At 55.0% G+C, this 58,271-nt stretch overlaps 16 protein-coding genes across 16 annotated transcripts; 12 read left to right on the top strand and 4 right to left on the bottom strand.

The window, feature by feature from the left end:
• Positions 1 to 769: 769 nt before the first annotated feature.
• ISF_09339 (Phosphatidylserine decarboxylase) lies at positions 770 to 4,234 on the bottom strand (the record flags this gene model as incomplete). The annotated part of the gene is made up of 5 exons (XM_018852942.1): positions 770 to 988; positions 1,038 to 1,789; positions 1,837 to 3,925; positions 4,025 to 4,069; positions 4,154 to 4,234. 5 exons carry the CDS (start codon positions 4,232 to 4,234, stop codon positions 770 to 772), a joined length of 3,186 nt encoding a protein of 1,061 aa, XP_018699869.1.
• A 3,488-nt stretch (positions 4,235 to 7,722) lies between these two features.
• Positions 7,723 to 9,037, top strand: ISF_09338 (cholinephosphate cytidylyltransferase; the record flags this gene model as incomplete). Its single annotated transcript, XM_018852941.1, has 3 exons — positions 7,723 to 7,912; positions 7,994 to 8,135; positions 8,194 to 9,037. The coding sequence occupies 3 exons, from the start codon at positions 7,723 to 7,725 to the stop codon at positions 9,035 to 9,037; spliced, it is 1,176 nt and encodes a 391-aa protein (XP_018699868.1).
• Positions 9,038 to 18,364: 9,327 nt separating this feature from the next.
• ISF_09337 (hypothetical protein) lies at positions 18,365 to 18,954 on the top strand (the record flags this gene model as incomplete). Its single annotated transcript, XM_018852940.1, has 2 exons — positions 18,365 to 18,771; positions 18,921 to 18,954. The coding sequence occupies 2 exons, from the start codon at positions 18,365 to 18,367 to the stop codon at positions 18,952 to 18,954; spliced, it is 441 nt and encodes a 146-aa protein (XP_018699867.1).
• Positions 18,955 to 20,789: 1,835 nt separating this feature from the next.
• Positions 20,790 to 21,386, top strand: ISF_09336 (hypothetical protein; the record flags this gene model as incomplete). Its single annotated transcript, XM_018852939.1, has 1 exon — positions 20,790 to 21,386. One exon carries the CDS (start codon positions 20,790 to 20,792, stop codon positions 21,384 to 21,386), a length of 597 nt encoding a protein of 198 aa, XP_018699866.1.
• Positions 21,387 to 21,640: 254 nt separating this feature from the next.
• Positions 21,641 to 22,928, bottom strand: ISF_09335 (hypothetical protein; the record flags this gene model as incomplete). Its single annotated transcript, XM_018852938.1, has 3 exons — positions 21,641 to 21,688; positions 21,751 to 22,387; positions 22,441 to 22,928. 3 exons carry the CDS (start codon positions 22,926 to 22,928, stop codon positions 21,641 to 21,643), a joined length of 1,173 nt encoding a protein of 390 aa, XP_018699865.1.
• Positions 22,929 to 23,684: 756 nt separating this feature from the next.
• On the bottom strand, positions 23,685 to 25,283 carry ISF_09334 (RNA methyltransferase, TrmH family; the record flags this gene model as incomplete). Its single annotated transcript, XM_018852937.1, has 1 exon — positions 23,685 to 25,283. One exon carries the CDS (start codon positions 25,281 to 25,283, stop codon positions 23,685 to 23,687), a length of 1,599 nt encoding a protein of 532 aa, XP_018699864.1.
• Positions 25,284 to 26,000: 717 nt separating this feature from the next.
• Positions 26,001 to 31,513, top strand: ISF_09333 (chromodomain-helicase-DNA-binding protein 4; the record flags this gene model as incomplete). Its single annotated transcript, XM_018852936.1, has 5 exons — positions 26,001 to 26,750; positions 27,096 to 29,039; positions 29,090 to 30,712; positions 30,771 to 30,903; positions 31,008 to 31,513. The coding sequence occupies 5 exons, from the start codon at positions 26,001 to 26,003 to the stop codon at positions 31,511 to 31,513; spliced, it is 4,956 nt and encodes a 1,651-aa protein (XP_018699863.1).
• Positions 31,514 to 32,272: 759 nt separating this feature from the next.
• Positions 32,273 to 33,623, top strand: ISF_09332 (chromodomain-helicase-DNA-binding protein 4; the record flags this gene model as incomplete). Its single annotated transcript, XM_018852935.1, has 3 exons — positions 32,273 to 32,842; positions 32,903 to 32,935; positions 33,006 to 33,623. The coding sequence occupies 3 exons, from the start codon at positions 32,273 to 32,275 to the stop codon at positions 33,621 to 33,623; spliced, it is 1,221 nt and encodes a 406-aa protein (XP_018699862.1).
• Positions 33,624 to 34,197: 574 nt separating this feature from the next.
• On the top strand, positions 34,198 to 35,787 carry ISF_09331 (COP9 subunit 3; the record flags this gene model as incomplete). Its single annotated transcript, XM_018852934.1, has 3 exons — positions 34,198 to 34,359; positions 34,427 to 34,630; positions 34,681 to 35,787. 3 exons carry the CDS (start codon positions 34,198 to 34,200, stop codon positions 35,785 to 35,787), a joined length of 1,473 nt encoding a protein of 490 aa, XP_018699861.1.
• A 1,068-nt stretch (positions 35,788 to 36,855) lies between these two features.
• On the top strand, positions 36,856 to 39,177 carry ISF_09330 (LysM domain-containing protein; the record flags this gene model as incomplete). The annotated part of the gene is made up of 2 exons (XM_018852933.1): positions 36,856 to 37,285; positions 37,418 to 39,177. 2 exons carry the CDS (start codon positions 36,856 to 36,858, stop codon positions 39,175 to 39,177), a joined length of 2,190 nt encoding a protein of 729 aa, XP_018699860.1.
• A 746-nt stretch (positions 39,178 to 39,923) lies between these two features.
• Positions 39,924 to 40,864, bottom strand: ISF_09329 (integral membrane protein; the record flags this gene model as incomplete). The annotated part of the gene is made up of 2 exons (XM_018852932.1): positions 39,924 to 40,530; positions 40,596 to 40,864. The coding sequence occupies 2 exons, from the start codon at positions 40,862 to 40,864 to the stop codon at positions 39,924 to 39,926; spliced, it is 876 nt and encodes a 291-aa protein (XP_018699859.1).
• Positions 40,865 to 42,833: 1,969 nt separating this feature from the next.
• Positions 42,834 to 44,087, top strand: ISF_09328 (PLC-like phosphodiesterase, TIM beta/alpha-barrel domain protein; the record flags this gene model as incomplete). Its single annotated transcript, XM_018852931.1, has 1 exon — positions 42,834 to 44,087. The coding sequence occupies one exon, from the start codon at positions 42,834 to 42,836 to the stop codon at positions 44,085 to 44,087; it is 1,254 nt and encodes a 417-aa protein (XP_018699858.1).
• A 1,186-nt stretch (positions 44,088 to 45,273) lies between these two features.
• Positions 45,274 to 48,015, top strand: ISF_09327 (hypothetical protein; the record flags this gene model as incomplete). Its single annotated transcript, XM_018852930.1, has 1 exon — positions 45,274 to 48,015. The coding sequence occupies one exon, from the start codon at positions 45,274 to 45,276 to the stop codon at positions 48,013 to 48,015; it is 2,742 nt and encodes a 913-aa protein (XP_018699857.1).
• Positions 48,016 to 50,571: 2,556 nt separating this feature from the next.
• Positions 50,572 to 53,005, top strand: ISF_09326 (hypothetical protein; the record flags this gene model as incomplete). The annotated part of the gene is made up of 2 exons (XM_018852929.1): positions 50,572 to 52,919; positions 52,972 to 53,005. The coding sequence occupies 2 exons, from the start codon at positions 50,572 to 50,574 to the stop codon at positions 53,003 to 53,005; spliced, it is 2,382 nt and encodes a 793-aa protein (XP_018699856.1).
• A 1,286-nt stretch (positions 53,006 to 54,291) lies between these two features.
• Positions 54,292 to 56,206, top strand: ISF_09325 (Major facilitator superfamily domain, general substrate transporter; the record flags this gene model as incomplete). Its single annotated transcript, XM_018852928.1, has 4 exons — positions 54,292 to 54,558; positions 54,621 to 54,948; positions 55,016 to 55,588; positions 55,659 to 56,206. 4 exons carry the CDS (start codon positions 54,292 to 54,294, stop codon positions 56,204 to 56,206), a joined length of 1,716 nt encoding a protein of 571 aa, XP_018699855.1.
• A 462-nt stretch (positions 56,207 to 56,668) lies between these two features.
• ISF_09324 (Dimeric alpha-beta barrel) lies at positions 56,669 to 57,076 on the top strand (the record flags this gene model as incomplete). Its single annotated transcript, XM_018852927.1, has 1 exon — positions 56,669 to 57,076. One exon carries the CDS (start codon positions 56,669 to 56,671, stop codon positions 57,074 to 57,076), a length of 408 nt encoding a protein of 135 aa, XP_018699854.1.
• Positions 57,077 to 58,271: the final 1,195 nt, after the last annotated feature.

Genomic DNA, 58,271 nt, shown 5'->3' with positions numbered 1-58,271 from the left:
ACACACACACACACACACACACACAGCCAAAATGTCTCCCACATACACAATGTCCGCGCACTTTTGCAGACAAGTATACTCGTCCTGGCGCGAGACTCGTCGAGGCAACAACAGAGACATGACCACCACAACCACGGCCACACCTGACTTGATGGCCCTCAAGAGCAACAACTCTTCTCCCTCTACCTCACCCAGGGCCAGCTTCAGCTCCATCAGCAGCGAGTCATCCTCGTCAGCCTGGACCCGACCATCGTCCTCATCCAGTGATCGGTAATTCGTCTCGGTCGAAATTTCAACCAGCAAAAAATCATCAAAATCAAGGTCATGCTTGGCAATTTTGGGATTTGGAGGGCAATTTGTCAAATGGGAGGGAGGATACATCACAGCTTAGCGTTCGCCGCCTTCAACTTTTTTTGTTTTAGTTTTCGAATTTCGTCTTTTACCCTTTTTATACAGCTACCATTCAGCTACACTATTCAACAGATTTTTTCAATGCATACTGGATTCATGCTTGTCAAGGAAACTAAAACTAGCCGTTTATAGGTAGCTACTTGCCTCAGGTTTTCCCAGTTGCCATGACATTCCCAGACTGTCTCTCTCGCTCGCTGCATATACCGCATCAGGTCGTTGAGGATTTCGTCTTTTTTCTTTCGCGCTTCTCTTTTCTCTCTCCCCGTAGAAATGCGTTTCGCATGTTGAAATTCGAATTGCTTATGCCAATGCAGAACCGTATGAAAACAAACAAACAAATCGTTTACAAAGTAGCCCCTTACAACGCGGAAGCTGCCATCGTGTTCATGGTCGGTGGCAGATTGTGCAGCCCATCGTCGTCATTGCTATCGCTGGGCGAGTCTTGGGCCATACTACCCTGGATGCGACGCTTGGCATCCTTCTTCTGTTCTTCGGTAATGTTCTCCTCGCTCACGCGCATGTCGTCCGCCCACTGCGGCTCGTCAGGCGAATGACCAACAGACATTCCAACGCGAATCTGTCTTAGGTTAGTTGATGTTTATGAAATAGAATCTAGAGAGTCTCACCAAAGTCTCAAGTGCACCGCTAGCATTCTCAGTCAAGTCGGAATCAAATCGCATCTTCCCGGGCTCAAAGAGCAGCAGGATCGTGCTGCCTCCAAACTTAAAGTATCCCAGCTCCTCGGCGCGCTGGACTCTTTCACCCGCCGTCCGCGTAATGACGGTGCTGCCGACCATCATCGCGCCAACGCAAATGACCATCACACGGCCATGCACCTCGCTGTCAATGGGTACCACCACACGGACGTTCTCGCCATAGACATCAAGTGCTGATCGAATAGCCATAGGGTTGACAGTGTAATACTCTCCGGCAATCGTTTTGGGCTCACCCATGACACCATCGACGGGAATGTGGAAGCGGTGGTAGTCTTGTGGTGCGAGACGGAAGATTCCCAATGCACCATTTTCGAATCTGGCCACGTCGTCCGGGTATGCATCTCCCAAGAGCCTCTTCATACTGAACTCGCGACCCTTGACCCAAATCTTAGTCGCTTGCGTAAGGTGGTTGAAGACTACACTGCGGCAATCTGCTGGCGACACGATGATGGCCGGGTTGTTTGGTGCTGAGCAGGGACGTGCCCCCGGCTTCAGTGCACGGTAGAAGAACTCGTTAAAGTTTTGGAACTGATCGAGCGGCAATAAGACCTCGTCCATGTTCAGACGATGGAAGTGGATAAACTTTTCGATTTCATCCTTGGACGCCGGGTCGTCGAACTTCTTACCCTGCTTGATACTCAAGTTCTTCAACATTTTACGAACTAGTCCTTGTTAGCAATGACCTCTGCATTACAATCAATTCACCTACTCTGCTTGTTCTCCATATCGCGCGACTTCAGCCCCTTGTACAACATTCGGATGCCAAGTCGGACGTAAACACTCATCTTCTCCTCGTTGATCTGGCCCGTGAGGCGATCTTGGACAAGGATATTGGCCGAATTGGCACCAAGCTTGTATCCTCCATACGAAATCTTGGTGATAACCTTGGAGTACCACTTGCGTTGGGCTTGACTGGCTGTAACAAAGCCACCCATGAGGACAGTCTTCACCTGTCGCCAGTCTTGACTTGCGCAGGTTGCAATGTGAGTAACAATATCGGTATCGTTGCGCTTGTTGAGGCGGGGTTGGTGGCAAATGGGACACTCGCGAATCTCAACAACATGCTCGTCGCCAGAGTCTTCCTTTTCAGTAAAGTCTTGGCCGCCGTCACTGGGCGTTGACGAACCCGAATTCGCGCCACCTTGATCTGCGTTGCCCCCAACAGTGAGAAACTTAACCTTATCCACTACGCTGCTCTCTGGTCTAGACTTGGCTTCGAGCTGATCCTCGAGGCAAATGACAACCTCGTCGAAAGTGAGATCCCAGCTCTCTTCATTATCGGCAGCCTTGTGAGGGAAGCGCTGGAAGAAGCTGTCGATGGTTGAGTCCTTGAGTGTCGAACCCAGAGTGTCGAGCATAGTCGTAAGCTCAATACGGCTGATGCGGCCACTCTCGTCGGTATCGTACTGTCGAAGCATGGCACGCCAGAACTGCTGACGAAGCGCAGGATACGGGACATACTTGGCCCTGAGATACACTACTGGGCTATGTTTGGCCTCCCATTTTTCAATGTTCTTCAGCGTCAGCGGCACAGAGAATTCGTGGAACTCCGGGTCGTCATCCTCCCCATTGGTCTCCAGCTCTGTGAGTGATGTGAATTGTGTCTCTGGGGGGGCTAGTAGACTTGGGTTGCTTGTGGACTGGCTGGCCTCCAAAGACGGCGCTTGGGACGGGGCACTGGTGACTGAGGCGGCCTTGTTGGATTTTTTGTTGAGGCTTTGAGACGAGGAACTGCGCGAGAGACCCATTCTCTGCAGACGAGACTTATGCGGCAGAGGAGTGGCCTCTCGAGGCTCTTGAGGCTCGCGAACTTCGTACAATCCGGTGGTTGGGTCGGCCTGGGGCGCCTTCTTGAGCAAATCTTGGACAGGAAGCGTGCAAGATGCGATGAAATCGTTGCCAGAGTACTTATCGTGATCAATTACGGTGAATGAAAAGCTGTACGACTTTTCATGGTTAAGCAGCTGGAAGATCATTTTTTCGTTGAATACTGGATTGAGGTTGTGTCGGACGCGGCGAGTTCTGTATGTCTTTCGGCCGAGGGAAGCGACAACGAAGGGATCCATATCAAAGCTGGTACGGGTAAGGTTATGCTCTGGTGGAAGATCGGTAACACGACAAATCTCGAGGTAAATGATGCCGACAACGTCGCTGTCGCCATTGGTGAAGGCGTACGCGCTACGTCGATTTTTGCGCTTGAGTCCTCGAATTCGGAGTCGGCGTCGACGTTTTTCGGCTGTCTCGGGCTTGGAGGCATCTTCACCCTCATCTTCACCCTCTCCCTCTCCTTCATCGTTGCTGTCTTCTTCGAAATCGGAGCCTTCCTCGTCATCGTCTTCCACGAACTCGCCGAGAGGATCCGCTCGCTGGGGTGTCACGGCGGCAGGCGTCACACCAGCGCTACCAGTAGAAGCAACAGGAACAGAGCGGATGAGGGATTGGAGCCTTTCCATGGTCTGCGGGTGCGGGGAAGCGGGATTGGCGATGTCGAGAAGGGTGAATTGCAGCATGACCTCGCCGGACACAATGCTGGTCTTCTTGCCAGGTCGCTTGCTGCGGAGAGGGTACCATTTGGCTTCTTGGGCATTCTTTTCGTTTTGAAATATTTCTTCGAGGGCGAGGTCGAATTCACCGAGGTAGTCTTTACCGAATCGATCCTTGTCCCAGCAAATAACGTCGAGGACGAGACTGTTTATGCCGTTGATTGGCAGCTGTTCGATGATGTTCCACTCCGGGTTCAGCGTTTTCGGCACGGCGTGCGTAACGGCGCGGGCATCACCTAGTCTGAGGACGAGATACTGGGAAAGCAATCACGCATGAGCAACACATGATGGGACGGAGCATGAAGCTACTGGATCTTGGGATGCCTGCAGATTTTTCGCTCATCTCAAACTTACCGGGTCTGACATGCCATTTCGATCCTTGGCAGCCAAGTTTCTAGCCTTTAGAGAAGATCCTGTCAGCGTCCGTAGAATTGAAAAGGCAGCAAAGCCCTGTTGGATTCAAAACTTGGTTGGCAGCTCTACCTTCATAACGACGACCTTCAGAGCCAGTCCAGTCGCGGGCTCGGCCGTCGAGCCGCCATTATCGCTCTTGAAACGACCCATCGCTGCGATGAACTGGCCTAAAGCTTGCTACTCGATGGCGGAATGGTGGGTGTCATGCACAGCTGTAAAATGGCGAGGGACTGGTATAAGAAGGATTAGAGGGTCGCAGGTTCGTGTAACGGGAATGAAGGAGAAAGCGTAGGAGTAAAACGAGGCGTTGAGGGCTATGCGAGGATAAGCGATATTATTAGAGCTCTCAGCTTTGGCAGAGAGTCGGTGACGACACATGCCACCATGGCACTGGTACCGTGCTAGGGAGGCGATTTGCACAGTACGCAACGGGATCTTCCACCGAAACGACTTAGCGGGGCGGGGTTTCTTCATCAGTGGCAACGCCGAGCTGGGCAGTGGCTGTTGCACAGTACGAACATGAAAGGGACCCCTCAATGGAACCACATGCCAGTTAAAAAGTCCAACGGACAGTGGAAATTGTCCCGCAGCTTGCAAGGCGCAGTCGCTCGATCCTTGCTGTGGTAATAATAAATGAGATAAAGTACCCGGGATGAGGCAAAGCAACGGGCACAGCCAGGCGCAGCGAGGCTGACGGATCTGCCCTGCAGTGCGCTGCTTCATGCATTACAGCACCTCCCAGGTACTAAAATCAACAGTCGCTCTGCTGTGCCTGCAGTGCCCATATCCCTGGCACTGAAGTGCGGCCGCCTATGTACTGTAGTACATACAGTAGAATGCCTCCGCCCCCAGCGCAGTGCAGCAATCAGATTTTATCGCGCACCACCAGGCACCTCTGGTGTTGGATTGGATGCGCCGCCAAGATTGCAACACATATATATCGACCGGGTTGTTCGGCAGCACAGTGCGAACAAGAATAGCGAGGCCGTGGCATCCATTGGCGGCGTGGCATGTCTTCGAGAGGTAACGTTCGAAAGCCAGGCCAGCCAGTGAGGGGTAAGCTTTACATACAGCGTCATCGTTGCAGGGGACCGAATAGCTTGGAGCTAGCACCTGTTGCGGCGTTTCTAGTTGGGTTGACTTTTTGCGTTCCTTTCTGACCTACAGGGCTGAGAGTGTCGGCAAGATATAATAATTTATACTTGGAGGCCATTTGGCGCGGCCAAACGCGCCATGTCGGGGACACGATACTCCGTACCAAGTACCTCGTGTCACGATTGTTGTCACTCACATCACTTCGCCACATAGCCTCCCCCTTTTATTCCTTGGGAAGGTTTGGCAATTCATGGGTACCGTAATGTACCTGAAATTGATGAGTCGGCTGCAGGTGAGCGGCTGAATTGAAAACCACTCTTCTACGTGGCTCGGCTGCAGGCAATTACCTAAAATGTGGGCGACTGTCACCGTTATAAACTGCAGTGCTTGTGTCGGCGTTCTCCTCTTCCATAACCTAGGTACTACGTGAACTAGTTAACTAGTCAAATCGCTATCCATATGAATTACTATAACTAACAAAAGCCCTCGCAGAAATAGGCATATCAGCACGCGACAGCAGGCTGGGATCAATGGCGCGCCCAGCTGATCCATCTTCCTCTTGTCTACCAGTCCATGCACGACAGTAGCTAAGCTTAATTAGGCGGCCCGGGAACAACCAGTGCATCTTAATCTCTCCAGCAAGTCCAGACCATCCAGACAACTAGCATGTGGCGTTGCACTCAGCTACCCCGGGAAATGAGCCCATCCCATCCGGGGGACCTGGAGTTGATTGGCCTCAACCCTCGAACATGGGCTGGATACCTAGTTCCAGGCATGTACGAGCTGACATTGCCGGATTTTTAAACAACGAGTTGACGAGTGGTCAAATCTACGTTGGGAAAGGCTAAAAATCTTTGTCAAAACAAGCCGACTCGCCAGGAGGTGGCTTGCCTGTGTTCCAATATTCACCGGAGCAGGCTGGAAACATTATTAGACGAGGGCAGCTGCGGGCCGAGAGCTCTAGTTACCCAGTATTCAAGGAGTTCTTGAGAGCCTCTCCCGTCCATGTCGCCTGAGACTTCACGACTTTTATACACTGTGGCTGAGATTTTGTGATGAGACAACCGCCCACTGTGACGACCAAATTTGGATCTACTAATCTGTAGTCCAACTCCAGGCTTTAAATTCGCAATTAAGAAGTTGCAGAAGCCGCAATTGCAGCCAGGACACCCGGACACGGCGGAAGGAACACCATTTCCAACCCCGGTCCCGCAAGCCGCGCTCGCCGCGTCTTGTGTCCTGTCCGGGGGTACCGGTAGGGCGATGACACGGCATTGTTACAATCCGAAGCACATAAAATGGACTCGCTAATAAGGGATTAGTGTTCCTGGCAAGTAAACCTCTGCACAGATGAGCAAGGACTGGTCTTGACTCCGTGCACTTGTTGCTCGCGTGCTCAATCTTCAAGGTGTTTCGCTAGACCAGACCAGGAACAGGTCTAGCTAGCTGGTACGAGACATCTCGCCTTTGATTAGCGGAATGGACTAGCCGCAGTAGTGATGGGCATGGAAGAAGGAAGCCCTAACTTGCTCTCGGGGAGCGCTCCCTCGAAGATTGTCAGTGGGAGTGGAGGAATGCCCACTGGCAATACGAGAACTCGCGTTGCGGCAGACGGGGCGCAGATCGGTATCAACACTTCAAACATTATCTCGAGTGTATGCTGCCAGCTGCCAGTTGTCGGATGAATGCAGCAGTCGAGTGCACAATAGTAATGGTGGATGTGTTGGGCTGGTCTTGCCTGGAGCTGGACTAAATTCGGAAGTATTCTTTGAGTGTGTGTCAAACCCTGCTCTGAGGTTAGCCATTACCATGACGAGCAGGAGGAAATCAAGGTTTTCTGTAGCTCTCGACGATCAGGCGAAGTAATGACATCAAACCGCAGCGCAGCAATTAGGAATCAAGAACGCATCATCGTTCGTAGCTATCTACTTTTCAACAATCTCCTCGATTCAAGAAGGTTGCTGCCGAATTGACCCCCTCCCCCCCTCTTGCATCAGCTGAATTATTGAAATTTTGCAGTCTGCAGCCTTCGTGTTGGAGACGGCTCGCTCCACCAGCGAGTACAAGCAATCCACGTTAGAAAGCGGCTTGCCACCAGCCACGACTATGCCTAGGAGGTACCTACGATTTCACCAAAGCGCCTTGCGTCTCTAGGTATCTGCCATCCTCCGCGCGCAGCCACGACTTCTCCACTGTAAATGACGCGCCCCCTTGAACCTCAAAATAGCACCACTTTTTTTCTGGCTCGCCCTGCTAGGCCAGTTCCACAAGCTCAGCACCGTCGTTCGCCTACCCAGCTAGATTAGTCTTGCTCTCTCCTGATTATCGATTTCTTAATACCTGGTCCGACCCGGTCACGCGACACTCCTTCATCCCTTTCTTCGTCTGCTTCCATCTTGTTGCGTGGTTCAGCCAGGTTCGATTTCCTCCCCCGATACGAGCCTCCTTGCAACTGCCAATCGCCCCTGCTGCCGTAGCAGAGACAGTGCTCCTCGGCAAACGCACATCTTCTTTTTGTACACATCACACGACAATCCATCGCAATGGCATCTGCTTCGTCCGCCGCTAGCAAGCGCAAGAGAGCCGGCGTCGCTTCTCCTGAGAGCGAGGCCCAGGCTGCTGCTGCCGAGGAAGCTCCTCATACTCAGAACGGTGGCCCTCACCCTAAGCGGCAGCGGGCCAACTCGGGACGAGCTGTCGACGCTCCGAGCGACGAGGATAATGCTGGCTCTGGTAGGTTCACTGATTACCTGATCCCTTCAAACGGGACCGCCGCGATGGAGTACACATTATCTAACCAGCTTGATATCATAGATAACGAAGACGTTGAGGTAATGGCCCCTCCTCCAATCGGCGAAATTGTCCACCCCGCCGGCGGCTACCGAACCAACTCTCCTCCCGTTGGCCGGGCCGTCCGTGTCTACGCCGACGGCGTGTTCGATCTCTTTCACCTTGGGTACGCTTCCCTGTTCATTATGAATAACTCGAAGTGCGACATGCTAATTCCCCCATAGTCACATGCGCCAGCTCGAGCAGGCCAAGAATGCTTTTCCCAACACGACCCTCGTCGTCGGTGTCACCGGCGACGTCGAGACGCATAACCGCAAGGGCCTGACTGTCATGTCTGCCAAGGAGCGCGCTGAGTCCCTCCGCCACTGCAAGTGGGTTGACGAGGTGATTGAAGATTGCCCGTGGATCGTGACGCGCGAATTTCTCGAGGAGCACCGCCTTGATTACGTAGCCCACGATGACCTCCCCTACGGCGCCGACGAAGGCGACGATATCTATCAGCCTATAAAGGAGGCCGGCAAGTTCCTTGTTACGCAGCGCACCGAGGGTGTCAGCACCACAGGCCTCATTACCCGCATCGTCCGCGACTACGAAAAGTACATTAGCCGCCAGTTCAAGCGCGGCACTTCGCGTCAAGAGCTCAACGTCAGCTGGCTCAAGAAGAACGAGCTTGATATCAAGCGCCACGTCCAGGAGCTCCGCGATAACATCACGAACAACTGGACCAGCACTGGACAGGAGCTCAGCCGTGAGTTGCGCCAATTCTGGCCTACCAGCCGCCCGCAGAGCCCTGCCCGCTTCACGCAGAGCTCCAGCGACCTGGCCCGATCCCCCACGACCCCTGGCGCCTCCAACTCCAAGGAGTTTGTCACGGGATACGCCCTTGGTCTCGTCGGCGGCGTCCGCTCCTGGATGACCAAAAACCGCCGCACCGTGCGCGATGCCAGACCGCCCAGCGACGACGACTCAGAGGAGAGCGACGAGCAGGCGGCTGACCGCAGCCGTAAGGCTTCTCAGAGCCATATTGTCTCTCCCACGCCAACCAAGGTCGGCGCGACCAAGGCTTAATTCGTTGAGCCCTCCTGACACGAAGGGCAGGTGCCCAAGCATAATTCCGTCTCGAGAGACGAAGTACATGATTTTTTTGACAGCTCATTCAGCTCCTCTGCATCCTTGTTTTATTCCAGTCTCCTCGGTGAGCACTGCGCAAAGCTCTCCCTTTTTTTTTGGCATGGAATTGTCAATATGGGAATGCTTCATATCATCGTTGCCTACCCGGTAGTCCGCACGACCACCGGGACGCTTGTTGGAGGCCACTGCGCTCCTCACCGCACATGCGACCTTCCTTTTCTTTCTGAACGCATAGGGATGGGATGATCCATGTCTGCCATTTGTATTTCTTTTTTAATCGATATGGGAAAGGTCACTCGAAAAGACGCTCTTTAACACCTCTTGAAGGGAATCTCTTTCTTTGCGGTCTATGGAGTTCTGAGGCGTCAAGAACCGTTTCTTTTCAGGGTTTTTTGTGTTTTTGGGGGAGCTTGCCTGGACAAGGCCCCTCTTTTGTATTTTGGGGCTGACTTGTTCTTCTTTGAGCTTGGACTCTTGTTTTCTTTCGACTTGTCGTAACGCTGCCGCACAGGGAAATACAAAGTTCAGGATATTCACATGCTTTTCGTGTGTCTATTGTGCCATGTGATGCCAGCCGGTTCTACGAACACCGTTGTCCAACACTTATACTGCTACATTTCATTGAACGAGCGAATTGGACACGCATGCACGCGCATGCACGAGCGCACGCACAGTTTTAGTCTCGGGTACGTTGTAAGCGATGTTGATCACGAATGGGAGGGAGCCCGCGCCAAGAGTCGGGATATTCTGTGTGTGTGTGTACAGAGACATTGAGTCGCATCATCCTGCAGGCGAGTCATTCATTGTTCCGTGTTTCCCAAGTAAGCTCGCCATGCATACCTGGTGATGCGCAGCAGCAGCAGCAGCAGCAGTAGCAGGAGGAGGAGGAGGAGGTGGTGGTGGTGGTATCTAGATGGCACGATCCTCGTTTTATCCCATCTCCTTCGCCATCCGAACAGCTCCCCCTCCCCCCCCGAACAACCGGGAAGATGAGGGGGGTGTGCGTGTTCTTGGCCTTGCCAAGAAAAGTTCCCTGGATGAACAGCACCATAAATGAGTGGCTTTCTCTTCTTTTTTTTCTTTCAGCCTCTCCTGCCGTTGTCAATCCGCGACTTTTTTCGGCTTCATATAAACCAGGCTAACTCGACGACGAAACCGAAAAAAGCAATAGCCGATAACTTATTGGTTCGGCAAATGTTTCCCCCCAATGCACAACCCCCAACCATTTGCCTCGCTCACCTTTCCCAGGCATACCTGGCCAGCTTCGAAATTGCGGGGTAGAGAAGGCGGCGGGGGCGAAAAAGATTCGAGTATTAATTTGGTAGCGAGTCCTCGTACACTAGAATATGCAACGGAAGTCTTCCTCCTATGAATGTGCACGGAAAAGTGATATCTAGCCAAGTTCTTCGCTAGCCTCATGACGTCTGTCGGCCACCTTTGCATTTCCCGAAGACTATGGCTTACTCTAAAACAAAGCTAAAAAGGCAAGGTGCCAGTAGTTCCTCTCAGCCGCATCAGCCCAGCCGCTCCAGCTGGGCTGCGGTGTCTGTCTGTGTGTCGTGGGACCTTTTTTACACCTGCCTGTCACCTGTACTGCCTGAATAATGAACGAGCCTTTCAACGTTGAAGAAAGCGAGAATGAAAAAAGAAGGAACCCAACTAAACAAACTAAAAATGATCAGCAGTGAAAAAGAGGGAATTCCAGTGTACAAGGCTTGTCGGCGCTCCGCTTCAGCCTTGCCTACACTACCACTCATGTGACTGAGATTGTCCGTCATCGTGCGCCTTCATCCCCGCGTTACGCTCATCTCTGCCCTATTTCAGACTCAAAGAAGCATCAATCTTCAAACCTGGCTTACAAGCATGCATCGAGGAACTGGAAGGAAAAAAAGGGCTCGGCTAGAGAGATGATGTGACACAAGATGGCCATCCCATAACAAGTTGGTGGAGGGGCGCGGGAGGACTCAGCTGCAAGCGCCTTTCCAGGCACACCACACCAAGACACACACTACCGGCGCGGAATAAGAGAATCAAGAAAAAAATGGCGAGGAACCCCCATTTACTCTCCACTTGAGGCCTTTTCCCCTTCTCTTCTTTGTGGCATCCTTTTTGAAGGTGGTAGGTGGTTTGGATAAGCCTCGCGGACATGACTCTGTCCGAAATGGGCGTCTTTGGTCCCCTTTTGAGGCTGCTCGGAGACGTTGTGTTTGGCTCTGCAACCTGTGAACTGAACTGTTGTTCCTGGGAACGAGAGATGATAATTTACCGAGCCGACCAACGTACATACTGCACCCGTATAGCCTGCAAGGGCAGTGGCGGCTTGTGTGATGTCCTGGAAGCGGCGCATTGGCAAACCAGTTGTTTATTGGAAGGGCACAGGCGTGACACATTGCAACTGCCTTCGTAGCCCACCCTCAACGGTGTAAGCAACAGACCTTATTCTCTAACTATAGCGCCCGATGGACAGTTATTAGGCTATTGGGTGCATCGTTCCCTTCTCGTTGCGATCGGGGGGTTACATCCCGCTGATTAGTTGAAACCAAGCTGACAGGGTGCTCGGAGAGGAACTTGTTAACTAGTTGCCATGGGGCTCTTGCCTGTCATGGTGTCAGACAAGGCAGAAGGGCGTCCGATGGGCTTGTCCGAGCCTGATGCGGAAGTGACAAAGGATACGCCGCAACGGATACGCCCAACTGAAAGCCAAGAATATCTATGGTGCTAATGAGCGCTGTGGCCCTGGCCTAGGGAACAGGGCCGAAATGACGGCCCGGGCTACCGGCGTGTGATTGCATTCTGCACGATACCATTCATTATTCAATGCACCCCGCTGACGACGTGGAAACCGTTCCCAGCGCCTCAGCCACCGGCCGTGTTGACCAGAAATGAACCGATTCAGCGCTGCCTGATGATTCGTGGGTTTGACTCTCAATTACGACAAGAGCACGCGGGTCTTCATCTCCACAAACATGACTTTGTATAGGGTCGTTGGGTCGATACCCGCCGAGACCGACATACGCGCCCGTCTCAAGTACCTATGAGCGGGGCCGATATGTTGTAGCTGAAAGGGTAAACGAGGCGAACGGCTGTGAACAAGATGCTTAATAGCTGGGGAGAGATTCGCGATTTCAGCTTGAGCCATCGCCGTGCCATAGTTAGTTGCATAGCATGCTTGGTGAACAGGAGGCGCGAGTGCCTGTCTGCCTGTCATGAGGAGACAGTATGAGATGTTACTTATGCAGTCGAGTTACATACGGCCACCGGGTGGCATGATCGGGGTTGCTTGAATGGTGTCGGGCATGTTAACTATCGTGTCTTTGCCTGAGTGGTTGGCGGAGAGAGACAGCGTCGGCGGTAAACCGTCCGTCGGCAAGCTGCAGCTTGACAATAATTCCCATTTATTGATTGCTCCGAAGAGGCTGCTGCATCGAGCTAAAAACTGTCTGTGACAAGTGACGGGATGCAGATGCGCAGGTCGACGGCCAACTGGACAGTGTCCAAGCAGGGCAGCGGCGGGGTCAAATTTGCTACCTACATATATGCGCGAGGCCATGACGTGCTGGGGCTGCCTTGTGCGAGTCTCTGCAAAGGTTTGCTGCCAACTAGCTGCTGCATGCTGGATGCATGGGCTGAAGCGGGCGCGCGCAAGGGAGGAGGAGTTGTTCGATGGCTCTTGACTGCGTGGGTGCCGATTCGATTGCGTTTGTCCACTCTGGCAGTGGCGTCGGTGCAGGTTTTGTTACAGCTCAGAAAAGTCGTTTATTAGTAGCGGAGACGAAGCTGCAGCGCAGTTTGCTGGCTGCGGATCCCGACAGTCCGGTGCTGGAGCCCGAGCCAACGACGGCTCGACGACATAACAGCCTGTTTGGCTAATAATGGATTTTGACGGGCGAGCGAGGAGCGGATGACAACTCTCTGGTACCAGTGAGAGCGAGGCGTCTCTGTTGATAAGGACGACGGGCACTTTCCTTAAAGCAGCTTGGCTAATCTGCAGATGCTGCGGACATTTGGAGGGATCCGTTGACCCCAACGCCGAGTGATGCCTGCATCTTGCATTGCGGCTGCGTGAAGCTGACTCCGCACTGAGCAACTAAGTTATTGCCGTGTAACCAACAAAATTTGTCAAAGTTGGCCTACTGCAGCGAGGAGCAGTCAAATGAGCTCCATTCGTGAGGCGGACCAGACCCTGGGGCTCTTTGAGCAGCAAGAGTGGCGGTCAGTGCCGTCGCACCGCAGATTGTAACGGGCAGCCGGTTTGGGCAGTTTGGCGAGTAGACGAGTGACTCGTATGGAGCGCGCCGCGTGGGCGCCCAGCTATATGGATGGGTTGAAGGTGCTGGGGAACGACTCGGGCTTGGTCGATGCTGTGGCTCCCTCCCGCTGAGGAGAGGAGGGGGAGGGGGAGCGCGGAAAGGGTCAAAGGTTCATAGGTAGTTAGACGGACAGCCAGCGTCAGGGCCAAGAGTCGGATGTTGTGGCCCCCGCACTAATGAAAGAGCTGGATATGTAGCTGGGGTGGAGGTCCCTCCCTCCTTGTTCGAGGCATTGGAATTCAGAACATGGCTGCGCCACAAGGCGCGAACAGGGCAGGGAAGGGTAGGGCCAGGCAGGAGGTAGCCAGGGCAGAAGAGAAGAGAGCATTGTTGGGGGCGGCGGGCTTATGCGTGCTGGCCGCGGCGTGCGTGCTTCATCTTGATTCGGTTGCCGATCTCTGACTTGCATTTGTCGCTAGGGGGAAAACGAGCTGGTCGAGGCGTCGAGTTGCCAACGCCGTCAAGGGTTGGTGATAAGATGCTTCATAATGGCAGGCTACCTGGTCAGCACGCTATCAGACAAGTTGGTTAGTTGATAAACCAGGTTGGTTAGGAATTGTGGCGCGGAAAGTAATGGTTGGGGGTTGGCGGTGTGATGATGAATGATGCAGTGTGCAGAGGACAGGAGAATCGAGGCCATGACGGCTTGGCATCTCGCAAAACACCAACTCACTGGCAGACGACTACTGTCAGGCAAGGTAGCCGGCCAGCCGTTATTGGCACCTGCCCCCCTAGTGGAGAGACGTAGCAGTGAGACTTGTCTCGACGCTAGAAGAGGCATGAGCCAACGATGTTTATCCAAACGCTGGCTTGTCTTGAATCAGGCTGGCTGGCTGTCGCCTGGAGCGGGCTAATAGGGAGCCTCGTCCGCCATGCCTCCACAGCGAGCCGTTGTCGCCGGCTCTTTTGATTCATGCCACCATTTCACCTGTTTTACGGAGTACCTATGTACGAATGGGTAGTTACTCAACCCGTCAAAGACTTTGCCAAGCACAGGGTTTGGGCTCGACCCAGCAGGTCTCTTGTTAGGTCCCAGTGAATTGTGTGCCCCCATTCTTGCACGACACCAACAAGGGTACTACCCCAGCAGCCGAATGCCGCAGATGTGGTCAGTGTACGAATATTAATTGCATGTATCAGTTCTGCCGTAACTATTTTGTACTCTAAATATTCTCTGGTACTCCGTACTCCGTAGGTACAAGCCCCTTTCTGCTCTGGATTACAGTTGGCCTGCTTTGTTAGTCGTTGCCTGGTCTTTTAGAGCCTGCATGCCTGTGTCCATGTATGCCTGCGTGCCTGTGTGCATTTCATGGCTTCAAAGCGCATGAGATGATGCAACCTAGTGGTTCGTTTGCACTCTCTTCGGGAGCCTACATCCGTTGAATGCTTATTAGCAATACTGTTTGATTGGCGGGGCTTCTGTTGTTTTGTTTACGCGGACCGGCGCGTGGCGGGAGCCTGTGTGTACCTATAGATGAGGCTGGCACCCCCCAATTGTTGGCACAGGGCGGGCGGTATCACTGTATTCGGCAATTTGCCTGTCGCAGGACGGACGTTGGTACATACATACATACATACATACATTGGTACCTCCCTAACATACTTTCGTCCCAACGGTTCACTGGAGGGCAGCTGGCATTGGCACTTGCGCTCCGAATACCCTCGTTTGCGTTTGTGTCCAAACCTTTGCCAGTACATCTGCGACATCACGGTCTCTCGAGACAGGCAGTATGAAATAATTTGCACGTCTCTAGCACAGCTTGCCATTGTCACGGGGATTCCCAGCAACGCTCCCTATATGATCCTCGCCGCCATGCGTCGCTACGTAGTGAGATCCGCAGCAATGGGCCGCGGCGCTCCATCACACTGACAGGCTACAGAACTAAAGGCTAGTCGGACTGGTGCGCACGAATGTATGTATGTATCATTTATCATTCGTACTGCCCCGCCGCTCATTGTCTCATCTCGCAGTCTTCGCCGCAGGGATAGTGCATTCAACATGCAGCGCCCACCTGTCCGCCCCAGTTCCAAGGGTTTGCCGAAGACCGACCAACAATCTCTAGATTGCATGAATGGCTTTGCATGGCCCTGTCCTTGGCTCTTGAGTAGGTAGCGAGCTCCATGCCACTTGTTTCTGCACCCTTCTGACTCGTCCAGGACCCGGCAAACTTGGGCGCGCGCCAGAATTCCATCGCACCCTCGCCCTCCAGCCAATCCGTCTGCCAAAGTACCATAGCACGAAGCGCACCGACGCCAGTTCCTCCACCACATCCCATCCCACACCCACATCCCAACGCCCCTGCCAGCTCTTGGACGCCAGCTGCTCTACCCAGCACGCAGCGCGCATCACCTGCGAGTCCACGCTATCTCCTTTGGGCTGTTCCCGCGACCACGGCTCCGCTGCCAGCAAACCATTCCGTCGCCTCAGCTCCGTCGCCCGGACACAATCCGGCCGGGCTGGCCTCGAGGGCTGAGCCGAACCCAGGGCAACCACCACTCCGAGGTACAACACCACAACCACCACAGGACTTGCAGCGCGATTGCGGGCTCTGCCCACCAACCGAGCCCAGCGTGGGTGTGCGCCCAGCGCGCGTTAACGTACCCTTTTGGGCTAACTCATCTTGTAGACAGGTCCTCGACAATGGACACATCGTACACCCTTCTTTCTCTACTGCCGTCCACCACCTGTCACTAACCAAGCCAGAGCCATCATTCTTTCTTCCGCCCGCTCCCTTACGCCCATCTCCCTCTCCCGCAACGTCATGCTCCATCTGCAGCCTCCCGTGTTCACTTTGTCTTCGCCTTCATGAACCTTGATGTAGGGCTAGTCAACACGTGGTGGGCTCTCTTCAGACGAGGCTTCCAGCTTTGGCGTGCAGAGTCCACTCCCGCCACACCTCGCCAGCTTCCTCCTCTCACCCTCTCACCCCGGCCCTTTTGGGCGTGTTTCGTGTCCGACATCTTCCTCCCCCACCCAGCCTTTGGCAAAGCGATCCCTGCTGCTCTCCCCAACCTTTGTCACTGGGACACAGCCATGTTCGTTGGCAGTCTGTCTCGCGCACTTGAGCTGCCGTCTGCCTGCGACCCGCTGCCCGCTGGCATCCATTGTGGCTGCCCGTGCTGACGCTCTTTATACGTCAAATCACAACAACGCCCAAGCCTTCTGGGGTTTGCCTGGCGCCGCCAATGTATTCTGTACATGGACCCCATGCCTCAGCTCCCGCCAATGTGGTCCAAATTGGCGTGGGTCACGGCGGTTCCATACACCTTCGCTGCGCATTCTAGCTAACACCGTAACTCTTCCTCCTCCCTACGTACTCAGCCTGGGATAACTTCCTCTTCACCTATTCACTGTAATATTGAAGGACGTCGCCGGTCCTTCGCTTCATCTCTTCGACTGACCCCCTCCCTCAGATGGAATTTGTATACGACGCCGGCTCTGCGCTGCCACCACTTCTGCTGCTAACACGCGGCTGAACCAATTTCTGTGTAACCAACCGCTGTTTTGGCAGAAGCCAACCTCGAAGTCACCTCCACTACCTGCTGAGCAAAACCAACCAACGCAAGGCCGTCTTTCTTTTCACCGATACGAGAACGTTTATTTGCTGTCATTATTATAAAGCATACTTGGGCAGCGTATTTTGTGTGGCGGCTTGCTGTTTGGCTAATATACAAGTCGTTGTTGGGAGCTGGCCCAGAGGCTTACTCGTTCTTGCCATCTTGGGCAGTCGATATCGCGCTCCGTGACTCGCTCACCATGGCCAGCCTGAGGAATATCATGAACAACGTCGATGACGACTCTCAGCCCCCCAGCTCGTCGTCCAGACCGGTTCCGCATTCCTCTCCGCTACCCAGTTCGAGCTATCCCGCCTCGTCCGACCCATCACTACATACTCACACATCACCATCCGGCTACTCTCGAGGTGCTTCGCCACATAGCACCTACTCGCACACGTCGGAGTCCTCTGCTCCCCGTCATCTTCAGCAGCACCTATCTCCGCCCCCAGGCCGCCGGGAACATGGGAGCAACGAGCCCTTGGGCTACTCATATTCGCACAGTCAGCCGTATGGTGCTGGGCATGACATGCGTCCAATAATACCAGGAGGCCCCATGAACGAGCCTGGCGTCAAACTGACCCCGATAACTGGAAGGGTTAGCCGAGCCAAGAAGGGCATTCCGGTACATACATGCGAAATGTGCCGTCCCCCGAAAACATTTACCCGCGCCGAGCATCTCAGGCGACATCAGCTCAGCCACCAACCTCCCGAGCTGGCTTGCTGTGTCCCGGGCTGCAACAAAGTCTTTCATCGCAAAGACTTGCTCGAAAGACACCAGCAGCGGCACGAGCAGGATGAGCGGCTGGCTTCTGAGGACCGACGGCTTCACAGCTCTTCCCCTCGACGACAAGGTCAAAACTTTGGTGGTTCGTCGCCGTCCCGAGTGATGCAAATGGGGTCATATGGCGCGTCAAACTCGCCACACAGTTCCATCTCCAGCACGCCTAGGCACGAGACGTCCGGGCACAGCACTTGGAGCTCTACTAACCGACCCTTTGGCCACACACTGCCCCCACCCCGAATACCTGCCACCCCCCAGCAGTACTATGCACAGAGCCCTCAGAGTCGTTATTCTGCCGACTCTACTCCGAGATCACAAGGAGCATCCTCCCCCAGGGATGCTACTACGCACGATTTCAATGCCGAAAAGCCCATCGGCCATGGGACCTCAGAAGCAGTCCACGACCTCTACATGTCAGATGGCGATCAGTCTATCAGCCCAGGCATGCCATCATCTGCAACCGGAAGCACCCACTCTTCGCCATCTGACAGTTCTAACGAACAATCTAAACGCATGAGATCCTCCAGTGCTGACTGGAATTCTCCCGGTATACGATTATCTGTGTCGCCAGATGTACAGTTGAATGTGGGGAGGTTTTCCTCTATTAGCTATGATATGGATTTTACTGCATCTTCTACTGGATCCACGTTTCTCATTTCCGGCTACGAGGACGAGTCCTTAGAGACGGCAAAGCCTCTTCTCGGAAGTCCGGCCATTGGAACCCTGCCTGTGCCGTTTGGTGCAGGTGGATCTGCTGATGTCCTCGTGGCCGCGCCGCCGACAGTGTTCCAAGATCGGATGATATCACCACAACTTTCTGCTTCTCCACCTAGCACGGGGCTTGTTGATCATCTCGCAACAAAAAGCATGGCTATTCTAGCACTTAGTCAGAGTGTTCGCGAGGCTGTGCCGGTTTATCTCGAGGTGTATTGGAACAAGGTGCATCCCATGTACCCGATTATCCACCGACCAACATTCGACAAGGCAATCGAGAGCACGTCCGAGGTGCTTGATACGTTGAAGTACACGATGGCTGCGGTTGCGACACAGTTTCTTGGGCACCAAGATCATAGAGTCAACGGAAGCCAGCTTCACCTCCATGCAGCGAGCAAACTTGAAGTGGTTAGTCATTTAAAAGCCAAAGAAATCAAATACTTGCTAACACAGACAGGCTTCCGGTGCCAGTCAATGGCCGGTCGAAATAATGCAAGCTGTGCTACTCTCGGAGTACTACATGCGCTTTCGGGGACGTGAGAAAGACTCGTTCGAAACATCTGACTTGTTTAAGCAACTTTATAAAAAGGTACCTTGATGGATATGGGGTTTCACCTCTAGACTGGGCTAACCGGCTGAGTAGGCTCACTGTTATGATGCGCAGCTCTCGGACACTGCAGGTTATGGCCGGCCGGATACATGGGATGCTTGGGTTGAAGACGAGACTAAGCGACGAATACTTGCTTCTTGCTTCTTGCTCGACATCCATTCCATGCGTTACTTCGAACACGCTCCATTGCCTATTCCAGAGCTAGACTACTCCTCGCCTGACACATTGGCTATTCCTCTCAGCGCCTCGGAAAAGCTCTGGGAAGCCTCCACGTCGAAATCATGGTCGAAACTGAGCCCTCAGTGCCCAAGATTCAGTGTTGGCGCGGCAATCTCTCAGGGGCTAACGCCATTAGGTGTACAAGAGACTTCGCCGTTCGCTGCGTCGGTTCTTCTTGCTGCATATTCTCTCCAGCTTCCCTCGCGGCAGAATCCAACCCGAGTCGACCTGATCCAAGATATATCTGGAGTCGACCTGAGCCAGATCAACGTTTTGTCAATGTTTGCGCAGTCGGCTGTTGCCAACACATACCTGGCCCTCCATTTTACTCCGCTGCATGTCGTACTTTCTGTATCAGGTGACAGCTGGGTGTTCAACAAAAAGGTCCTACGCCTACAGTCATTTACAACGCAGCAGAGCCAGCTTTCCCGATGGCGAGACTCTGGAAGCGCGGCGGCTGCAGCCACGTTTGCTGCTCGAGCTCTGGTTGTCTTCCTCGGCATCGGATGTGATGACAAGGGAACCGTGACAGCATCTACCTTCTTTTGCGGCGACATCTCGGATTATTGGGGCATTTACGTGTGTGCCCTTATTTGTTGGGCTTTTGGTCATATTGGCAGGGATGGAACTAGCACGCGGAATGACAGAAACTCGCGGCCATCTGCTCTCCAGTGGCTTCAGACCGCTGCGAAAATGCAGCCGGCTCAAGTTCAGCGACTTGCCGGTCGACGAAACGCGCAAGCTGTGGTTGGGCTCGCGCGTGAAGCTTTGGAACATGAGAATCTTGGCGGTCGCAGTATTCTCATGGCTGATGCGGTCGGGGTTCTGAAGAAGTTGGAAAACAGCGATCGCTGCAAACGATTTTAAAAACCGGCGGGCGATACTTTACATGGGAGGCTTCTTATTTTTTTTTTGTTCTCCAAATACTTGCTTTTTCTTTTGCTTATTTTTCTTTTCTTTCTGGGGACAAAATCTCCCATTTGGCGAGGTACCTGACATTTCCACTACATGCATCTTCCGTGATGGAAATCACAGTACACGTTTATAGACGAACCATGGCAAGCATAGCTCGTCATGTTTCCCCACTACGAGCTCTGAGAAATGATTAGTATGAATTGATGAGAAATTTCTGTACTCAGAATGACGATGCTGGCAGTGTTGTGCCTTGCCCGTTTTGCGACTTGTTGGCTATCGGCTCGGCCGTTTGCCGTGGAACCACCTTAGGAAGGTGCCTCTCGCTCTTTCTTCTTCTTCGCCTCCTACAAATGGAAAGTCCTCAGGGTTTTAAGGAAGGAACTCGGTACCCTGAAAAGGGGTTTTTAAATAGCTCGCCCCCTTCTCGATTCCCTCTCCTCTTCTTTCATACTACAACATCCATTCTCGTGCTTCATTATCCGCATCTTTTGCTTCCATCGTCTTAGCTTCTTCACAGCTTTATCACTCCATTCTACTTTCTACCGCTTTCACCATTCCATTATCCAATTCCAAGTCTTCATCATGCAGACCAAACCGATTCTCGTCAGCCTCCTTGCCTCTGGCCTCGCCACCGCTGGCGTCAATCCTTACTCGACCCCCGCGGAATGCACAGTTCCAGCTGTCGCCTATACTTCTCCGGCCCTACACTTCTCCGACACTTCTCCGGTCTACACTTCTCCGGTCTACACTTCTCCGGTCTACACTTCTCCGGTATACACTTCTCCGGCCTACACGAAACCGACCATGTCCACCATGTCCAGCATCAGCTTCGAGCAGTACGGCTCTCCCTCTGCCCCCCTAGTTGCCTCTACTTCCCATTCCTACCCCAAGCCTGCCGAGTACACGCCCAGCTCGAGCCACGTCACCGTCAAAGTCGTCTCTGAGACTACTGGCTGCACCACTTCCAGCTACCCCCAGAAGTCTGGCATGCACACGACCACGAGCTACAAGCCCAGCACCACGGGCACTAGCACTTACAAGACAAGCACCACGGGCACTTTCAAGACGACTTCGTCTGTTACCCCTACCCACAGCATCGTCCAGAATGTCTCTAGCCGCATGAATGCACGAGGTGTGGTTGCTGCAACTGTTGTTGCCGTCCTGTTCTTGTTAATGTAACTGCAAACGATGCAAAAAACAATCAGAACAAGAGTGGTGGAGTGCTGAGATGTTGATGGCAAGGATGGCTCTGGATGATGGATAATGGATAATGAATAATGGGTAATGGGCGATAAATTGATAGTCAATACCGGGTTAAAATACAATTGCGTTTCATCTCTGCTACACATGAGTCTCCTATTCCATCGTGACCTGACTGAGTGCTGATATGTTTGTCCATGTTTACAATCTAGATTCAGTCTATTTACATTTGTCTATTGTCTTGGTACATCGTAACGCTCGCCCATCACTACACAGCACGCCTTCCCATATCATAATGTCAGAACATTACAGGCAGCCACACCGCAGCCACACTCAATGTCACAAGCAGGCTGACGGCGTTTGCTCCAGCCCCATCCTTCTTGGGCTGCTGCTTTTGCACCGAGCCCGTCTGTGACGCCGAGGTGCTGAAGCAGCTCGCCGTGCCACAGTCGTAACCGCTGGGGCAGCAGCCCGGCCGGTCGCCCGCGTCGCTGGCGCACAGGAACCAGCCGGCGGCGCACGTCGACGTGGCCTCCGCAGGCACGTCCGACGCGGGTACGATGACGGTCTTGCCGTCGGATACGATGGTCGTCGAGGCCTGCGGCGGGCACGAGGTGGTCTTGCAGTCGCGGTCCGTCTGGCAGCAGCCGCCGCCGTGCGTGGCCAGGCACCCGTAGAAGCCCGTCGGGCAACCCTCTTGCGTGGACGTGCCGTCCTCCGTGCTGCTGCTGCTGCTGCTGCCGGTGCCGGTCGGACGCCACGGGGCGCCGCCGGTAACCGTGCTGCTGCCGGTGACCGTGCCGCTGCTGCTGCTGCTCTCCGTGACGGTCACGGTGGTGGTGCTGGTCGCAGGGGGCCGCGACGAGGTGAGCGTCACGATCTCGGTGACGACGACGGTGGACGGCGCGCCGTCGACCCAGGTGGTGCGCGTGCTGGTGACGGTGGTGGTGCTCGGGGTGCTGGTGGCGGTGACCACCGTGCTGACGACCGTGGTGGCGGAGGCGCTGGGCACGCAGCCCACGCCCTGGCAGACGTATCCCAGACGTATCCCGCGATGCAGCCCCCGCCGCCGAGCTCGGCCGGGCAGCTGACGGCGTCGGCGGGACAGGCGCCGACTTGGCCGCCGCAGGAGGCGCCGCGCGGGCAGCACGCGATGCCCCCGACGGAGGCGTCGTCGACGCGCGTGCACGTGGTGCCGTCCTGGCAGCACTTGTTGGGCTGCCCGATGGCGTCGCACCCGCTCATGCCGCTCGGGCAGGCCGCGGACCGGGGCCGCAGCAGGGGATCGTGGCCGGCGAGGGCTGGGCGGTACGGTCGGGGTAGGGAGCTGTCATCGTGGGAGTCGGGGAAGTTCCGCGCGTCGAGGAACGTCCACGGCGCAAAGGCGAGGTGCTCGCGCAGGATCTTCTCGCCGGCGTCGGGCGCGACCTGGCGGACGGCGGTGGGCGCGCGCCCAACGGTGGCGGAGGAGCGCGAGGCGTGTAGCGCGAGGGATAGGAGTGATGCGGGTAGGAGAATCATCGCGTCGGGCTGTATCGTGGTGCACCTTCCTCCCCGCTCCTTGTCGTTCGGTGTGGGAGTCGAGAAGTTCAAAGTCGGTGTGTAGAGATGGAGGATGTTCGTTTGCGCCAGCGCAGGGGTGTTGTGGCCTAGGGGGAGAGGAAAGCTACCAGTTGGCCTCCAGATTGATGAGAAATTCGTGGTATCGTGAGATCAGTTGTTGGAAATAATTTAGCAATAATGAAGAAAAATAGAGAACAGCAAAGATGACGAGAGAAAAGAGCAGCTTCCGACAAATCAGTATGCGCCAGCATTTGGGCATCAAGTCAACAAACCTGGTGGCTGGGGTGATTTAGCGTCCCCCACCATGATGAGCACTGCCCAGGTCAATGATGGTGGCATAGCGCGTGCCTGTTATCGTGATAATCATTGCAATATCAAATTGATTAACTGTTGAAAATCATTGAGAAAAGTTGCTCTCGGGATGGGAGATTGTCCATGGTGTGGCTCGCTGCAGGATGATTGGAGCTTGTTCTGGAATGTTGCCATTTTTAGACATGAGCTGCAGTGGAGATCGCATCCATATAAGTCAAACAAACGCACAGCCAACATGTGATAGCAAGCCTATTTGGAGTTCTCCGAGTAGTTTTGTATTCAAGAGAGTAAATGCGTGATATGTATTTATGATATTACACGGCTGATGGTACATAATTTACATAGCGCTGTTGGTTCGTGCGCGGTCTAATTTGATAATACATGGAAGATGATGCGTGGTGCCTAAAACAGCACCTCCGACTCATCGTCCTTTGCCTCCCTTCGCGCCGCCGTCATATCATCAACCGGGCTCGCCTCCTTCTTCGGCAGGGCACCCTTGATTAAAGCATGCGTCAGCAGCGCGCCGGCGACGCTTACGTTCAAGCTGTCGATGCAGCTGTCCGGCACGACGCGCGGGATGGACAGCTCGTAGTCGGCCGCGACCTTGACCTGGCGCGGCAACCCGTGGCCCTCGTTCCCGAGCACGAGGATGCACGGCTTGTCGAGGAGTGGGCTGCGGCGCTCCACGTCGTCGGTCGACACGAACTTGCCCCCGTGGATGCGCGCGAGCCGCTCCTCGGGGGGCGCGACGGCCGCGTACGCCACCCACCCGGCGCTCCGGGAGCGCTCCAGGAACTCGGCGGGCGCGTCGACGGAGAAGAGCGTCATTTCCTCGACGGCGCCGGCGGCCGACTTGAGCACCACGGGCGTCAGGGCCGACGAGCCGCGCTGCGTGACGCCGACGGCGTCGACCCCGAGATAGCTGGCCGTGCGCAGGAGCGCGCCCAGGTTGCCCGGGTCCAGGATCTCGTGGAGCAGGAGCACCAGCGGATTGGGCGTGCGGTCGCCGCCCGGTCGCCGGATAAAGGCGTCAGTGCCGTTGACCGCCTCCTCCTCGCGCGTCTGGTAGCCGGGGACGACGTGGAAGCCAGGCCCGCGGTTGGCGGGAGACGACGACTTCTCGAGCTGACCCAGCGACGTCACGGGAATCTGCGGAAGAGGCGACGTTTCCAGCACGAAGCCGTTGTGCGGCCGTCCCGTGCTCATCTTGTCCATGAGTCGCTGCTGGTCGTTGGGTACAATCGTGACGGGAATGCCCTGGCTCTCTGCTAGTCGGATCATGGACTGGTTATAGTGTGAGTCCACGCGGTTCTCGCCGCCGTAGACGTAGAGGTTGTACAGTTTTCGTCGGGACTGCTCCAGCGCGGCCTTGACGACGGATCTTCCGTAGAGAAACTGTGAAGCGGCTGTGGTGTACTTGATTGACATGGGCATCATCTTGCGGGCTGCGCTAGAGTATTCAGGCGAGTGTCTGTCGGCATCCGGTCGTTTTTCGCGGAAGCCTCCGCTTGATCGTTGCTGTGGCCGGCTGTCGCGAGGTTGATTGCCAGTAGAGCCTCGTCGCTCCTGTCCCCCTCGCGAAGCTGATCTGTCGATGTCGCGGGTTTGAGCTTGGCCAGGCGACTGTCGACTCCATCCTGGCTGGGTTTGCCCATTAGTATCTCGGGAATCGTTTCGCCGGATTGGACGCTCCGATTCAAAGTCGTCCCGTGGTCGTGCTCGCACAGGCGGCGGGAGGCTGTCGAGGGAGACTTCGTTCTTGAAAACGCCGTGCTTGAGCTGGTAGACGAGGCTGGTTTTTCCAAACTCCTTGTCGGGATTCAAAAACCTTTTGCGGCGCGTCTGCCGCCCCGAGTCCTCTTCTTGTTCCTTCTGGCGCTCGCGCTCCTTGCGAGTCAGCTTCTTGCGCAGCTTAGCCTGTTGGCGAGGGGAGGCGGCACCAGCGATTGCGCGGGCGGTTCTATCGCCTCGACTGGAGTCATCACGCCTATTTGCTCTCATGCTCTTATCAAGGAGCGATTCATCCCGCGGTCGGGCGGACCCATATTGTATCCTCTCAGACCGGCGCAAGCCTCGGTGGATGGCGGAGAGACTGGCATGTCGGGCTTTTGCGACAGGGGCGGATACTGGCAGTTGGGCTGCGCGCCATAGGGTCGATTGAATGGGAGCGGAACGACCGCTGCATGAAAGAAGGTTCATTGCATAATGCGAGCAGCTTTAGCAATCCCAGGTAGTATTTCTTGCCGGGGTACTATGATCAGTAGCTATTTTGAGTGGCGCAAAGCTCCTATGAAACTTTTCCGCAGCAGCGTGTTTTCTGCCGAATCCAAGAGGGCAGGGAGGGCGGTCGGTACAGAATTACCACTTTTAGCGACAAGTACCGCGTGTAAAGTGACAGGACGTACGCCAAAGAAAAGTACCACTAACCCCTAGTACAGAGGGCACTGTAATAAAGCAGTAACTGTCGCCCCACTCACTGTAAACACGCGCCAACCAATGAGGCGCAAGTGTCAGCGCGGAAGTAAAATGCGCGCCGGGAATCGCTGCTAAAATATTAGGTAGGTACGTCCTGTTGGCCCTTTAAGTGGAGCGCGACGTGAAGCACTTCAACCTGGCCTCACTTCTATTCACTATTGCAACTCACCTGCTCCATCTATTTGCTAATGCCTTCCGCTCGACCCTGCATGAAACGAAACAATCTACCCATAATATGCAGCAATGAACAACCTGAGCGACCTGGAAGGTCAGGATGATGTCGGCGATACCTTTGACTGGCTGACGCGTGATGCCCTGGACCAAGCGGAGGCCAAGGGCATCACATTGTCGGATATCAGCATGAATGACGTTTCTCATAAGGGTGCCCAAATTGATATTGTCCCAGACAATGTTGACAACGATATTGGAAAGGAGCCTAATCATGAGGAACATTCTCAAGCCGAAGAGAGTGTTCAAACAGAGCATGTTCGCGCCGATGCTCACAGTCCCAAAGAAGACGCGTCCTCAGATGATGATGACCAGGACTTGAACAGCGGAGAATCCACTGAGGTGGCGGCTGGGATTGCTGAAAATCCGCACATTGCCGCTGACTTTGATGACACAATGCATGGCGCTTTCCCTCACATTCCCCAGCAAGAAGACTCTGGCCATGCACCCGATGCAACGGCCGAAAGTAGGACGGTTCCCGGGGATGCGAGTGTCGATGAAAGCTCGATGTCATGGAATCTTGACCCCGACGAAAACGACGAATTGGCATCTCCCGGTGATCGAGAAGGCTCGCAGGAGAATTCTGACAGCAACACCGAGTTTCCTGCCCACCCAATCCAATTTGAGATCCAGCTACCAACTCTGCCCGATTTCTTGCTAGACGAGTACTCTACCGTCTTTTCGGAAGTAGTGGACCGTATTCGTAGCCAAGTCGAGGATGCCGATGCTTATCATGCCGAGTTCACCGATGGACGCCTTGAGACCGTAAGTTTCGCCTTCACTTGTTCGAGGTAGCTTAGTACTATACCGCTACTACACCGTCGCTGAGGATCTTCACCACTCTTTCTTCTTCATGCCCTATTCATAAAGTTCTCACATCCCAGCGCCTGGACCAAACAACATGCTGCTTCCAATCACTGTTAACCCCGCCCCTCGCACATCAACTTCGCTCATCCATTTCACTCTTCCACTCCTCCACACGCCTTCTTTTTGCAACATTCTGCTCCATTTTCACTGCTGAAATCTTCCACCTTTTCCAATTCTTCCTACACTTTCATGTCTACTCTTCCCTGTCAACAAACACCCTCAGAGCTAACCAACAAATTCAAGATAACACACGACCAACTCCTCGAGCTGAGCAACGGGCAAGCTGCTCTGGACGAGTTTTTTGACACAGCCAACATGGCCGGCAACCCCAGAAAGCGCAAGCATGGTGATGGCAACTGTAACTCTGACTTTGACGAGTCAGAGCCAGAGGAGCTGTGGTCTGATGCTATGGATGTGGACGGGGACGAGAGCGACCAGTCCGTGAAGCAATTCGCGCGACGTTCTTCGCGGCGAGTACCGCAAAAGTCAAGAATTATCGTTACGCGAGGTCAAGAGCGTGACAGCGAGGTGGACAGACCATCTCGCTCTGCCAGGTCATTACGTCCCCGCGGCAACAACCCCTCTTACTATGGCCCTGAACCAGGTCGTGAAGATCCGCCAACTCGGGATGGTGTTAGCGATGATGACTTCAGGCCTGTGATATCTGATCTGGCACCAGCCGGAAGAGGTAGACACCTCAGCCGCAGACGAGCCAAGAAACATATGCCCATCCGATTGAGGCCGTCTGGTGGAGGTTCTGACATTGAATTTGAGCCGCTCCGACGGTCATCTCGGGCAACGAAGAATATGCAAGGCATGAACGATGAATTCGACTCGGATGAAGATTTTGAATCAATGGTTGTGGTCAAGGAACGTGGCGCAGCCAAAGTTGTGACCGTGAAAGAAATATTTCAGCCCATCGACTCCGAGTCTCCGTTTGCTGTCGCACACATGCAGAAGTGCCATGTGTGTTCTGGTTCTAAGCAGAGGGGCCAACTACTTTACTGCCAGGGATGCAGTCTTACTTTCCACAGGGGCTGTATTGGCCTTCGCAGCTCTCGAGAGCACATAGCTGTCAAGGTCGATGAAGATTCGTTTGTTTTACAATGCAAATTCTGCATCGGAGTCTACACTTCCAGGGAGTCCATTGCTCCGAAATACGATATGTGCCAGCAATGCAAATCTCCAGGGCTGTCGTGTTCGGCATTCGCTCCAAAACGCACAGGGCGTCAGGAGGAGAAGTTGCGCGAGGAGAACAACGGAGTTGACCCAGTGACGCCCATGGCGCTTGAGTTGATCAACAACAGCGAAAATGTTCTTTTCCGCTGCCAGACATGTCATAGGGGCTGGCATCAGAATCATTTGCCGGAACTGGGGATTCAGTCGGATGTTGGCAGCCACCCGGAGAACTGGCGCTGTTCAGAGTGCACCGGCACCACACACAAGATTCATCGCCTCGTCGCTTGGCGACCAACTACGCCCTTCTCACCTGTCAAGGGACAGCGCCCTCCCTACTGGCAGGATGTGTCGGAAGACGACAAGGAATACCTCGTCAAATGGGAGACTAAATCATATGCCCACTGCACGTGGCTTCCCGGTGCTTGGGTCTTCGGCATTGCTGCGGCGCTCTCACGAAAAGCATTCGGAAAACGTGATCTGGAACAAAGTTTGCTCAAAATGACTGAGAAGGACGCAATTCCCGAGGAATTTTTGGCCCCAGACATCATTCTTGTTGCTAAGATGGATTCGACCGCACCACCACATCGCTCCAAAGAAGAGATGATGAGCAACATCTCTCATGTTCGCCGTATTTTTGTCAAGTTCCAGGGCCTTGGCTACGAGGATGTCGTCTGGGACACGCCACCAGCACCCCACATGAAGACACTCCATTCAGCGTTTGTCGAGGCGTATGGCGAGTATGTCAACGGAAAGTATTTCGAACAGGAGCCACAAGCAAAAATCCGACAACGCCTTGAAGCGTACAGGAATGAAGAGTTCACAAAGCTGGACGCACAGCCAAACGGAATCCGCCGCGGCAAATTGATGGCTTACCAATTGGAAGGCCTGAACTGGCTGCTTGAAAACTATCATCAAGGTCGCAGCGTTGTCCTTGCGGATGAAATGGGCCTTGGCAAAACGGTCCAAGTTGTTAGTCTCGTGACGAGCCTGGTGCAGGATAGTCCCAAGGTATGCACATGTCTCCGTCAAAGATGGTTTGTTCTAACGTTCCATTCCAGTGCTGGCCATTCCTCATTGTCGTCCCAAACTCCACGTGTCCCAATTGGCGACGCGAGTTTAGACAATGGGCGCCGGACGTTCGAGTCGTTGCCTATCATGGAGGCAGAGAGTCCCAGGAGCTCACCTATCGTTATGAACTCTTCCCCGAGCAGGGTGGCAGCATGCGCGCTCACGTTGTCATCATGTCGTATGATTCAGCTCAAGATCCAAAAACGTCGAGCCTTTTCAAGGCTATCAAGTGGGCTGGTCTGGTTGTGGATGAGGGTCAACGCCTCAAGAATGACCAGAATCTTCTCTACCAAGCCCTGCGTGCCATGAAGATACCGTTTCAGCTATTGCTCACGGGCACGCCTCTACAGAATAACAAACGTGAACTGTTCAACCTTGTTCAGTTCATTGACAGAACGCAAGATGCTGCGAAACTCGATGCAGAGTTTGAGGTTCTAGATAAGGAGACCTTGCCCCAATTGCACGATCGAATCCGACCCTATTTCCTTCGACGTACCAAGGCTGGCGTGCTCAAATTCCTCCCGCCCATGGCGCAGATCATCGTACCAGTTACTATGACGGTTGTTCAAGAAAAGTTGGCAAAGAGCATCATGGCCAAGAACCCCGAACTCATCAAGGCCATATTCGCAGAGGGCAAGCTTGGGAGGACTGAGCGAGGCAGCCTCAACAATATTCTAATGCAGCTACGCAAGTGCCTTTGCCACCCCTTCATGTACTCGGAAAACATTGAAGAGAGACACCATGACCATGCCGTCATGTTTCGCAATCTCATCGAGGCTTCCGCAAAACTTCTTCTTCTCGAGATTATGCTACCAAAGCTAAAAGAGCGCGGCCATCGAGTTCTCATCTTCAGCCAGTTTCTACAGCAGCTGGATATCATAGAAGATTTCATGGTAGGCCTGGGCTACGAATATAGAAGACTTGATGGTGGGATGTCGAGTCTGGAGAAGCAGAAACGAATTGACGCTTTCAACGAACCCGACTCGCCGCTATTTGCGTTCCTGCTCTCCACGCGTGCGGGCGGCGTCGGTATCAATCTGGCGACTGCTGATACCGTCATCATCATGGATCCTGACTTTAACCCGCATCAAGATTTGCAAGCTCTTTCTCGAGCCCATCGAATCGGACAAAAGAACAAGGTGCTTTGCTTCCAGCTTATGACGAAAGACTCGGTTGAGGAACGAATTGTGCAAGTTGGCAGAAGCAAAATGGCCCTGGACCATGCTCTTATCGAAAGCATGGATGACAATGAGTTGGAGGGTACAGACCTCGAGTCCATTCTCAAGCATGGAGCGTCTGCTCTGTTCAATGAGAACTACCAAAAGACCAAAATTGAGTACACATCGGCGATGGTTGATAGTTTGCTCGATCGATCGCAGATTGAGCAGGCCAACGTGGAAGAAAAGTCATCTGGCGAGAACCCGTTTTCCCACACTCGCGTATGGGACTCTGATTCGGCTGCATTTGAAAGCTTGCCAACTGCCGAGGCTGAGGCGCCTCTGCCGCTGAATTCGGGCGTTTGGGACAAGATTATTGCACAGAGAGAAGAGGAGGCCCGCCGCAAGGCAGAAGCGAACCGCGAGATTCTGGGCAGAGGCGGACGGCGCCGCACGGTATGTCTACTATTGGAGCTTTTCTGGAGAACAATGATCAGCTAACAATTCGGACTAGAAAATCGACTACACGGCCAAAGCTGGCGCTCAAACAGAAGACCTGGAAAACGGAGCATCTAGCGAGAGCGATGAGTTCTCAGGAGCCGACGGTTCGAGCGAATCCGACGATGATAAACCCGCAATTGCAAAAGGTAAAAAACGCCGCAGAAATCAGGCACAACTACCCACCCCTTCACCGACCCCAACCAAGAAGACTCCGACCAAGGGCAGAGAAGTTAATAGTACACCCGTACAGAAGAAGACGAAACCGGCAGGCGGGAACTCCGCCAGCAAACAAACACGACCCAAACCCAGCGCCCCGCCGAAGCCGAGCGTGTTCAAGGCACAGCGATCCCCTCCGGGTCGGAATGGGGGATCAAAGAAAAATTAGCCCTTGTCCCGCCCTCCGTCCGAGCCCTGCGAGACGGCAAGATCCCAGGAAGCACAAACGCCGCGTATGGTCAAGCCGGCCATCGGAACGGGGGGGCTGGCCACGCCTCCAGCGTGATCATGATCCCTAAGAATGGAGCTCGAGCTCAGGCTCAGGCTCAGGCTCAGGGTACACCAGTATCGACGGGACTAGTTCCAAAGGATTTCTGGCCATACGTGGCTCGACTAGCATCCGAGGTGGAAGTCAGGGTAGCCATTGACGAAGTGGCCCATAACAAGGAGCAACGAGCAGTGAAGCAAGTCCGGTTATACATGTTGCATGAAAGGCTACGCGAGGTGTCTGCTGCGCACAGGAACAGCAATGGTGCTTAAAGTTATAAGGTGGCTAAGAATTGCTTTGCAGCGGGAAAGCAACATGATTTGTCTTGCTGCACGAGGACCTGTGCGGCGGGGCGCGATTCGCCTGTGACGCCGCAGATGTGTGATGAGATACATAGACTTTTGCTACCGTCGCTCATAGTGCTACTTATAGATTTTGCTTCGGTATAACCCATAGACGGGGGAAAATGCATGTAACCGCCATTCTTCTTTGACATTGCCCGTTGCCCGACATGACATGACGTTTGCCTCACTTGTGGTCCGCCTGCAGCCAGCCAGCCAGCCAGCCAGCCCAGGCAGCCATGCGTGGCAAGCCTGTTGCAAGGTCAAGTGCCCAGAGAATACCTAGACATGCATGTCTTTGTCATGCGGTGACGGTGACTCCTTGGATGTGGGCGAGGATAATCTGATTGTCCTTGTTCCTAATTTTCCAGATTCGGACTCATTTTTGCTGCGTTCTACTCTCGTCCCCCTTGCTCGCCTCCCCCTCTCTTTGCCGTCTTTATTATTATAATAACATCACCTTGCGGGCGCCTTTCACCTTCTTGTGTCACGCTCGACCACAGCTCTCGGGCCAGCGCGAAGCGGGAAAGCAACCCAGCGCAAAGACCAGCTCAAACGACCTGTCTCCAGAAAGATCCAGCCTCCTCGAATTTATATTTAAAATTGCATTTGAACGCAGCTGTTTCTTCTTCTCCTTTCTTTCATCACCGTCCTCGGTTCCCCTTGTCGTTCGCAAGAAACGTTTGCGATATGTCGTTTTGTGATGTGCCCGCATCCACCTCGCTGCTGCCTGAACAAGCACCACCGCCATTTACGACACAGTCACAGCCAAGCGAGCAGCAGCAGCAGCGGCAGCAGCGGCAGCAGCAGCAGCACCAGTACGGCAGCGGCATCAGCACCAGTATCAACATGAACAGGAGGGTCTGGAACGTGCAGCAGTCGGTGCAGAGCTCACCGGTCGACACCGCGTCGCTGAGCTTGCGCGGGAGCATGCACCTGGACGGCGTCGGCGGCAGCTCAAGGCAGCACACAGCCTCGTCGTCGTGCGCGAGCGTCGGCTCCAACCCCGAGTCACTGCTGCCAGCGGGCGGTCCGGGTCTCGTCAACTACACGTTTGAGCGGCAAGCGTCAAATGCCTTCAGTTACTATCTCAGCCGCGGGAACGGGCAGTACACGAGGTTAATACCGGCAGACACCCTGCCTCCGCTCAAAGACGTCCCGAGACTCGAGGAGGAGCACGACGGCATGGTGATACTCGAGCCCATCGAGAAGCTGCATCTCGAAAATGCGAGGGACTGTCGTCAAGTCGTCGTATCAAAGGTAAGTGCTGCGGGCCCGAGCACAAACGCTGGTCCATCCGTCAGACTGACGAACTGATAGCAGCAGCCGTCACCTCTGCCAGACAATCTTCAGGTAATTACAACATCCATCTCAGGGTCCCTCCCCTCAAGCACGCTGTGTACTAAAAGAGCATGAGATCCAGAAACAAATCGACTGCATCGTCGCCACGAGTCCCAAGTCGACCAGGAGGGTCAAGATTTACTGCGACAAGTGGATTCACGAGGGCGTCTGCGCTTTCACGCAGCAAGGATGCAAGTTCAAGCACGAGATGCCCCAGGACGAGGCAACGCAGCAGTCCCTCGGCCTCTTTCACGGACTACCGACGTGGTGGAAGAAGCATACCGAGGATCAAAATCGGCTGCAACGTCGAGGAGCGCCCAACACGCCGCCGCCGTCCTCCTCCTCGCCTGGGCTCTCCGGGACGGCAACGATGATGACGGCACAGCCAGGCGGCAATGAAGCTCTGCGAGTCCGCAGTCACCCTGTGACTCCTCCGACTACTTTCGAGCCGCAGCTGCAGCAGCAAATTATACAGCCGCAGATACAGCGGCAACAGCAGATGCTACAACCGCAGATACAACACCAGCGGCACCATATGCTGCAGCAGTTACATCAACTGCAGCACAGCGTGCCGCCGAGAGAGCCGTCGAACGCGCAAGCCAGCTTCATGCCGGGACCGACCATCTGGAAGGCCCCAGGCTCGCAGTGGATGCAAAACGGCATCGTTCCGTTCGTTCGGGGGCCTAGGCGTGCTTGCTAGGGAATTATGGCTCAGGTTCAACTCGTTCATGCCTTTTGGGATTGCATTGCACATGGGGTTTTCATTGGACTTGGGGTTTTTGGGAAACAATTTGGTACTACAGAAATGACGGCTTTGGTGGGTACTCATGACTGAGACGGAAAACAGCGATAATTTGGGAACGGGACGTATTAGACTAATTGTATAGTAGTGGGAAAATGGCGCTTTTTCAGTTGCTCTTTCTACTTTGGAAATATTTCAAATATTTTTAGAAAGATGGTTTGCAAGGCTGCATAGTACCTGCAGCCGCCTAGGCCTCAAGGCGTGAAGTGGTGACAGCACTCGCGCTTGTGTTGCCTGAAGCCCTGGGCTAATAACATCGGTCAGCTCGATCTCGCAACCCCACCACGCAAACAACCACCCTTGCTTGATTCTTCAACATCCAACACGACGACCCCTATTGGCGTGCTTTTCTTTTCTTTATTAAATCGATCAATCTTCTCAGCCTCCTTCCAAGCAGCAAAATTCACTACCGGTCGGCCTCATTGATCAGCGGGCAGCTCGTTCTTTCCCCAGAATCGAGACCACCGCCACCATGGACCACGCGCTCGTGATTCTCAACTCCCTAGCAGACCCCGGCCCCCGCGGAGGCGTCAAGAATCGCGATGCCGAGATCAGAGGATACCTGGCCCAGGCAACCGCCATCCCCAAGTCTGCCAGGGAAGCCTTGGGTGCCGACCCGCGACGAGCATTGGAGGTAAGGCTGGGTCGCCCCCGCGTTTGACCACCAACCAGAATAGCTGATCGCAGCTGTTGCGCCTTAGGTAATCGATCCCTCTCGAAACTCGATCGGATGCTTGTTTCTACTCGACACCATCATAGCCTCTGGGATGGAGCACGTCGAAAGACAGGTGCTGTTGGACAAGATTGTGCACTTCTTCACAAGCTTCGACCCCGTTCAGATCCGATATGTCGGCGCCATCTTTCGAAATTTTCTAGACTTTGCCCTTTCTGGTGGCCTTTTTCCCGTAGGTTGGCTGCAATTTGGGAAAGATGCCGTGTTCTGACTTGAATGTAGCCCGCCGTTACCGTCGAACTCCTGGCGACAGCCATCCTCCGCATCGACCCGACAGGAAGCCTGTTGACGTCGACACACCTGCTTCTCGCCAAAATAGCTGTCGAGTCAAACATATTGGAACCAGCACTCGAGGTTCTGGACAAGGAAATCACTTGCTATCCGACCACGTTGTCTGGCCGGGAAACGCGAGACTGGCGAAGGCTGTGCGACCCCTCCCTCCCTCCCACTTTGTACATCTCCACAGCAACCGGTCTCACAGACGGCCTCAAGAGCAGTTCCGTTCTGGAATACAACTTTCTCAGGTCTCTTGTGTATTCTAGTCGACGAGACTGGAGCAAGGCCTTTGCGGCTCTGGAACAAGTCATCACACACCCCACCAAAGATCGGGGGGTGAGCAAGGTCATGACGGAGTGCCACAAAAGATGGCTCCTTGTCGGGCTTTTGAACTCCGGCCAGGTACATTCACTACCTTCTTACACCTCACAGCAGCCCGTGGCATCATACAACTCGCTCAGCGCTGAATACAAAGAACTTGCTAGCCGTTTTGTCGCACCTAGCGCCAAGGGCTTGAAAGAGTGTGCAGAGACGAATGCAGGAATATGGCAACAAGATGACACTACAAGTCTAGTTGCCGAAGTATTATCCTCATTCCAAAAATGGGAGATCTTCAATCTGCGAAAAGTCTTTGCGGAAGTGTCCATCTCCCAGATCAGACGCCTAACCAGCAGCGCTCTAACAGGAGAGCCGCTGAAGACTGATGAAGACGTCATTGCTCTAATTCAGGACATGCTGGGCTCTGGCATGCTCAAGGGTATCTTGAAAGTTGATGGAACGGCCGGTACCTTTCTCAAATTCGGTGATACGTCATCGGTGCTGACAGAACAAGATTTCGCACGGGAGATTGCCACCAGGCACATGCGCATCACGGCCCTGAAACAACAATACAAGGAAGTCAACGACCGCCTGAGCGATAAAAGAGAATATATCAAGTACGTAGCTCTCGAGCAAAAGAGAGCTGAGAAGGAGGGTCATGATCCTGGCGTTGGCTTTGACAGCCAGATTGAGGACGAGGACCTGATGACCGGCGTTGTCATGGCAAATGGTTAGGACCAACAATCCAAAGTGGGCATGAAGCGCTCGGTTTCTATAGAAAGATGGATGGCTTCCAGGCTTAGTACAATCATCACGCGGGCTATCGCTGATGCTTATGCCGATGCCGGTAATGGCCGCCTGCCAACCAGATAGAGATGGATTAGGACTGGTGACTGGTAAAGTCATCGCACATGCATTCGTCTTACACAGCATAATTGACCGGTGGGGGTTTTCTAGTTTCATAATGATGAATGATTATGATGACTTTTTCTTCCTTGCAGCCACCACATTCATGTCCGTGCATAAGCACTGCTTGGCCCTGTCTCGCCTTTTTGCAAGGTTTCTTTTGAGGCGCTCAGCAACCTTTGTTCTGCCAAATGCTTCAAGCATGGCGTGCGTTTGCCTGGATATTGAGGCTTCAGCATTTCGCTTCTGCAAACTATATTTGGACGCACCAATCTTCCACAGAATCAACCGTCTAAGTGGGTTTGCTTTCCCCACGATTGTTGTGCGTTTCTACAAGTCGATTTTCTGTCAGGTATATGTCCCACGTGACAGATCAGTTCTTCCTTTGTGCGATGGGGGGGGGGGAATCAACCGCGATTCCGTCTCGTCTGTGAGAATTCTAGACCTACGCGTTCGCGATTTGACTTTTTTCTCTTCGTGGACTATGTTGAGGATCGTCAGGGCGACGCTGTTCTCGAACGTTGCCTAATGCCCTAGTTTCTGCCACGAGGGCATCGTCAGCCTCGTCTAATTCTACTTGGCGACGCCCAGGTGAGTCCATGGCAGTGGACGGCGTGGATAGTCTTATACTTAGCCTTTAACATCTGTTCGCGGAACGATGACTAGGGACTCTATAATAAACACGTAAAATGTTTGAAATTAATGGTCTGTTATTAAATACAAGACCCCCCTCCCACAGATTCTCTCCGTTCGCTTCTGAATCTTGCCTAAACTTCGGTCTCCATCCTGCCTCATCGCACCGTTTCCTCATCCCGATACCTAGCTACACAGCTTGGTCGTCCTTGTTGGCAAATTTTCTCTTGCAACCTCTCAACTGCCTTCATCTGCAAGCTCATCATGGCGTTCATCAAGTCCTCCATTGTCAAGCTCCTCGCTGTCGGTCTCGCTTCCCTCGCCGACGCCGCGCCCTTCAACGTAACGAACCAGACAACCACGCAGCAAACCGTCACGAAAATCACCATCGTGCGGGTGACTTCTACTTCAACCAGGGTGCATATCGCCACGGCCACTCTCATTCCCAGTGCCAATATCACCACTACAAACGCGACGACAGAGACTGCTAAAATCACCGCGAGTCTCACTCCAAGTGTCAATATCACCTCTACAAACATGACGGCAGAGACTGCTACTATTACAGCGAGTCTCATCCCCAATATCACCACCACCACAAAGGTGGCGACGCCAACGTCAAAGAAGTTGCTCCCACGGACTACCGCTAAAATATACGACTCGGACCACCCGTCGGAAGACGATAACGTGGTCAAAGGTAAAGGCAATGTTGACACCAATCTCGCCGCAGTTGCTAGCCTCCTCGGCATTTCAAGTACATAAAGGAGACTCCCCTTTCCCCGGCAATATTCTCGCCCACCGCACATCTTTTGCTAACACTCATGTTCAGCGGAGCAATTGAGCAAGCTTCAGTTTGAAACCACCGACCCCGAGCTCGCCGAGCCCACCGGCAACACAACCGCCAACCTGACCAAGATTGAGCTCCTCAACAGCGTCCTCAAGGACAACAACAACAACAACCGGTCCTTCCCCAGCGCCGCCGCCGGCACCAAATTGGGCCTGTTCGACAGGCCGATGCCCCGCTTCCAACCTCAGGTTGACGTGGGCGGCATCTGGGTCGGCCTCATCAACGCGACGCCGTACCGGTGGCAAATGTCCAGCGTCAAGACCTGGAACATCAAGGGCAACTTCGCCGAGAAGCTGGCCCACTCCATCGATCCCGGCCAGTCCGTCAGCGCCATCGCCTGGACGCGCGAGCTCAACAGCCGCGCCGAGGCCGTGTACCGGCTCGTCGGCACCCGCGAGGAGTCGTGGTTCACCCTCAATATCGCCGAGGACCGCCCCCACCGCATCACCGTAGAGTACGGCGGCGCCCTCCGCACCGTCGGCAACGCCAACGGCACCGCGGTCGTCGACCTCGGCGTGCACGACGGCGTCGTGAGCCCCGCGTTCGTGCTCGCCGGCGCCGAGGGCCGCTTCTTCGCCAACGACATCGACACCGCGTGGATGCGCGCCACGCTGCCCGAGATCGGCACCCGCACGCTCCGCGAGGTCACGCTGCCGCGCTCCCACCACTCGGGCATGTACGCGCTCACCAAGCGCCTCGGCCTCGGCAACGCGGCCAACACGCTGACGCAGGACTACGACGTGTACACGCAGATGGCGCGCGGCGGCGTGCGCGTCATCGATTGCCGGCCGGCGATCGGCAAGAACGGGAGCGTCTTCGAGGCCCACGGCACCAAGCTACTGGGGCTCTACCACGGCGGGCTGGGCATCACGCAGGCCGAGCTGGTGCGCCAGGTGAACCAGTTCAACGACGACCACCCGGGCGAGCTCGTCATCATCGACGTCGACGGCAGCGAGATGCGCGACGGGCGCAAGTGGTTCAACCCGATGGACGCCGCGGCCGTCGCCGAGGTCGTCGAGGGCTTCACGCACCTCAAGCACCGCGCCTACATCACGCCGGGTAAGGACCTCTCCCATCTGCCCCTCAACCGACTCATCGGCGGCGGCGAGTCCGCCGTCATCGTCCGCATGGAGGAGTCCCGCATCCGAGACGTGCCCTCCTGGCCCGGCGCCCGGGAAGGCTTCGTCACCTCCGCCGAGCTCCCCCTGCGCAAGCGCTACTCCGACGCCGGCAACGGCGCCAAGCTGCTCAGCGACCAGGTGCGCGCGCTGCGGCAGGCGCGCGTGGGCGGCGCCAAGTGGCCGCTGTACGGCAGCGAGTTCATCGTCACGCTGATGGGCCTCGAGCTCGTCCTCGGGGCGAGCATCACCGAGGTCAACCGGCAGGCGTGGGACATGCTCGTCGAGCGCTTCTGGCCGGCCTTTGCCGACGACTTCTACCCCAACTGGATCACCATGGACGCGGTGCGCGGCGACGGGCTGCGCGCGGTGGCGGTCGCGGTGAACCAGTGCTTCGTGGCGAAGCGCTGCGGCACGCTCAGCGGGCGCGTCAGTGCCGCCAAGGAGTTTGTGCTGAACGCGCCGCTCGCCGCCCGCGATGTAGGGGAGGTTCTCAACGGCACCGTCTCGGTGGACAAGACCGTGCTGGCTTGGAACGCCGGCGACGATGACGACGACGACGAGGCAGTCGATGACGATGATGGCAGCGTCGAAACACAGGATGAGATGCAAAGAGCAGATTAGTCGTGACCGCAAACCGTACGGGATGGGCACTTTTCAGTGGTCTCTGCGGGCGGCCACACGGCATCAGCTCTGTCTCGCCTGCTTGCCTGGAATTGCGGCTCGTTTCGCTCTCGTGTTCAACATTGGACCATTTAGTACTCTGTTTGCCTCTTCGGTGCTCGGGATTGGATCTCGGTTATGTTTTGGAGTTTGGTGTTGCATCGAAGTTATGGGTGTACTGGTACCCTGCATTCAATCGGGAGTTTGTTATCATTTCTGGGATTCTGTCGTTGACAGACTTGATTTGGGAACAACAAATATGGCGTTGGAGTTTGTTCGATTTGAATGATACCCCTTCGAGATATGTATTTGTCAAGATAATAATAAAAGACAAAACAAGAGGTTAAAAAAGAAATTAGACAAAAACAAGAGAAATAAAGATAAAACATACCCAAATCCCCGTGCAGCCTTTTTAAACATGTGCTTTCGTTGAGTAAACATCTGTGTCTCTAAAAGGATTTGTTGACAGCTTTCCACAATGCTTGCCCTGTTGAGCAGCGCCCGCCAATCCCATCACTTGATCTTTAAAAAAGTCTCTTTCTTGCATCAGTATTGCGCTAACAAATGTCTATCCTAAAACTGAAAATCCGGAAATAAATTCGCTGTATCCAATGTAGTACCCGTCTACAGTATCCAAACGCCAAGCTGTGAATGCAAAAGACCAGTCCCATATTATACCAAAGTCTAGCTTATTACACTCTTTCTATCTATTGCGGTGAGGAACTTTTCGGTGAGGAGCTTTTCGTCTTTTTTCGGCTCATAAATCGAGGAAGTGACCCATTGTGGTTGCTACTACTCGTCTCGGCCATACTGCCATTCGAACGCTTCGACGATGACGACCGCTTGATCCGCTGTGGCCGGCAGAAGCAGCCCATGGCTGAGTGCAGCAAGAAGGCGAGGAGCGTGACGAGGGTGCCAATCCACATAAAGACAAACATCTTGATGCCAATGTCAGCGCTGATGTTGAGCTGGTCCTGGGCCGTGAGCGCGATCCTGGCGGCGACGCTGATGACGGTGGCAATGACGGAGGCGACGGCGAGCGTAATGACCGAAAGAAGGCCGATGATGGAGATAAATAGGGAGAATAAGCGGCGGCGGGTGGCGAGGGGCGTAAGGACGAGCAGAATGGCGTTTAGAATGGTGCCGGCCATGAAGCACCCGTACATGACTTGCGAGCCGATACGCAGGAGGGTGAGGATGGTGATAACCTGGGAGGGCAGTGCTATCTTGGCGCCGGCAAGCAGCTCGCTGACGAGGACCTCGACCGGATTGAACCAGTAATACTGCTTGGGGCGGGAGCAAAAGGTGACGCCTCTGTCAGGATGTTAGCTACCTTGGTTGCGCGTCTGGGCATAGAGAAGGGCCAGGTGGAAACATACTCATCAAGATAACCTTCGCAAAAGTTCCAGAGGCCAACAGAATAAAAATCATGGAGACCGAGGCTGCGGGCGACCGAGTTGAGCAGCTGGGAGTTTTCGACAGCGATGGGGATGATGTGGGAGACGTCGAGCTTGAAGAAGTAAATGTCGTTGAGAACGCCATTGATGTGTGTGTTACCGATTAGGACGAGAACGAGAAAGGGGATGGTGATGAGATAACAGAGCCAGGCGATGATTGTAGTGTTGCGGCGAGCTTTTGGAGGCGCCATGGTGGTGATGTTGATGTGCGCGGCTGTTTGGGTATGGATGTCGCGGGCCTGAAGCAGGGGCCGTCGTGGGAGGAGAGGAGCACCGTTCTACTCAACGTCTATGCATATCCAGGTATTTCGTCTAGAGTTTTGTTAAGCGAGTAATGGTTCAATTGACGATATAGCTTCAGAAACAGAGATGGAAACGAGCGTGGATGATGGGATGGTGTGGGATGGAGAGAGAAGGGAAAAAGTAGCGGTGCCGTCATCGCCAAGCTACAGCTACAACTGCCTACCTATGTACCTATGTACATACATACATACATGTGTATGTACTATTGGCAGGAGGAGCTAAGGAGGCAGGATGATTCGGGCGGAATGGCAGAGACTACAGTGGATGCCCAGCCAGTGGCAGCGGGGAACAAAAGCAAAAGCTTACATAGTTAGAGCGGCAGAGGCTGGAATACGGGGGCGCATCCACTGACTGGAACTGGGCCACTTGGTGCGGTTATTTGACATGGGTTGTCACGGCCATGGATCTGACAACGGAGACTTATTTCGACCTCTTCCAAGTTCCAGGGCAAAATCAAGGCAGCTCATCATTAAAATTGTGTTAGCGTACCACTGCATGACAAGGGACTCTTGGCAGGGCAAGAAAGGGGCAGTTAGAGAATTGCTTCAATAGCTCAGTAGGATATGAATACAAGTCATGGTACAAGCTGGTAATGCAAGTGTAGCTACAAGCAGTCCAGGCAGAGACGAGCCTAACTGAGGAAAGACGCAAATATGCCGTGCCGACCAACCGAAAGCCCAGCGCGTGTTTGCTGGGGCAGCAGAAAAAGCCAGCGCTAACCTGGCAGCAACTACCCTGTGATTACGCGTCTCGTCGAGATCGGGCGTCCAGGCTTGCCAGGGATCCCGAGATGAGAGGTCTTTCTTGTCCCACAGCGATCGTCCCAGCCCTGTCCAAAATCTCCATTGATGCACACAGCAAAGGAGGATGTGGGCAACAAACTTCCTTTTTTTTTCTTCTTATTTCCCTCAAACTTGACGCATTATATTGTCTCAAAACGATGAGGTCATGACTGCGCACAAACAGCTTAGTGGTCTGCCACACCGGGCGGTTGGGCGCCGAGGCTGTGGAGCCATCCGCTCACGATATCTCCGCCGCGCGGAGGCTCAGCCACGCAAGGCGCGTTGCCAACTGACAGCGAGGAGGCATTGCAAGCTCTGCCACAGTGTTTCTGTCAGATACCATTTCTCGTTTTTGAACATTCTCAGTAGTAGCTAGCCTTCCTATTTCCTTCGTCAATTTTCCCTTCGTTTTCCAATCATCAGCAGACTACTGCCTACACCTCAAGTGCCTCGCCAAGCCACATCGGCCAAGGTAGCCGCTACTTTCGGACTCCGATGTTTTACGAGACCTCGTCAATTACAACAGCTAGTCCAGCAAAATAATTAGCTGGACCATCAGGCCAGGAAATATTTAATTGCCCAGCGTGAGCGAATTCCAACCAATAGCACCAAGACAGACTAGAGTCCAGGCCTTGGCAGATTCAGATGTGCCGGTCAAAAATCGTTGCTACGATTCCAAAGGTGTGGACGCATTTGATACGGGCACAGATCCAGTGGATAGAGAAGACAAAAAATAAAATAGGGCATAGAGGACATAGAAAACATAGAAGATAAAATATCAAGAAAGATAGGAAACATAAGAAAGACAATACATAATATTAGGTAGTTAGTATTTACAAGAAAATAGTTCCATCCTGCTTCGGCGGGACCTGCCCCCAGCCGACGTCACTAAATTTCCCTAGCGCCAGCAGCCCTTGCCTTGCTCTCGCTATCCATTTCTCAACAACCACACAGCATTAACTCTTACTTGTTTGGTTCCTTTTCTCGTTCCTCCTATATCCCATTTCGGCTTTTTTCAACTACCATACAACCCATTGGGATTGTACAACTCAATCCGCGTGTCTTTCTCATCGCCATGAGGCCATCACTTGCGGCCGTTGCCGCCGTTGTCCTCGCCCCGGCCGGCCTAGCTCAGGTCGTCTCATATAGCGACTCCTCCGGCCTCACCTTCTTCACCGGCACCCGTACCATCCCCCCATCCACGTCCACAGGGCCCCCAAGTGGCATCTACTCGAGCTACGGCACACAAATCACCCTCACCGGCAGCAACGATACCACCACCGCGACCAGCACGACAACGACAACGCCCACGAGCACCAGCAACGGCACCACCTCCGCGACGCCCACAAACACCCAGCCCTGCAACAACTACGTCGAGTTCTGCACCCGCCGCTACAGCAATATCAGCTTCGTTGCGGCCCACAACTCGCCATTTGTCCGCCCCGGCAACTCGGCCTCCAACCAGGCGCTGCCCGTCAAGGTGCAGCTGAACGACGGCATCCGGCTCGTACAGGGCCAGATGCAGTGGCCGACCAACGGCACCGAGCCGCACTTTTGCCATACCTCGTGCGACATCCTTGACGCCGGCCCCATCTACGACTGGCTGACCGAGGTACGCGAATGGGTCGACGACCACCCGTATGACGTCGTCACGATCCTCCTCGGCAACGGCAACTACTCGGACGCATCGCTCTACAAGCCCTTCATCGAGAAGAGTGGCATCCAAAAGTACGCGTACACGCCGCCGCTGCTGCCCATGCGCCTCGGCGACTGGCCCACGCTCGAGGAGCTCATCCTCCGCGGCAAGCGCGTCATCATGTTCCTCGACTACAATGCCAACCACACCGCCGTCCCCTGGCTGCTCGACGAGTTCTCGCAGGTCTGGGAGACGCCCTTTGACCCGACCGACACCGCGTTCCCGTGCACCGTCCAGCGCCCGCCCGACCTCAAACCGGAAGACGCCCGCGACCGCATGTATCTCATGAACCACAACCTCAACGCCGAGTTCAACGTCTTTGACATTCAGCTCCTCGTGCCCGCCGTCTCCCTCCTCAACCAGACCAACGCCGCCGAGGGCCCGGGCAGCCTCGGCATGGCCGCCAACAACTGCCGCTCCGACTGGGGTCGCGCCCCCAACTTCCTCAACGTCGACTACTACAACTACGGTTCCGACAAAATCAACGGCTCCGTATTCCTCGCCGCCGCACGCCTCAACAACGTCACCTACAACCGCACCTGCTGCGGCCAGGTCTCGGCCGGGCAGATGCTCAGTTGTACCCACTGGGTCGGCGCCGCAGCGCTCATGTTAGCTGCATTTCTGGTTCTGTAGTTGGGCTAAGTGTGGTCTTGTTTTCGGCTGCAGTCTTGCCTTTTCATTTCAGCATGGCGTTATGTGGGCTTTTTGGTATATTAGACGCATCGTGAAAAACTGCTTCTTTCAAATACAGAGACATAATTTCCTTCTCACAAGTATTCCAGTCCACCGTAATCTGTGATCTGCTACGACAGATAGAGGTTCCTTTGAAAATTACGGCTATCTTGCCTATATTTAGATTTCTCATCCTTTTGTATGTCCGTTACTTATTCCTTGACTCTGTCATTAAAATCTGTCGCGATTGGGTAACGACGTTCCTTTTTTTTTTTTTTACAGATTTTTACCCCAACGCCCTTTGCTCGCGCCATGATCGCCATGGCTGCAGCATCAACTTGTGAACTGGAATCGCGCCCCACCCAATAAGTACCACCACAACCGAGATGGAAATACGAGAAATGGCAATGAGGGCGTCCAGCCTCATCAATAGCGCCGGGAGGCCGCTGGCACTAGGTCGTCTCGAGGTCCATGGGGTGGCCGCGGGCACAAAGACCTGCTAGGCGGCTGCAACACAGCAAGCAGAAGCCGACTCCTGACCCAGACTTTAGCTATGTATGTAGGTATGTATGTACATAGGTACCTATCCCACCGCCGCAGCTTGATACCATCTTGGTCCGGCTACGCTAATAAATAAGAATAAACGAAACTACGTTTGGCTACAAAAAGCAACGCACTAGGCAGCCCTATTTTTTCCTGGCATGGTGAGGCTTGCTTTTTGAGCTTAGAAAGCCAACGTGGGATTAATTACTCGCCCGAACGGGTGCCCCAAAGCCAAGAATAGAGATCCCCTCCCGCAGCCAATGGTGGCTGGTCGCCTGCCCACTTGCTGCACTTCAGCTCCAGCGCCGCCAGCTGAGGCAGGCCGCCAACATCTCCGACCTGTCCAGACGCTCCTTCAAATCTCGTCCTTCTTCTGTCCTTCATTTCCAGTCACTTTTTTCTCCTCCATTCTTTCAACCTCGCAGCTTTACTCTCAAGCACTAAAGTCCAGCCTTCACCCGTTCATATTGCATCGCGTCGTTTGCTTCATTCGCCGCCCCGCTACAGCCAACCGAACAACAAAAACCTTGGCGACGACTGCGCCGCCTCGCCCACCACGAGACAACGTCCTTTCGCCGTCCGACAATGGTTTGAATCCTAGGGAATGGATTGGAATAGCGAACGAGGCAAGGAGCCCCTGCGCCAAGGCCACGCCGCCGCTTCTCCCCTCCCTCGTCCATCTCCCGAACTCGAGCTATCCCACCGAAGCTCCAACATCTCGAACGTCACCGACATTGGCATCAGTCCCTATGAGGCATCTACCGTCAGCGAATCAACCATAGCCAGCCCGATCTATGCCGTAGCCTCCCCGACGTCGTTGTACAGTGCCGGCGGCAGCGGCAGCACAGTCGCCGTCTCGCCATACAGCGGCGGCGGCGGCGGCAGTTCAGTCGTGTCACCCTTCGGAGACGAAACGAACTACCAGTCTCGACGACCGTCTTGGCGTGGGTCCCTCTCCTACTCCAACTCACGACGGTATGCACCGCTTGTGGGCGGCAACGAAGTCTCGAGACCAACGACCGGACGACGATCCTCGGCGACAAGCTTCCGCTCTCGCAGCAGCTATGCGCCAACCCTAGGCAACGCCATTCCTGAGCACGGCGACGACGAGTCGTACGCCATGACACTGCTCTCGCATCCTGCTCCCATGGGCATGACGCCCGTGTTTCCTCAACACACGCGTCAAGTCTCGGACGACATGCCGCCAATGTCGCCCGTGGGCTTTGACGTTGGGTCGGCGCTCGGTCCGCTCTCCGCACACGATAACGAATACCTCTCCCAGTGGCAGCAACAGGAGTCACAAGGCGTCCTGTCCGGCGGCCTGGGCCAAGGCTTCCGTGCAGACTCGACGCTCCGCGACGCCGAGTTGCTTGCCTCGCCGAGCACCCCTCGGAGCATGTCCCGCTCCTTTACCTTACTCCGGGCCTCGCGGCCGCCGACCCGCGCCGAGACCATCAAGACGCGCGGCCAGGACGAAGCCGACCGCCTAGGGCGCGTCATCGAGGTCATCATCGAGGAGCCGAGCGCGGACCTGAGCAGCATCGAGGGCGGCCACTTGCCCATCCACGGCGACGACGAGCAGCCGGACGCGCTGCGGCGCTCCACGTTCCCCAGCGCGGCGCTCAAGCGGCAAATCTTCTTTCCCAAGCCCAACTGGAAGCCGTGGTCGATGCGTTGGCCACACCTGACGCTGCTGGTGCTCGTGTCCGTTGGCCTGGCCGTCATGCAGGAGGTGCTGTTCAGGCGCTTCCGTGACACGCCCATCCTAGCATTCCACTCGCCCAAGGAGGTCCAGCCGCTTATCTACTTCGCCGTCAAGTTCCTGCCGACGCTCGCGGCCGTCGTGTACGGTGTGCTGTGGCAGTTTACCGACTTTGAGGTGCGCCGCCTCGAGGCCTTCTACCAGCTGTCCAAGGATGGCGGCGCGCTGGCCTCCGAATCTATCAACGTCGACTACGTGACGAGCTTCAACCTCGTACGGCCGATTCGCGCGCTGAAGCTGGGCCACTACACTGTCGCCGTGTCGTCGCTCGGCACGCTGCTGGCGGGCTCGCTCGGGCCGACGTTTGCGGCGGCCTCGGTCATTCTCACGCCGAGCCTGCGCGAGCGCAACGCGCACCCGGACGCGGAGAAGACGCTCACCTTTTCGTCGACGTGGTCGCGGCTGCTGACGTCGACGCTGACCATCTGCGCGGTGCTGGCGACCGTGCTGTTTGTTTTGCTGCAGAAGCGACGCTCCGGCCTCAACTCGGACGTGCGCGGCATCGCGGGCCTCGCGTCCATGGCGGTGGTGAGCCACATCCTCATGGACTTCAAGGACATGGACACGGCCAAGCATAACGACATTCACCACAAGCTAAAATATCACCGCTACATGTTGAAAAACTCTTCCCTGGCGCCCGACGACGAGAACCTGACGTCTGCCAAGGATAGGGAAAAGTTCTACGGGGTGGACGACGAACCCGTCAACCACATGTCGGACAACCCGCACCCCCTGATGCTACGGCCGGGCGGGTGCGTAACGTTCATCGTCGCGCTTGTTGCGTTTATGGGGTTCGTGCCGGCATTCGTCTTCACCGACGCCGGCGTGGTGACGGACAAAGCGCCGTGGTTCGCGACGGCGTGGGCGGTGTGCCTGAAGCTGTCGTGGAACGGGATGGAGACGGCGGTGCGCATGATGGAGCCCTACTACATCCTGTCGCGGCGGCACGCGCCGTCCAAGATCCTCACGCTCGACTACACAGCGCTGCCGTTCGGGTACATGCCGCTGCGGGCGCTGGCCAACGGGCACCTTATCATGTTCTTTGTGGGCTTTGGCAGCATCCTGGCCGAGTTCCTGACCGTCTTCGTCACCGGGCTGACGACGTCGGACGGGCAGGGCTTCATCAAGGCCTACACGGGCCGCGACGAGCCCGCCGACAACGACAGCAACAACCTCAAGAGCATCTACGCGGGGCAGGACACGATCGTGTCATTTTCCGTGAGCTTTGGGCTCACCATGTTCGTGCTGCTGTACATGACAGTCGTGGCGACGGTCGTGTTCGTGCGGCGGCGCCACCCGTTCCTGCCGCGGCAACCCAACACGATCGCGTCGGTGCTCGCGTTCATCCACCAGAGCAAGATGCTGTACCGCTTCGTGGGGACGGCCAAGTTGAACGGCACGGAGATGGCGCGGCGGCTGCGGGAGTGCGACGGCGGCGCGACGTACGGGCTGGGGTGGTTCGAGGGCCGCGATGGGCAGACGCATTGCGGCGTGGACCAGGAGGAGCTGATGAGCACGTACAAGCACGGCGTGGACTATTCAAAGGGTAACAAGCCATGGAATACGCAGTGGGATGTACTGTGATGAGGTGTAGACTACAGTAATGGAGTGAGGGTGATATACTTTGCTATAATGTTGACATGATGTAATGAGCGACTGCTTCATGTATTGAAATGTATAGAGATCTATACTTTTATACGTAAATTCATTTTGCTACGAGAATGTGGCAATAATGACGAAAATACATGTGACGTTTTTTGTCGCCAACAACTCGTATCCTCTGTCTGGTCTAGAGCATCTGAAGCTGGGGTGAAACAGTAATGGCCGCGAGCAGATACCATCCCAAGTTCCTGGACGGGCCGCTACAAGTTCGGCGTTTCAGGTCAGCGACAGCACAACAGACGGCTAGAAATCAAATTGAATGGCAGAGACGGCATATGGTTACAACGCAGATCGAGTTGCGCTGCCGTTCTTCCGTCTCTCCCTCCTAGTTACTGGTCGGCGGGCTGTATCGCTACCCTGCAGTACCCGTAAGAGGAGGCCAGCCGCACGACGCTTGACGTTTTGCAGGAGATGGGGGCGCCGCGAGGCTGACATCCATCACAGGTGAAAGCGATCCGTGGCACGCACAGATACGAGTTGTGGAAGTAAATAGATGATGCTGCACACGAACCCGCGCAGCTGTCAAACCTGCTCGCACGCCAATGTTTGCCGAGCTCGGCCAATGAAAGCACAAAGACACAGCCCAGGGCCTTGGGCGGCTGAGGCTCCCCGGGCGGAAAATGCACTCAACGTAGTAGGTAAGCCAAGAAAGGTCCGAGAAGGCGGCGAGAAAAAAAGGCCAAGAGGAAGAAGGGCTGGGCGGCTGGGCTGGGCTGGGCATTGGCTGGGCAATTTGCGGTGGGCGGCTGTTCAAGCGAAGGGGGGGGGGTTTACTTGGCGAGAAGGCTATGCAAGAGGAATGCGAGTCGCGGAAAATTCGATGACTTTTGTTTCCCTCTCTTTTTGCAAACTTCGTTGATTGCTTTCTTGTTGGATCTTATTACAAAGGGCTTCACAAAGTAACGACGGGTACTCCTTACACAACAGGTTTCTCGTCCAACAATGCTTATTGTTTACCCCTGGTCTAGTGAGTTGGGTACCCCCTGGCTGTTAGGTTAGCGCAAAGAATGGCTCAGGTTAAAAGAGTGGATGTACGGATAACTGGAATTCGAGCTTCCCAGTAGCGGGGTGGCGCCGAGCCAATGGTGCTGACGGGCAGGAATGGTCACGTTTTTTCTATTGTTCCTGTGAGTTAAGTGTAAAGACAGCTTCACCAGCCTCCATATTAAACCGGGTTGATCTACGGAGCATATTTCTGTTGCGGGGGGTTGGAGAGATGCTTTGCGCTGGTGGATCGGGCTGCACGAGTTATCGTAAAGGCTGTTGATGCGTATGCGAGAGGCATAATAACCCTTAATCGCGGGGTTGGAGATTGTTTACTCTGCTGCCCAGATTATCACTCTGCCCTGCCACTATGTTGTATACATAGGCTAGCCAAGTATACGAAGAAACTACACATTGGCAGACTTGGCGGTTTGCCGTTTTTCTCTCGCTTCGTCTTGTGCTATCGTGCTGCGGTGCACCGTACAAGTTGATCTTGGTCGAGTTACCTCTCGCACCCGCATTTCAGTGTGCAAATCCCATGTACTGCACAGCCCATCTCGGCCCACTCATCTGGTACACCGGGTCGATGCAAAACCCCGCCGTCGCCTGCTGTGATTCGCTGCGCCCGATTTTGCGAATTAGCGCCTGCAGACTGCACCAACAACAACAGCATCCAGACTTGCAGTCTGGAGCATCGCCAGCCCACTGATACCCGTACAGCGCATTTTAGTGGCCATCGCATCCAGCGTCTTCCCAACCACTTGTGAGCGGCCTGTGCCTGGAGGCCCATGCCGAGCCCCTGTCCCATTTTTAGCCAATCCCTCGTTTCCACAATCCCATCCGCCAAGGTGGGCGCAGCCTCACCCACCCCGGCCAACCCCCCCTCTCTCCCCTTTGCTTTGCCTCACCCAAAAATCAAGGTCCTACGGGCTACAGGTAAGTTACAGGGGTCGCATCGTTCCTCAGTCAGGCGGCGCACGCAAGTCAAATCCAACCCCAGCACAAAGCACAACCCCCCCCTTACTTCCGAGCCGCCAGTCCCATCTGCTTTTTCCCTCCATCAAACGGTCACCTCATGACCAGCCTCAATTCTTCGTTTCCTAACACCTTGAACTAGTTCTTCTTTCGACAAAAAGAGGGAATCTAGCTGCAAGAGGTACACTATTTGTCGACCTCCTGCTTCCATATATTCCCTGTCCACGCTCGCTATCCCAGTCGTCCGTCTCCTTTCGTTATTTTTTTCGCGACTCGATTAACAGTCCATTCAATTACACCTGCGTTTTGTCTTTTCTCTGGTAGAAAGCATCTCTCTCTCTTAACCACAATTCGCATCACTTCTCTTCAGTACCCATTCGGATATCCGCTTCGACAGCCCCCGATTCTCCGACTACCAAATACGCCCGCCGACCGACTTTTGCGACTTCCCACCTCCGCACTCCCGATTCCGCCTACGAATCCGAGCACCCGTCCGTCTCTTCACCCACCTCCAATACCATGCGGTCCCTATTCAAGGCGCCGCTGCTGTTGCTCGCAGCGGCCGCCACTCTCCTGTCGCCCGTACAGGCCGAGAACAAGCTGCAGTCCCTCGCCCTCAGTACCTGTCAGGACAACTCGGGCTTCTCTGCCTCCCTCTTCCAAGTCACCTTTACGCCAAACAACAATACCGCCTTCGTCAAGATTGTCGCCACCTCGACCATCCACGGCTATGTCAAGTTTGACCTGACCGTCACCGCCTACGGCTATCAGATCATCCACCAGACCGTCGATCCCTGCACCACCACGCTCCAGGGCCTCTGTCCCATGACTGCCGGCAAGATTCCTCTCGACTTCAACCTGAACTTGGGCGAGGGTGCCGCCTCGAAGATTCCCGGAATCGCCTATGCCATCCCTGACCTGGACGCCAAGGTTCGTGTGCTTATCAACGGCACCGATGGTTCCGGCGCCGTCGCCTGCGTCGAGGCCGACATCTCCAACGGAAAGACTGTCGACTTGGCTGGAGTCAAGTGGGCTACTGCCATTATTGCTGGCTTGGCCCTTATCTCCTCTGCCATTGTCAACGGCCTCGGCCAATACAACACCGCCGCCCATGTCGCCGCCAATTCCCTCTCGCTCTTTGGTTACTTCCAATCGCAGGCCATTGCTGGCCTCACCAGCGTCAAGATGCCTCCCATCGTCATGGCCTGGACCCAGAACTTCCAGTGGTCCCTCGGTATCATCCGCGTCGGCTTCCTCCAGGACCTCACCACTTGGTATCAGCGCGCCACCGGCGGCACGCCGTCCACCATTTTTGACAACTTGCTCACCCGCTCCGTCCAAGTCCAAAAGAGAGGCCTTGACGTGGCCGAGGCCGCCGTAAACACTAGCGTCGACTTGTTCAACCGCGCTGTCGCCATGGCCCCCAAGGTTGTTCACTCCATGGCTAAGCGTGCCAACATTGAGACGAGCCAGGGCACCTACATCGTTTACGGCATCCAGCGTGTGGCTTTCCGCGCCAAAATTGAGACGACGAACCTCTTCATGACTGGTCTCATCTTCTTTGTCCTTTTTGCTCTCTTCACCGTCCTGGGTGTAGCCGCTTTCAAGGGCATTTGCGAGGTGCTCGCCAAGAACCAAGTCATGAAGAACGACCGCTTTCTGGACTTCCGCAACGGCTGGCTTACTGTTCTCAAGGGCATTCTCTACCGTGTTGCTCTCCTCGGCTTCCCCGGTGTCACTCTGCTCTGCCTCTGGGAGTTTACTCAGGTTGATTCGCCCGCCGAGGTTGTTTTGGCTGTCGTTTTCCTCTTTGGTCTTATTGTTACGCTCGGCTGGGGCGCCAGCAAGGTCATTCGCATTGCTCGTCGCTCCGTCGCCATGCACCAGAACCCGGCCTACATTCTCTTCTCAGATCCGCAGGCTCTCAACCGCTGGGGCTTCCTGTATATGCAGTTCCGTGCTTCTGCTTACTACTTTATCGCCCCTGTCCTAGCATACGCACTCGTCAAATCTATGGTGATTGCCTTTGGCCAGAAGAGTTCCGTCGCACAGGCCATCTGCCTCATCATCGTTGAAGTCGCCGCACTTATTGCTGCCTCCGTTATGAGACCGTGGATGGATAAGCCCACAAACTCGTTCAACATTGCCATCTGTGTTATCAACTTCCTCAACGCCATCTTCCTACTCATCTTCTCCAACGTTTTTGGCGCCCCTCCGTTGATGGTCGGTGTCGTCGGTGTGGTTCTCTTCGTTCTTAACGCTGCTTTCTCTCTCATCTTGCTCATCATGGTTATTGCATCCACTACCGTCAGCTTCTTCCGCAAAAACCCCGATGCTCGCTATCAGTACATGGCCGACGACCGGGCGTCCTTTATGAAATCTCAGACCCAGCTTAACGCCACTACCGAACTCGATGCTCTCGGCGTCACCGCTCGCGGTGACAAGATGGGGGGCTACAAGGCCCCGCTCGATCTTGATGATGACCACGATTCTCTTCTCGACGCTGGCCGCAAGGATCCCTTTTCCTCTGGCAACCAGTCTCAGGCCTCGTTCCACCAGGGCGGCCAGGGTCCCAGATCGCCCGTCAACCCTTCGATGCCTCTGTTCCCTGGTGCCCGATCCGAGAGCCCGTACCGCTCACAGTCGCCCGGCCCAGGCCAGGCCAACCCGTTCGGCAACCAGTCCCTCGCGCCGGCGCCGCAAAGGGGCCCGATTCCCAATCGTGGGCCTTCTCCCCAGCACGGCCGAGCCCCGTCGCCGCAGATGAGCCGCGGACCGTCTCCGCAAATGCAAAGTCGCGGGCCGCCTCCACAGCAGCGTCCTCCACCGCCTGGTCAGGGCAATTATAGACAGCAAAACTCATCCAGGTAATACTACTCTACCACTTCACTCTAATGTATACGTGCTAACAAGCTACAGTCCCTGGCAGCGCGGAGCTGGATACGACCACTAAGCGACTCCTTTGACACGAGTTTCCTTATCATGTGTTGAATTGCATACTTGCTTTGGGCCTTGAATGGGCCCCCAGCTTAGCCAGATTTGATTCATCGTTGGACGAGCCGCCAATTTGTCATTTTTTGGTTCTGAAAACTGGCGTTTGGATTGTTTTCTTTTTCTTTTATGGTGCCCGAGCGAGTAACTGGTTGTTCTCTTGCCGGTGCCTTTGTATATACACGACACTTCATATTCAGATGCTAGAAGCATTGGGTTTTTTAGGTTAGCTGTCTGAGGACAAATTCACGTTTACTATACTCTACTTGTTTTAATGAGCTCGTGAGAACTTGTGTGCTTATATGTGAGAGCAGTCCGCCAGGCAAAAAGGCATATAAGGTGAAGAGGATGCAAAAATGGAAAACAGTCGAGGTTGTGAATGAGGCATGGCAATCCAGATGGGGGCAAGTTGGAGCAGCAGTGACAAAATAGCGGACCAATAAGGTCTAACTAACGTTTTCTGCCTGTTCTCCATTCTAAAATCCGCGGCTTCGTCTGATGCCCCGTGGTAGGCTCGGGACCGACATTGTATTTCGGTCCCGACGCTAGAACAAAGTTGGACACCACCACCCATGTGGCACTGGCTTTGTCACCGCGAAGCAAGCGAACAAGCACTGACAGCATCCGAATTACTGAGTGACGAGGGGACTACAAGCATACTTAAGTTATACCCGAAGTCAAGGGTACAACCCGAGCGCTGACAAGAGCTCGGGTCTTGCTTGAGTGAAAGCCGGGTCCGCCAAGGACGCGGATCAGAGCTGTCATCTCTTGGCAGATTCAAGACGATGGTACATTCATCGCTGCCGGACGGTGCAATTAGCTAGGTAGCCCTGTGTACTCAGTAAAACTACCAATAGACTACCGTCCGCGGCCATCGGCCATAAACGACCACCGGTCCCCGTGGTGGGGAACCTTTTTACTTTTTTACTCTTCTGTCTAGGCAGCCCGTTTGCCTGGTATGCGTTGCATGATTGGCTTTACCATCCTTCCTTCCCTTCCCCTTCATTCTTTTTTCGCACCACAATGACGGAGCGGACATAGACCGTTCTATCTCCGCCAGCACCCTTGGCGGCGAGCCCTGTCCCACAGTCGGAGACTCGACAAGCCCGGTGACCATGCCTACCCCAATATATAACAATACACTTCGCCCGCCCACCCTCAGTAAATAATCTCGCTACTGCTGTGCTTACGCTTTCACGAAACTACACTACGACGATACGCTAGATATTTGCGTATGGTCGATACATCATGGCGACGGAATCACAACGACAACACGCACCGGGCTCGCTCCCGCCGCCTTCGGTGAGCGAGCTCGACGAGAAAGTCTCACAGCACGATGCAGGCCCTGCAGCCGATGCAACTGATGCAGCCCCCGAAGCCGATGCCCAACTAGCCTTGACGCAAACCAAGAGCGGCAGCGAAAACTACGTCACCGGCATCAAGCTCCAGCTCGTCTTCGTGGCCTTGTCCCTGGTCGCCTTCCTCATGCTCCTCGACATCTCCATCGTCGCCACAGTCAGTATACCCGCCCTACCCTTCATCACAGACTTTGCCCGAAAACCAACGCTCCTCTACAGGCCACCCCCCGAATCACCAGCGACTTCCACTCCCTCACCGACGTCGGCTGGTACGGCAGCGCCTACCTGCTCGCCAACTGCGCGCTGCAGCCGCTCGCCGGCAAGATCTACACCTACTTCAACTCCAAGATCGTCTTCCTCACCTTCTTCGGCATCTTCGAGCTCGGCTCGCTGCTGTGCGGCGTCGCGCAGTCCTCCAAGATGCTCATCGTCAGCCGCGCCGTCGCCGGGCTCGGCGGCGCGGGCCTCATGAACGGCGCGCTGACCATCATCTCCATCGCCGTGCCCCTACCAAAGCGGCCCATGTACATGGGCGCCATGATGGCCAGTACGCAACCTCCTCCCCCTCCTCCTCCTCCTCCCCACTCAGCCCAAAAACTAACGAAGACATGTAGTCGCGCAGATGGGCGTCGTCGTCGGCCCCCTCCTCGGCGGCGCGTTCACCGAGTACACCACCTGGCGCTGGTGTTTCTACATCAACCTGCCCATCGGCGCGCTCGTCGCCGCCCTGCTCCTCGTCATCTCCATCCCGACGCAGGTCAAGCCGCGCACCGACACCGTCCTCCGCACCGTCCAAACCAAGCTCGACCTCCTCGGCTTCGTGCTCTTCGCGCCCTCCATCATCATGCTGCTGCTCGCCCTCGAATGGGGCGGCAACGACTACGCCTGGAACAGCGCGACCGTGATTGGGCTGTTCTGCGGCGCCGGCGCGAATTTTCTCGTCTTCTTGGCGTGGGAGTGGCGCATGGGCGAGGAGGCCATGATCCCGCTCGGCATGCTGAAGATCCGCACCGTCTGGGCGAGCTGCGCGTTCATGTTCTTCTTCTTCTCCATGATGCAGGTCGTGGTGTACTACCTGCCCATCTACTTCCAGGCGGTCAAGAACGCCTCGCCCATGATGAGCGGCGTCGATCTGCTGCCGAGCATCCTCAGCCAGCTCATCAGCACCGTGGGCTCTGGCATCGCCAGTTCGTACCCTGTCTTACCCCAGGACCCCATCATGTTGCTTGTCTTACTGACCAATCTTCGCCTCTCCAGTCACCCGAGTGGGCTACTATCTACCATTCGCCGTGGCCTCTGCCGTCATCACCTCGATCGGCCACGGCACCCTCACGCTGCTCGGACCGCACAGCAGCATCGGTAGCTGGATCGGGTACCAGGTCATCGTCGGCTTCGGCCGCGGCCTCGGCATGCAGATGCCCTTCATCGCCATCCAAAACTCCGTCTCCCGAAGACTCATCTCCGTCTCCATCTCCATCCTGACCTTCACCCAGACCCTCGGCGGCGCCGTCTTCCTGAGCATCGCCCAGACCGTCTTCACCACCAGCCTGCGCACGACGATCCCCCGGTACGCGCCCGACATCCCCGCCCAGGAGATCATCCAGGCCGGCGCGACCGGCGTCTGGAAGACGGTCCAGGACCCGACGGACCTGCAAAACGTGCTGATCGCGTACAACGAGAGCATCCGACGCAACTACTACATTGCGATCGGGTGTTCGGGCATCTGCTTCTTCCTGGCGTTTGGGCTGGGCTGGAAGGATATTCGGGCAAAGAAGAAGCCCGAGGCCGGAACGGAAGAGGTTTAATAATGATATGGGGAAAGCGGAAAATGTACAACTTGACATCTCTACTTGGAATATAGAATTGGTTACAATAATGGTAATGACAAATGGGCGTTGTCCACCCCTGCGGGCTACCAATGATGGAATTATTCGTCACTTGCTCAAATCTCAATATGTATTCACCTTGATACTGTGAAACAGTCCGCCTTGGCGGGCCGCAAGAGGGGACTTCTCTACTGCGTACGGCCCTGCAGCTGGTGCCGCTGTCGCCGGCCCGAACTCTATCTGGAAGGCGCCGATTTTGAAGTCTAGCACAAAGACAGCCCAACTCTGCCCCGAAACAGCCGATTAGCGTGCTCGTTTGTAAGCTGTGACGTATCAAAAGCCGCAAGTGCGTGTTGATCACTTCTGGTCGGTCAACCGACAGCCACGCGGTAAGAAACATCAGCAGAGTCTGTTCTTTCTTGTCAACGACAACTATTCCTCATGGTCTTTAAAGTACTACTCTTTGCCCACCGCAAGCCGGGCCTCTCCCCGACGGAATTCCGCGACTACCTGGAGAGCACGCACATCCCCCTCCTGCGGCGCCTACTCTCCGCCACGTTTCCCACCTCCCACGCCCGGCGCTACATCCACCGGGGCGACGCCGTCGACTCTGACGGCGTGTACCCGGCGACGGTGCTCCTGGGCAGCCAGGCGGATTTCCAATGCGATGTCATTTCGGAACTCACGTTTGAGAACGGGGAGGCGTTCCAGGCGTTCTTTGCGGAATACCAGTCGGACAAGGTGGCGGCGGAACTCAAGGAGGACGAGGCACGGTTCTTGGATGCGGAGAAATTGAGGGCGGTGGTGATTGGGGAGGTGCGGGAGACGTTGCGTGAGGGAGGTAACTGAGTGTCTGTGAATCGGGCAGCGTACATCTGTATGTGAATGCGAAGGTGTGGAGGAGCGAGATCATGTGGACAACGTTGTAGTGCCTAAAGGATCGGAACGCTTTCAATGCTTTTTGTACCTTCTCTATCTACATTGTTAATTTTGGTCCCATCTGCATGTATAATGCCCAACTATCCGTGCCTCCTCCCACCGATCACCCCGGATGTCTCTCGAAGAACTCGGTCATCGCATTCACCGCGTCCGGGCTCGCCGCGCCGCATCGCATCCTTCCGCAACCTGAACCAGGCCGCGCCAAGTACCGGCCCGAAAAAAAAAAAGTCTACGGCAACAAGATTAGTATTTCAGAATGGCTCGACTGGGCGCCAGAGAAGAATAGGTACAGGCTCGACGTCGGCTGCTGGTGTCGCAGGCTGCTTCTTGTTGTTCGGCGGCTGGTTGCCCGAGTAGCTGCGGGTTAGCCAGAGAGCTACCCGGTACCGTCCATCCGACGTCGTTTGTTGCGCACAGCGCCGCGTTTGACAAGTTCTTGGTAAGTTTTAGGGCTGGAGACCAAGGTCAGCGTTGCGATTGCTTGCTAGGGGGCACCAGTTCTCGTTCAACTACGCACGGCCCGCTCACCCGTGTGTCACCAAGCGCCGTCAAGATCCAATCGCGGAGAGGGAAGGCTGAGATGATACTAGTCTAACCTTGCTTGAACAACGCAAACTACCCCAGCGACTGACTTTGAAGTTGGCACATGGGAATTACAGCTTGGAATTGAGTTGCAGGATCCGAGTATATGGTAACTCGTGTCTCGCAAATTTGCGGCTAAACCAGGACCGTTAAGTCCAGTGACCTGGCTGACGTTGACTACCATCGGCTAGACCCCTGCTCAATATCAGGCTGGCCAGAAAGTCGACATCCTCCAGCCACACTGCAAGGAGGTGGGAAGGAGAAGCCATCGAGGTATCCAACTTGCAAAAAAAATACAAAAAGAAGATAAAAACATACAACAGCCGGTGTTCGCTGGTCGTCACCGACCCAACTACTAATCTGCCGATTAACAGCTTGTCTATGGGGGAGCAGACGGGATGTCTTGCACAGTAACAGGACCAACCGGAACCCGAAGTTTACCCGCCCGCCTTTAGCAAGCGATTCTCCAGGCAAGAGCGATTCACGATCGAGCAGCCTATAATGAAGCGATGTAAATTGCATG

Source organism: Cordyceps fumosorosea (assembly GCF_001636725.1).
Source record: "Cordyceps fumosorosea ARSEF 2679 chromosome Unknown scaffold_46, whole genome shotgun sequence".
NCBI classification, from domain to species: domain Eukaryota; kingdom Fungi; phylum Ascomycota; class Sordariomycetes; order Hypocreales; family Cordycipitaceae; genus Cordyceps; species Cordyceps fumosorosea.
This window is presented reverse-complemented; position numbering and strand designations above follow the sequence as displayed.